At 44.4% G+C, this 60,948-nt stretch overlaps 2 protein-coding genes and 1 long non-coding RNA gene across 3 annotated transcripts; 1 reads left to right on the top strand and 2 right to left on the bottom strand.

Moving 5' to 3' along the window:
- Nucleotides 1-2,918: 2,918 nt before the first annotated feature.
- LOC311107345 (janus kinase and microtubule-interacting protein 1-like) lies at nucleotides 2,919-30,191 on the bottom strand (the record flags this gene model as incomplete). The annotated part of the gene is made up of 22 exons (XM_084149830.1): nucleotides 29,954-30,191; nucleotides 19,711-20,012; nucleotides 19,044-19,376; nucleotides 18,525-18,686; nucleotides 17,521-17,730; nucleotides 17,171-17,287; nucleotides 16,831-16,977; nucleotides 13,889-14,047; nucleotides 12,456-12,518; nucleotides 10,314-10,442; nucleotides 9,451-9,579; nucleotides 9,126-9,209; nucleotides 7,897-7,959; nucleotides 7,648-7,746; nucleotides 6,559-6,660; nucleotides 6,394-6,447; nucleotides 6,166-6,231; nucleotides 5,987-6,055; nucleotides 5,756-5,833; nucleotides 4,559-4,765; nucleotides 3,110-3,175; nucleotides 2,919-2,969 (listed from the first exon to the last, which is right to left on the bottom strand). Exons 2-22 carry the CDS (start codon nucleotides 19,864-19,866, stop codon nucleotides 2,919-2,921), a joined length of 2,544 nt encoding a protein of 847 aa, XP_084005956.1. The 5' UTR covers nucleotides 19,867-20,012; nucleotides 29,954-30,191.
- An 18,338-nt stretch (nucleotides 30,192-48,529) lies between these two features.
- On the bottom strand, nucleotides 48,530-49,129 carry LOC311107723. Its single transcript, XR_014610444.1, has 3 exons — nucleotides 48,986-49,129; nucleotides 48,704-48,766; nucleotides 48,530-48,597 (listed from the first exon to the last, which is right to left on the bottom strand). It is a non-coding gene; the product is annotated as an uncharacterized lncRNA (long non-coding RNA).
- A 505-nt stretch (nucleotides 49,130-49,634) lies between these two features.
- Nucleotides 49,635-59,733, top strand: LOC311107765 (wolframin-like). Its single transcript, XM_084150296.1, has 10 exons — nucleotides 49,635-49,765; nucleotides 50,604-50,990; nucleotides 53,141-53,217; nucleotides 53,428-53,572; nucleotides 53,805-53,978; nucleotides 54,172-54,252; nucleotides 54,342-54,499; nucleotides 55,566-55,802; nucleotides 56,058-56,933; nucleotides 57,200-59,733. Exons 2-10 carry the CDS (start codon nucleotides 50,606-50,608, stop codon nucleotides 57,983-57,985), a joined length of 2,919 nt encoding a protein of 972 aa, XP_084006422.1. The 5' UTR covers nucleotides 49,635-49,765; nucleotides 50,604-50,605; the 3' UTR covers nucleotides 57,986-59,733.
- Nucleotides 59,734-60,948: the final 1,215 nt, after the last annotated feature.

Here is a 60,948-nt window from a genome sequence, read left to right as displayed (position 1 = left end):
CCTGCAGCTCCTCCACCTCCTCCGTCAGGGAGCTCTCAGTCAGTTTGAACCTGTCGACCACTGTCCTCATCTACTCCACCTTACACGACAGGAAGTGGCCGTTCTCCTGCGCTTCCTGCAGCTGTTCTATCAGCCCCCTCCGCCAGCCCCCTGAGGTCCTCCTGGAGGCTGAGGATGCTGTCCGTAGTGTCTCCACTGTGTATTTTCCTCCTCACCCTCCCCGTCCTCCTCCCCTCCTTCCTCCCTTGGGTGGGCCAGTCTCTCGGACTCTGTCTCTGTCCTCCGTTGGCCTGAGGTTGGTACCGTGACGGGGTTGACATTTGCTGCAGTAACGGAGTTGACGCTAGCTGCGTTGAGAGTGGCTGCAGATCCAGACATCTCCAGAACCTGTCTCTCCAGCTGGTGGACTCTGGCCAGGCCTGCTCCTTGTCTCTGTCCAGGCCTAGCTTGAGCTGCAGCTGGCTCTTAAAGTGCTCAATGTACTAAGACTGGCGACCCATCTCCTCTTCTTTAGCCCTGAGCTGGGCCTGTCAGACCTGTAGCCTCTCCCTCCACACACGATTCCTACGCTCCTGGGACCGGTTAGATAATTCTACTGTTACAATAGAACTATGACACAGTTACACCTCAATTTGAATAATGTCATACACATCTCACATAATGCAACAGAGAGGGAGACTGCAGTCACAATAGCACTACAACTGAGAAATGCTAGATTTAAACCACACTTACAATACACTTACACAATAATGACACCTTATTACAACAGGCTTATACTACAATTTACAGTACAGCTTACAGGACTTGGTCATTGAAGTACTGCTCACTCTATATGCCTCATTGAAGCTCATGTAAAGCTTAGTACAGTCTCTACTCACCATGGAGCGTCCAGCCTCTGGCGCTGCTGCATGCTGGGAGAGTGGAGGACTGAGTTGGCTGTGAGGTCCTCCACCTTCTGTAGCAGGCTCTGCACATGATGACAACATGACTCATTAGATCACATGACATTGTCATACCATTACTTGATAAGCATAGCATTACACGATTAGCATAGCATTACATGATTAGCATAGCATAGCATTAAACAGAGATGAGACCTTTCAAATTGTTTCTACCAGTCATCTATCCAAGAGAAAGTAGAAGTGTGCACATATACCTCACCGACAGCAATGTTAGAAATAAACCCCCAACAGTGATATCATGCTAAGAGGTAAGCAACAGTCTGTTACTGTGTCATCATGCTGTGTGGTAAACTGCATGTTAGCACGACAGTGCTGGCCATATGTTGGTGTAGCTGTGTGATACGTGATCCCTGTCTCTCAGTCACCTGCTCCTGTTGTGCAGCAAGCTCTCAGACTCAGTGAAGGAGCTGATGTTGTCTCTCAGGCTGTGCTCTAGAAGCTTTACTCTGTGGGTCAGAACCTGGAGGTCCGGGGTGCCATCGGGACCCGTTACCAGGATTACAGACCGGCTCCAGCTTCAATCCCCGCTGTGGTAATCATGTGCCCCTCCATGGTTGTGTTCATGGGTGACCTCCTCTCTAGAACCTGCAAACCAACTGTTTCTTGCTGATAGTCCCCCCCATTCTCCTTCCCCTCTCTCTCGCAGTCAAAACCCCCTCTCTTTCTCAACAACTCCTCCCTCTCTCTAGCACTCTGACCTCCCTCTTCCTCCCCCCTCTTCATCCCTTTTCTGTGGTTTAACACACAGTCATTTTAGTCATTTAGCAGACGCTCTTATCCAGAGCGACTTACAGGAGCAATTAGGGTTAAGTGCCTTGCTCAAGGGCACAGACAGATTTTTCACCTAGTCGGCTCGGGGATTAGAACCAGCGACCTTTCGGTTACTGGCACAACGCTCTTAACCACTAAGCTACCTGCCGCCCCATTCATGAGACTAGCAGCTCGGCCTTAGACATGCTTCCACCACCACCTCTCCCTAACCACAACAAGCCCCTCCCCCTCATCACCAAGCTCTCCCAGCTAGCCACGTTTTTGCGTAACTCAGATTAACCTAATGAATGAGCACAATGTGGAGCCAATCGATAACTCAGAACTGCACAACAGAGCTGGAAAAGGAAGTATTTGTGTTGGGTTTGTTTTGTTTTGTCAAGGTAACTGAAGTTAGACAAATACAGCGCTGTGATAATATAAAGTAACTTACCTACTGAGGATTTGTTGTTGTGTTCCACAGACCGGTGACTCATTCTGTCCCAGTAGTCCTCTGGTGTCCCCCAACTCCGGAGAAAAGAGCTTTCACTTCTTGCTCGTTGAACTTGGCCATGACAGCCGTTTCCATGGAGACCCTCCTGCACTGAGCTTTCTGGGAATGTCCAGTGCCCAGGACTTGGCTAGTCTGTGTTAGGAGATCCTCCAGCTTTCTTCAATCAATTATTTATCCTCCTTCTCCTCCTCTCCGATTGCACTCTTTTGTTGTCTGGCTCTAAATCCATCTGAGGCACTGTCTCCATCTCAGTTTCTCCGTTTCTTCATTGACCTGCTTCAGGTGTTCCAGGCACAATGATCATGCTTTTTAGAACTCACATTAGAGTTTGGCTTCCACATTAATGTTCCACTTCCAGAAATGGTATGGGAGACTACCTTTATAAAAAACACTGATATACCTCTTTACATGTCTCTGATATTTGTTCACTTTTCAAAGTCATGGTTTTGTTTTGCATTCCAGGTAAGGGTCTTCCACAAAAGTGCATGTTTATCAAAAAGGCCATATAAGGTCTGTGAACCATCTAAAAATGCATGAAAAAACAAATATGTTGTGTTTCTCTTCCTCACTCTCCACCTGAGTGCCTTAGCACCTGTGAAAACAGACAAATGGCCATCAAAACCATCATCATGTTATTACACAGTATTATGGCGGTTGTGTAGGTGTGTATCATTACCTGTTGTCGGTCAGTGTCATTAAGGCCAAAGAATAAAAGCTAGAGAGAAAAACAAAAAGAGGAACAAAAACTAAAAAAAGAAAATAATTTTAAAGAATGGTCATAAAAGGAGAGAGGAAGACAAGTGTTAATGTTATCTTTAATAATTCAAACTAAAAAGTCAGACTACATGCTCCCATAACACTCAGAACCTCTACATGACATATATACCTTTTCTTCTATTTCCTTTACTTGTCTCTTTTGCATCTCAATCATGTCTTCCAACTGTCTTATTCTCTGTAACGCAAATAACACAGAACGTATAGTTCAGGAGGTCAACTTCATACTTATGACAGGCAGCATACGATAGTTCACATGGGTAATGTGTGGCCTTACTGTCTTTCATTATCCTCAGAGTTGAAGTAGAAAATGAAATGGTTATGGTTGCTAAACAGTTACTAATAAAAGTCTGTTCCCACATATTCCCAAAAAGCTGTGCTACTACCATGTTACCATGGCAGCTGTTGCAGGGTCAAATAAAATCCCACTGCCATGACAACGAGCAAGTGGAACTTTGTTCTGTAAGACCAGGTTCTGATTTGTTGACTGAAAGAAGATTAGAAGTAGAACCTATAACCTTTGGTATTGGCTACACTGGCCCTGCTTCCCTCTGCTCCTTCCCTGTCCTTCAAAGGGGGAATCTGCAGTTTGAACAATAACAGCTGAGGCATGGTGCTGGAGAAATGTAGCCACTCTCAAACTCATGGACAGAGCTATGGATACAGGGACTAAAAGTCTAAAAATTGATGTAGCAACTGCAGATTGCCCCTTTAAACACTACAGGCTAATGAGAAAGAACTGGCATTTGAGACAAACAAACTGTGTGAAATCCGAAACCTTCACTGGAACAATACCAGTCCCAATCCACTGGTAGGTAATCCTGATCATAGAATTAGGAATTAGAATAGTAATTTAATACGATTTCTATGCTCCGGATAGAGTTATGAAACACTGGAACCACACTGATCACATTTGCGTGGCTGACCTGAATGCTAAAAGTGGCTTAGGTCATAACCACAAGACAGCTGAGTCAGCCAGAGAAGAGGCAGGGCCAGGAGAATAGCTGTTTTGGGGATGTGATTAGTGTGAGATCCTAAAACTGCACCCAGCATGGCTGGTGGAAGAGACACCACTGAAGAGAACACTCGGAAGACTCACTCAACTGCGGGTCAGTTACAGAGAATGTTTTATTATAATTCATGTCTTTAGTCAACTGTTATGGTGTTATAGATTAGAAAGTTGATGGTTAGTTTCTGAAGCAATGGATCGCATAAGGTTAAAGATAAGACGTGTTACGTTGAGGTTATGAGTGGAAGACTTTTAGTTATGAGGTGAGGCATATAAAGACGATTAGAATAAGGATAGGGCTTCTGTGAAATGCTGACGTTTGGAGGGATACACTAAATATAAGGACTCACACACACAAAAGCAGGAGGAATACTGCATCTCTATACAAATACACACCGACACTCATACATATACATAGAGGGAGGGAGGGATACTGCATCTTTATACAAATACACACCAACACTCATACTGACACACATACAGACACGTAGAGAGAGGGAGGGATACTGCATCTTTTCTCTGTGGCGGCTGCAGGTTAAGGCCTTCCCTTACCTGCTGGGCCTGCTGTAGCAGCTCCATGCGCTCCTGTAAGATCTGACTGTCATACTGGCGGCTCTGCCTGAGTATCTGCCTCCGCAGTTTGTCCACAGCTAGCCCCAGCTCTTCCCTCTGCCTGTCCGACAGAGACTCTGCCACCGCGCGCCCACCGGGCTCCTGCTGCAGAGCGTTATACAGCGTAGCCTCCAGCTCCGCGATCCTCTGTCATACAGCCACACACACACACAGGCATGCCACTGTGATCATGGCAGAGATGGAAAACACTGTTCCACTTTATATCTAGTGTCGCTATAATGATGTTTTGTTCATGGTAATTGCATGGTAACTACAGTGTGGGTACTAAGTACACTTTCTTACATAGTACTAACAGCTATGTCTTATTACGCCAGTGTAGTTACCATGTAAATACATGCTTCTATTGACACAGTATAAAGTGGAACTAAAAACACAAATACACACCAAAAAAACACACTGAATACAATGTATAAATGGTAGTGAATGCTACATACTCTTGCTGTTACCTGACTCTCATAATGGTGGCAGTGAGTCTTGAATCAAGTTAGGGATTTGAAGAACATAAAACATATGGGCTGTTTATGCCTTTACTCTGTACTCAGGAATTCACAAATCTATAGCCTACGTTTTTTTCCCCTCGACACACCTTCTCATTAGAATTACACACTTCACTCAGGCATTGAGTCTTAAAGTACTAGGGATATGTCTGAACAGTAAAATACAGCCATACTTTTCCAGTCAGTAGGACATGTCTCTTTCTGTCCTTTAGTACCCAGTGCAAACAGGGATTCATTGAGGTAAAAGATGCAGTATCCCGACAACACAAACAGGGTTTGGTCTCTGGGTTGGTGATGTTTGATGGGTTTATATCAGCTACAACATGCTTGCACTTTATGAAACTAATTGATTAGAACTGGTGCTTGTTAATAATGACCATTGGGTTTTAATAATATTATAATAATAAATGCCATTCAGCAGATGCTTTTATCCAAAGCGATTTAGTCATGTGTGGATACATTTTTACGTATGGGTGGTCCCAGGAATCGAACCCACAATCCTAACGTAAAAGGCGCCATGTTCTACCAACTGAGCTACAGAGGACAACCACCCATATTCCTACAAGCAGGAGACAGCTCTAGAGTAACCCTGCTGTCCCATCATGTTGCTGTGTCGTACCATGTAGGCCTGATCCAGGGCCTGCTTCCTGTAGTCCAGCTCCTCCTCCAGGAAGCCCTTCTGCTTACTGAACAGGTCCTGGAACAGCCACAGCACAATAGAGGATATGACATCACAGGATTTGACATCACATGATATCACATCATCATGACAACGGTGTCATGTACTGTGTGTGAAAGTTGTAGAAGAACCACTGATGCATGGTCCGATATCTTTGTCTTTTTCGCTCACCTTCTCATTCTCCAGGTCAATCATCTTCTGGGTCAGGGCTGCCTCTGTGCTGTCTATCTGCTTTAACCACTATGGAGAGAGAGAATTAATTCCACAGCAGATAATGGATATGACCAGTAGGTGTCAGTAGAGGCAGGCTGAGTAATGGTGATAATGATGATGATGATGGAGAGACTGACCTTCTCACACATTGAGAGAACCGTCCCCGCCTGGATGACAACAACCTGCTCCTCATTACGCAGGTTCTGGAGAGGAGGAGAGGAAGAGGAGAAAGGAAAGGGATAAAGGATGAGGGAAATAATTAAAGTATTTAAGGTTTTAATTGAGAAGGAAAATCTCAGTGTGAATTTTAGTAAGAGTGTTAATTTGAGAGCATTAGGAAGAGTGGAGAGACAATGTAAACTCACTCCATTATCTCCCAAGATATCCAGCTTCTTCATCAGATCTGGAATAACCACGTCCTAAAGAGGGTTTACACATCCAGTTTATATAAGCAGAGAGCGAGAGAGGGGGGAGCGAGACAGACAGAGAGAGAGGGGAAGAGCGAGAGAGGGAGAGAGAAAGAGAGATACCTTAATGCCCTCCTGGTGGCAGTATATCTGCAGAGCACTGTTGGTGTTCTCTGGGAAGGTAGTCATGTGGAAGCCCATGGCTGGAGACCTTCGTTCCCTCTCCTATTGGACAACACAGACAGTTAACCCCGCCCTCACACACACACAATCTACACACAGTCCTCCTCGTCCACTTTATAGACCACAAAGTCAGTCCCCTAAAGAGACAGCACAATCCAACTAACGTTCTGATTGGGTAGGTTGATGAGTGAGACGGATAGTGAATGGGTAAGGGTTGGGAACTGAACTGCATGATGTAATGATGTACAGTACTTACATGATGAGGATAGCATGCTCAGAATCTGTCCAAATAAGGTGGGTGGAGAAACATGTTTAAAAAGGTGAAGCAAACCAAAGCAAATGGGTTTTTTAAAACATCAAATGTATGAGTGTTTAAGTGACTGAGGCACTTTGGGTGCATTATGGGTCCACCCATCCTTAGGAGTCTGTGTATTACGAGTTTATTTGATCTCATCTTGAAGTGATAGAGTATATCCTATGATCTCATAATGAAAGACACTGATCCTACATCAGTTGTTGGAGGCAGTGTGATTGAAACAGTAGGTGAAACCTGAAAGGTGGAAAGCTATGCAGTTGATAATCTTCTGTTGTGAGAGAATTTTAAAAATCTAGGAAGTGTGACTAACAGTTTGAAAGTCAACTGAAATAAATGTACGTTTTTAATAAAAGTAAATAAAACTTAACTACATGCAGGGAGGAGAGACAAATGAACAAAGATGGGGTGGATGGTGAAATTAAATACATTTTATTCCATACAAATGTATATTCATCTCACTTAAGACAACATTCTTGTACATCTTTCAATTTAAAAAATACAACTTTTCCAGTTCAGTGGGGATGGTAAGGCAGTCACAGAAAGCAAAATGAGAAAATACAGGGTACATACAATGGGTCGAAGCACAGTAGTTTGTGTGTGTGTGTGTGTGTGTGTGTGTGTGTGTATTCTGGTCACTGTATGTAGGTCCTGCGTCGGGTGTGCAGGCCGGTGTCGCCCCCTGGGGACAGTTTGATGGTGGTACACTCTCTTACTTCCAGCTCTAGGACTCTGAACTCCAGCAGCTCATTCTGGTCCCTCGCATCCTGCACCTCCGCCTGTAGCTTCGACCCAGCCTGCTGTAACACACACATCTACAAACACACACACTTTTGTATTTCCCACCACATGACATCATTTATCTATTAAAGTATACACTCAAATGCGCCATATCCTCATGTCCTTTCCTTCCATATGGCTCACAGGACAGTGTTGAGTGACAGAGGAAGTAGGAGGTGTCTTACCTTGTCGTGGAGTTCCTGATTGGCCCTGATGAGGTACTGCTTCTCCTCCACCCACTTAGAATCCTGGAGAAACATACAGTCACACACATCTCAGAAGAAAACTAAGTATCACAACACAGAATCATAGGGGAGAAAAGAGCACCATGCCACCCATTGGGGATACTGAACATGCATAAGCACCAAAACCCAAACAGATCCAGCCCTACCTGCTCAGTCCTAGCCCAAACTGGCTGGTTTAGAACAGAGTCCCACAAGCCCAAAATAAGTGAAATAATGACTTTGAATAGTGAACAACACACATGCATCCACAAGACAAACACAAAAATAAACTGGTGTAGCATGGCTTTATTGAACCAAAATTAAACAGAGAGAAAGTCCACCACCAGCATTACAGAGAAAAGTGCTTAGAAGTCTGCATTGGTACAGTGAAAGAGTGAACAACATGCTGAACAGAGAAACAGGTATATTGAGGCCCCAGAGGTGCGAGCAGTGCAACAGAAAGTGCAACAAGGCCACAGTGACACAAACAGGTAACATGCAGTAAACCAATGTGATGCATGCAACAGGTAACAGAGAATGATAGAGGTAGCTAGGAGTTCTGACCTCTGTGAAACGCTGCTCGGTCTTAGATATTTTCAATCTATTGACATCATTCTGAGCCATCAACAATAAGATTGAACAATCTATGTGATCTGCATTTGGTATCCATTGGTTTTGACCTCAAATCCAGATACTCTTCTCTACATTTATTTCACTCTGTACTTTTACAAATGTGATTGCTTAAACATGGAAATAATCAAGCTGACATATCTTTACAGAGGAATGTATTTAAGATGATTTCCACATTATGTGATAAAAAAAAAAAATCTACCTTGTCTTCAGACTCATGTTTGTAAATGGTATAATTTGGTATGATTGGTGGATTTGTTTGGCATGACGTATCATTCAATCAATTTGATCATGAGTAGATAAATGCTGATTCTCTCTTTTCCAGTAGAAAATAGACTATATAAAAAGGGCTGGAAAAAAATACTGGTAACTACAGTTGGTGGAGCATGCAAACAGGGCAGAGTTGTGACATCAGAGTGACATTACAGGATCCTGTGGCAGATCCGGTCGGCATTGCGCCAGGCCAAAAGCAAAACCCCCAGACAGACAAGCAGCAGGGTCAATGAGAGCGGAGCAGCCAGGGACCTCCCCGTCTTCTCCCCGCCCCTTTTCTCTTTTACCTGCCCCCTCTCGGCCAATGCCTTCTCCAGGTCGGCGATCTTCGCCTGGCAGCCAATCAGATCCGCCTGCAACTGCTCACGGTTCTGCGTGAACAGGAACAGAGGCCAGAGTCAAATTAGTTGAATTGAGTTAGTGCTGGGCTGGAACAAAAGCCTGTACATCCTGCAGCCCTTCAAGACCGAAGGACATTAATCTTGTACTCCTCTTGGCAACCGCTCATGTTTTGAGACAGTGATGGTCACATCAGGAGTTTATGGATGGATTTTAGGGGTAGTTGTGTTAAGGGTTATAAGGGGGTAGGGGTCAAAGGTTAAAGCTACTAACCCTGGCTTCTCTCTCAGCGTCGTGCGACCCCCCAGCCTGTTCCTGTAGGAGGGCGTAGGCCCGCTGGAGAGCCTGGTACTCTCTGGTCAGCTGTCTGAACCTCAGTTCTGCCTCTTCACGAGATACACCCTGGAGAAACAGAGACAGGGTCAAACACACACCTGAACACCTTACACATACACCTGAACACCATTAATTTGCGCAAGCATGTACCCACTTACCGCTGAAAAATGCATTGAAAATAAAGGGAGTGTTACTTTATTCACTTCGAAGGGCCATCACCGTTTACGCACCAATTTTTTTAAACCATTACACCACTACTAAACAGCTAACACACACAGACACCTTTTCTCACTTTTCGCTCCTCCGTGACCTGGAAACCGATAAGTGGATGAGTGGTCAAGGAGTGTCAATTCTTAAGTAGGCTAACGGAAGACGGTCCTCACCTCCTCAATAGCCTCCTTTTCGTGAGGAAGCACGAGTGTATCCTACCAGAGTTTTGAAATCTGCCACACCCCCTTTAAAATCAGCGATTGTTTTCTTGAAGAAGAAAAGCATGCAAACATTTAAAAACGATATGCTACGTATCCTTTTATCTATAAAATGTCTTGCACAACTAGCTAAATTTGTTTATCACTTTATACATTTCTTTTGGGATTCCACCCTGTAAACATTATTTGCCTGATGACGCGCGATTGGAGAGTCTTATTTAATTCAAACGCCTTTCGTCCACTTCCCCTCTCCTCGCCACATCTCTTTGATTCATTTTGATATTTTTCAAAAGGAGGCCAGAGAGGACAGAGGAGAGAGGACGCAGGAGTTGAGCAAATCCAATTGAGTAAAGGCCACAGACACACACTTACGTCCTCCAGGTCCTCCTCGGGCGTAGCGGGGGTGCGGTCTGTGAGGTCGGTGATGTAAGAGGTCAGAGAGGACGTCTCAGAGTCCACAGACTCCTCATCAAATCCAAAATACGTCTCCACAACATGCCTCTGGAGAGATATAGAGCGGGAAGAGAGATAATCTGTAATATATTGATTTGCACACACACAAAAATGTTAGGAGAAAAGACAAAACACACACACAATTTTGTACAGAACACTCACCTACTGCCTAGTGAAAGCCCCTTGCACAGATTTGGCTGCCTTAAAATTAAATCTAAAAAGGGATTACATACTCCATACTTTCAAAGTTAGACATTAAAACAAAAAACTAAATTAAGTTGTATTGATTGCATGTCTTCACACACAAGAGTTAATATTTGGTGGAAGCACCTTTGGCAGCCATTACAGCTGTGAATAATTTTGAATAAATTATTGGCTTTTCAAGAGGTGTTGAGTGTTCCTGAATGGTCCAATATCAGTCCTGACTTAAATCTCCTGGAACATCAGAGACAAGGTTTGAATATTGCTGTCCATCAATGGTTCCCAACCAAATTTACTGAGCTTGAGCAATTTTGACAAAAATAATTGATATACAGTATGTTTCCCTAAGAGTTGTGTGAGGTTGGTAATTATTCACAGCAGTCAACGGTGCTTCCACCAAATATTAACTCTGGTGTGAAGACATACGCAATCAATAATCTTCATTTTTTATTACATTTGGAAAATGTTCAAAGATTTTTCTTTCACTTTGAAAGTGTGGAGTAGGTTGTGAAGATCAGTAGCAAAAAAATGTAAGGCAGCAAAATGTGAACACTGTGCAAGGGGTGTGTAGACTTTCACTAGCGAATGTAGACAGTCCATCAACCTTGGAACAATCACATCAACATTCCTTACCGTCTGATTATGAAACCAAAACTATCCTCACAATATTCTCTAAAAGAAAGGCTAATCTCATCCTTCCCATTGATCTTATAGACTCAACAACATTCTCTAAAAACCACAGTCTCCTTCCCATTGTGTTCAGGTCCAATCCAGTCAGCTCAATGGTTACTATACTACAGTAAAGTCCTTACCATCGTGTTTGTAGGTCATCTCCTGACAACCAGAGAAGTAGAGACAGACCATAGCACAAAGGGCGATAAAGAAGGAGAAGTAGAGGATGAGCTGGAAATACTCGTACATACTGTTAATATACTAGAACCTCTCAACAAATCTAGTATCCTCCAAGGCAACCTATACTGAACAAGCCAGTCCTCGGGCACTAAGCTCTGACGCACAACTGTGTCTCAGTCACACACTCCGCAGACAAAGATGGAGAGAGAGAGAGAGTGAGAGAGGAGTGTTAAATAGCATTCACTCCTCCCCAGGGAAAAAACTGGATATCTTTAAGGCAGTTTCCAGGCCTGCGAGGCAGCAGTAGAATACTTTTCTATTCCAGTCAGACTCTTCCAGTAAGTGTGTTCCGTTCCATTCCCAGTTTGAGTGTGAGAGTTCAAATAAACGTTCCCAGTTTGAGAGTCCCAATTACCGTTTTCAGTTTGAGATTGATAGTCCCAATTACCCTCCCAGCTTGAGTGAGAGTCCCAATTGCCTTTTTCAGTTTGAGATTGGAGAGTTCCAATTGCAGTTTTCAGTTTCAGAGTGAGAGTCCCAATAGCCAGCTCCAGTTATAGATGCAGGGAGTCTGTTGAATCTTCCATCTCCTCCTCTCTTAACAACATACATCACTGACTCTGCAAACTCTATTGCGAACACAGCCCAACTGCGTTAATCGCGCCTCCTCTCCTCCTCATCAACACCTTATCTACCTATCATTCTGAGCTGAACAACAGGTGTCATTGTTCCCCTATGAGCCCAATTATAAAACACACAGTCACACAATTGCACACACACAAAGACACAATCAACACGCAGTGCCCCATTGAGCCCAATTAGACAGAACCAGTGCATCAGCATCATGGGAAGAAACCGTTGCTTAGTGACAACACCACTGAATCAGCAGTGTGTGACCAGAGACATATAGAACACAACAAAGAAACGCCTAGTGCTATAAAACAAAAAACACACGTACACAAACAGAAACCCACACAGAGAGTAGGGTAAAGGGAGCAGTGGTCTTACCTTAGGTGGTAGCTTGAGGGTTCTTCTTCGGTTATTTTTGCAGAGCATCAGTCTGTCACGTTCCTGTGCAAAAAGGAGCAGAGGACAGCTTAGGATTTACAGCCTTTTGAGTCTACACCACATGCATTGTGTACAGTATGTATGAGAATTCTTGGATTGATGTGGGACTGATCCTTAAAATGACAAACTAATTGTAATAATCTAGGCCATCTATCATCCCCTGCGTGTAGAATACTGGAGACAGAATCTGAATTTGGTGTGATTTCTTCCTCAGGAGACTGAAAAGATTTGGCATGGGTCCTCAGATCCTCAAAAAGTTCTACAGCTGCACCATCGAGAGCATCCTGACTGGTTGCATCATCGCCTGGTATGGCAACTGCTCGGCCTCAGCCCAGTACATCACTGGGGCCAAGCTTCCTGCCATCGAGGACCTCTATACCAGGCGGTGTCAGAGGAAGGCCCTAAAAATTGCCAAAGACTCCAGCCACCCTAGTCATAGACTGTTCTCTCTGCTACCGCACGGCAAACGGTACCGGAGCGCGAAGTCTAGGTCCAAAAGGCTTCTTAACAGCTTCTACCCCTAAGCCATAAGACTGCTGAACAGCTAATCAAATTGCTACAGGGACTATTTGCATTGACCCCCTCCCCCCTTTTTTTACACTGCTGCTACTCTCTGTTTATTATCTATTATCTATGCATTGTCACTTTACCCCTTCCTACATGTACATATTACCTCAATTACCTCGACTAACCTGTACCCCCGCACATTGACTCGGTACCGGTACCCCCTGTATATAGCCTTGTTATTGTTACTTTATTGTTGCTCTTATTTTTTACTGTCGTTTATTAGTAAATATTGTTGGTTAAGGCGTTGTAAGTAAGCATTTCACAGTAAGGTCTACACCTGTTGTATTTGGCGCATGTGACAAATAAAAAAATATTTAGGCTTGTCAAAATGCACCCATCGTAAAAAGTGAGACGAGAAGGATTTTTAAGAGCAACAGGGTCAAGAGATTATGACAAAGAGTTGTGTGAACAACACCTTAAATCAGAAGCAAGGAGCCAGCAGAACACCATGCTAATGAGTGAATTATCAGTAGGCTCTGATTAAAGGTGATTAAAAAAGTTGAGAGAGTGGTGGGTGGGTGGTTGGTTGGTTGGTGAGCGTCTGGAGGGCAGCCCAGGGGTACAAAGGATCAACATGTTACCCAACAGTTCACTGACCCTAACGGCACCCATTTAATCCCACTGTTTCAATGTACTCTGGTAAAATTCAACAAAATGGCCGCCTGTTTGTTTATGAGCTAGTCGGGTGCCATGATTCACTAATCTCACTACAATAATGATCTGTCAATGCCCTGTTGTTTGGAAGTTCAGGTGATTTAAAAGATCAGATAAACTGCAGTGTGAATGTCTGTGTCCGTCTCCCTAACCTGCGTGAGTTCGTCGATGATGCCTCGTTGCTCGGCAACCTGCAGCTTGAGGAACTCTACTTCCTGTTCCTCGTGAGCATGGCTTAGGTCTGTCAGAGAGGTAGGCCTCTTCAGCTGCTGGGGCTGGGGCTGCTGGGAACGAGAGTGCACCTTCTCCTTCTGGGGGGGAGGGAGAGCGGGAGAAAGGGGAAGGGGAAGAGAGAGAGGGAGGGAGGAGAGACATTCTCAGGGTTAGGCGACTCGAGCAGTGAGGTCAAGAGACAGGATTTCCTGAAACATGACGTAACTAAGTTGTGCAAGGTGACTTTGTAATCAAGGAGAAATGTCACACAGATGCTGCTGCCTAATTATCTTGATGCTTTTTCTCAGATATCCACTGGAGGACTCCCTTTCCCTCCATTTCACAGAGCAATTATACATTTCACATGGTACCTACTGGACAATGTACACAATAGTGAAGACATTAAAACTATGAAATGACACATCATGTAGTAACCAAAAAAGTGTTAAACAAATCAAAATATATTTTATATTTGAGATTCTTCAAATAGCCACCCTTTGCCTTGATGACAGCTTTGCACACTCTTGGCATTCTCTCAACCAGCTTCATGAGGTAGTCACCTGGAATGCATTTCAATTAACAGGTGTGCCTTCTTAAAAAGTTAATTTGTGGAATTTCTTTCCTTCTTAATGCGTTTGAGCCAATCAGTTGTGTTGTGACAAGATAGGGGGGTATACAGAAGATAGCCCTATTTGGTAAAAGAACAAGTCCATATTATGTCAAGAACAGCTCAAATAAGCAAAGAGAAACAACAGTCAATCATTACTTTAAGACATGGAAGGTCAGTCAATACGGAACATTTCAAGAACTTTGAAAGTTTCTTCAAGTGCAGTCGCAAAAACCATCAAGCGCTATGATGAAACTGGCTCTCATGATGACCGCCACAGGATTGGAAGACCCAGAGTTACCTCTGCTGCAGAGGATAAGTTAATTAGAGCTACCAGCCTCAGAAATTGCAGCCCAAATAAATGCTTAAAAGAGTTCAAGTAACAGACACATCTCAACATCAACTGTTCAGAGGAGACTGTGTGAATCAGGCCTTCATGGTCGAATTGCTGCAAAGAAACCACTACTAAAGGACAACAATAAGAAGAAGAGACCTGCTTGGTCCAAGAAACACGAGCAATGGACATTAGACTGGTGGAAATGTGTCCTAGTTTGAGATCCAAATTGGAGATTTTTGGTTCCAACCGCCGTGTCTTTGTGAGACGCAGTGTGGGTGAACAGATGATCTCCGCATGTGTAGTTCCCACCGTAAAGCATGGAGGAGGTGGTGTTATGGTGTGGGGGTGCTTTGCTGGTGACACTGTCTGTGATTTATTTAGAATTCAAGGCACACTTAACCAGCATGGCTACCACAGCATTCTGCAGCGATACGCCATCCCATCTGGTTTGGGCTTAGTGGGACTATCATTTTTCAACAGGACAATGACCCAACACACCTCCAGGCTGTGTAAGGGCTATTTTACCAAGATGGAGAGTGATGGAGTGCTGCATCAGATGACCTGACCTCCACAATCCCCCGACCTCAACCAAACTGAGATGGTTTGGGATGAGTCAGACCGCAGAGTGAAGGAAAAGTAGCCAACAAGTGCTCAGCATATGTGGGAACTCCTTCAAGACTGCTGGAAAAGCATTCCAGGTAAAGCTGGTTGAGAGAATGCCAAGAGTGTGCAAAACTGTCATCAAGGAAAAGGGTGGTTATTTGAAGAATCTCAAATATAAAATATATTTTGATTTGTTTAACACTTTTTTGGTTACTACATGATGTGTCATTTCATAGTTTTAATGTCTTCACTATTGTGTACATTGTCCAGTAGGTACCATGTGAAATGTATAATTGCTCTGTGAAATGGAGGGAAAGGGAGTCCTCCAGTGGATATCTGAGAAAAAGCATCAAGATAATTAGGCAGCAGCATCTGTGTGACATTTCTCCTTGATTACAAAGTCACCTTGCACAACTTAAAGTTACGTCATGTTTCAGGAAATCCTGTCTCTTGACCTCACTTTGATTTGTTTAACACTTTTTTGGTTATTACATGATTCTACAATGTAGAAAATAGTAAAAATAAAGAAAAACCCTTGAATGAGTAGGGGTTCTAAAACCTTTGACCGGTAGTGTATACTGACCAAAAATATAAACGCAACATGTAAAGTGTTGGTCCCATGTTTTATGAGCTGAAATAAAAGATCCCAGACATTTTCCATACGCACAAAAAGCTTATTTCTCTCACATTTGTGCACAAATCTGTTTACATCCCTGTTAGTGAGCATTTCTCCTTTGCCAAGATAATCCATCCACCTGACAGGTGTGGCATATCAAGAAGCTGATTAAACAGAATGATCATTACACAGGTGCACCTCGTGCTGGGGACAATAAAAGGCCACCCTAAAATGTGCATTTCTCTACCATAATCAGCCTCCAACATCATTTTAGAGAACTTGGCAGTACGTCCAACTGGCCTCACAACCGCAGACCAAATGTAACCACGCCAGCCCAGGACCCTCATAGCCGGCTTCTTCACCTGCGGGATCGTCTGAGACCAGCCACCCGGACAGCTGATGAAACTGAGGAGTATTTATGTCTGTAATAAAGCCCTTTTGTGGGGGAAAACTCATTCTGATTGGCTGGGCCTGGCTCCCCAGTGGGTCTTCCTGTAACTAATTAAAATCTTTGAAATTGTTGCATGTTGCGTTTATATTTTTGTTCAGTATAGTTTCCTCTTAATCCATTGGCTATACTCCTGTTACACTTATCAACAATTTGGTCCAAATACTTTCAAATGGTGTCCTCTTCCCGTCATGAAGGAGACAAGACATGGAAAGGAGACAAGGAAAGACAAGGAAAGTAGACAAAGAAGGATATTTATGGTTCCCTCACCATCTCTGCGTTCTCTCTGCTGAGGTTCTTGAGTTTCTCCTCCATGCGCTGCAGAGTCTGCAGGAGGTCATCGTTCTTCTTCGACATCCTCTTATACTTATCTAACAGGGGCTTCATCTGACTCTCTGCCTCACGCACCCGCTTCAACTGACCAAGATGGAGGGAGAAAACAAGAGAAATAGTGAGGAGATGTGTAGACCTATTTTTATATACCTGCACATTTCCATAATATCCCTTCAATGTTCCCATAACGTTTCCATAAGTCCCCATAACGTCCCTACAATGTTTAGTCATCCACCAAGTTATTTTCTGTAGCTGTGTGTGTGTGTGTGTTCCTCACCAGTTCGTTCCTCTCATCAGCCAGCAGCGTGTTCCTGTCCTCCAGCTTCCTGGTAACAGAGTGGAGCTCAGCTATCTTCAGCTGGAACCTCCTTGCATCACGAAGATCTTCCACCTCCTGAGAAAGACAGAAAGAGAGAGACAGAAAGAGAGAGAGAGACAAAGAGAGAGACAAAGAGAGAGAGAGAGAGAAAAAAAAATTGGGGGAGATGATTAGAGAAAAAGACAATGTGTGAATGCGCTGACCACCAGGTTTTTGGAAAATGCCATGTAAGTAAAATGTGCTTGTGTGCATAAGTGTGTGCTTGCGCGTACCTGTGTGTGTGTGTATTTTAATGGGGTTGTCCTCACCTGGTTGTTGATATAGTCCTGGGTATCCCCCAGGGTAGGGACCACCTCTCTCTTGGGGCTGCCATGGTGCCTCTCTGCCTCCCTGACTTGGCCCAGCTGCTCGTCCAGAGCCTCCTTTTGCAGCTGGAGCTTCTGGGCGTAACCTGCCTGCACCCCCAGCTCCCTCTCCAACGCAGAAACCACACGGTCCTTCCCCTTCAACTCATCCATCTAGAGGGTGATAGAAAGAGAGATGGGAGGATGAGGAGAGAGGGAGACAAAGATAGATATGAGAGAGAAAGAAGGGGGGAGAGAGAGTGAGAACAAGAGAGAGAAAAGGTAACAAACCTTCACTCTGGAACTCTTTAGCCTTAACCCGACCTGCACGCTCTCTCTACCCCATTGCTCTCTTCCTCCAAGAACAGCTCACTCTTTTCCAACCAACAAAGTATGCAACACCAACATTGTTGAGTGTAATTAATTCATGAATCCTAGTTCATTTTCTCTTCCTGTCTTCATCTCACTCCCCTCTCTCACTCTCACTTCCCTTCCCTCTCCTTTTTCCAGTCAAATGATATAGTCAAATGTCCTGGCTGTAAAGCAGGTTAGTGATACATCTTTCATGGCCCTGTGCTATTGTCCTGTGTTCTTCGGTCTATGTGTTATCTGTGCTACCTGGGTCTCTGATAAGCAAAACTACACAGTGTGAAATAGAACTGGAGATCAACATAGGGTACAGTGCATTTCAAGCTATCGATCAGATACAGTGCATACAGGGAAACGCATACAGGGAACTCAGGATCTGAGGAATCAGTCTATTGTTTGAGGGTAGTTCCAATTTCACTTAGCTATGGTTTATATTGGTTTGGAATTTGGTTAACTTTCAGGTCACTCAGCACCAGACAATCATGTCGTCTCTCACATGGTCTTGTTTGATGTGGGTTAGGATCAATCAGGGGTTATGTGATCGGGGTTATGGTTTGCAGACAGGCACATCGTGTGCGGTCATGTTACGGTCGACTCACCACCCTTCGGATGTCTCGCTCACAGTCTCTCTTGATGCGGTTGATCTCATCCTGGTGCTGCTGGTAGGCTGTTCGGAGGTCGGCTGCTTTGGCCTTGTCTGCCTGCAGTGCGTTAGCCAGGGCCTCCTCAACCTGCTTCCGTGCAGTCTCCTGCTTCAGGGCCTGAGGGGAACACACACACAGACACAGTTAGAGTGTATATACACTTCCAAGTACTGGGACCCTGAAGCAATTAAGATGATTCAGGAGATAGTAATGTCATATGACTCTGCTAGTCCAGAAACAAAGAAAATGCTCTGTGTCTTTAAATAAGAACTTTAAAAACCAGACTAAACAGTCAAACTTCTTATACTGAAAACAAGAGGCATCTACCTGTGAGAGGAGTCTAGCTGGTAGTAGAAGGAATTTGCAGTAGCCTAACCTAAACCAGGCTAGGACTCTGATTGACCATGGGAAAAAACGACTACGCCAATACCACAATGCAAGGTGGATTCAAGTTGATCCCCAAGGTCAACCTACCTCCTGCTGCAGTTTGAGTCTCTCCCCATCGAAGGCCCTCCTGGCCTCCTCCCGGGCCTCTCCTAGCAGGGCGCTCTTCAGTTTGTCAGCCGCCCCGTCCCTCAGAGCGTGGACCAGCCCCTGGAGCCGCTGCACCTCCCCGTCGCGGATCTTAATGGTACGCGATAGCTCCAACTCGTGTTGCCGTGCCAACACCTCGCGAGCGGTGGCCAGCTCGCGGAGCTTCTCCTCGTGCAGTTTGGCGCGGAGGTCGGTGAGGACCACCGTGTGTTTGTGTTGTTCCAGTTCCCTGGCCTGCCTCTGCTCCTGGAGACGCTCTCTCAGCTTAGAGACCTACCCAGGGGAGGGAGAGGAGGGTGGGATAGAGGTGTGGTCCTCTGTAGCTCAGCTGGTAGAGCACGGCGCTTGCAACGCCAAGGTAGTGGGTTCGATCCCCGGGACCACCCATACACAAAAATGTATGCACGCATGACTGTAAGTCGCTTTGGATAAAAGCGTCTGCTAAATGGCATATTATTATTATTATTATTATTATTAGGAGGAGAAGTTTGCAGGGGAAATAGGAAAAAGAGAGAGTGATAATGATTTCTTAATAGTATCATTAAACAGTAGATCATTGTATAGCCATTAGATAATCATATCATCATGTCAGAGGGGGCGGGCCTACCTTGCCCTTCTCTTGCTGCAGTTCTATCTGGATATCCATCAGCTTGCTCCTCAGCTCCTCATTGGCTGTCTGCGGCGAGTCACCCATGCCCTCCGTCCTCTCCTTCCCACGCGTCTTCTTGGAAGGCGGGGCTGAGGTGGGTGTGGTCGATGACATCGTGCTCCGGCCGCCCAATTAGAGGGCACGGCTCAGAGTGGATGAGGAAGTGCAGGAGAATCAGGCGTTGCTCTTCAACCCCACACAGCCTTCCATATGTAACTTCATCATCCTCATCTACATCACTGGCTGGATATTCGTCTGTCCTGCAGAGGGATAAGAACAACAGGTTAGTAATGAAAATAGCCTGAGGAAAACATTATATTTTGAGACGTAGAAACACCCACACACACACACACGCTCACACACATGCTCACACAGACAGACACACACGTACGCACACACTTTAAACATCCACAGAGAGCACACTGGCAGCTCTCTGGCCATTTATCATAATCCAATTCCTCTCCCTGGGATCCGCTTAGAGGCTCCATTGTGCATGAAAATCTGTCTGGCCAGGACAGTCTGGGCTACTACAGTCAAGAAAACCCTCTACTACAACAGCCAAGAGAACCCTATAGCCAAGAGAACCCTCTAGTACTACAGCCAAGATAACCCTCTAGTACTACAGCCAAGAGAACCCTCTAGTACTACAGCCAAGAGAACCCTACAGCCAAGAGAACCCTCTACTACTAAAACAAAGAGAACCCTATAGCCAAGAGAACCCTCTAGTACTACAGCCAAGAGAACCCTCTAGTACCACAGCCAAGAGAACCCTACAGCCAAGAGAAACCTACAGCCAAGAGAACCCTCTACTACGACTGCCAAGAGAACCCTACAGCCAAGAGAACCCTCTACTACTACTGCCAAGAGAACCATACAGCCAAGAGAACCCTCTACTACTACAGCCAAGAGAACCCTACAGCCAAGAGAACCCTCTAGTACTACAGCCAAGAGAACCCTCTAGTACTACAGCCAAGAGAACCCTCTAGTACTACAGCCAAGAGAACCCTACAGCCAATAGAACCCTCTAGTACTACAGCCAAGAGAACCCTCTAGTACTACAGGCAAGAGAACCCTACAGCTAAGAGAACCCTCTACTACTACTGCCAAGAGAACCCTCTACTACTACAGCCAAGAGAACCCTACAGCCAAGAGAACCCTATAGTACTAAAGTCAAGAGAACCCTACAGCCAAGAGAACCCTCTAGTACTACAGCCAAGAGAACCCTCTAGTACTACAGCCAAGAGAACCCTACAGCCAAGAGAACCCTCTACTACTACAGCCAAGAGAACCCTAAAGCCAAGAGAACCCTCTGGTACTACAGCCAAGAGAACCCTACAGCCAAGAGAACCCTCTAGTACTACAGCCAAGAGAACCCTACAGCCAAGATAACCCTCTACTACTACAGCCAAGAGAACCCTACTGCCAAGAGAACCCTCTACTACTACAGCCAAGAGAACCCTACTGCCAAGAGAACCCTACAGCCAAGAGAACCCTACAGCCAAGAGAACCCTCTAGTACTATACTACAGTCAAGAGAACCCTACAGCCAAGAGAACTTTCTAGTACTATAGCCAAGAGAACCCTACAGCCAAGAGAACCCTCTACTACTACAGCCAAGAGAACCCTACTGCCAAGAGAACACTCTACTACTACAACCAAGAGAACCCTACGGCCAAGAGAACCCTACAGCCAAGAGAACCCTCTAGTTCTACAGTCAAGAGAACCCTACAGCCAAGAGAACCTTACAGCCAAGAGAACCCTATAGTACTACAGCCAAGAGAACCCTACAGCCAAGAGAACCCTCTAGTACTACAGCCAAGAGAACCCTATTGTACTACAGCCAATAGAACCCTACAACCAAGAGAACCTTACAGCCAAGAGAACCCTCTAGTACTACAGCCAAGAGTACCCTACAACCAAGAGAACCTTACAGCCAAGAGAACCCTCTGGTACTACAGCCAAGAGAACCCTACAGCCAAGAGAACCCTACAGCCAAGAGAACCCTATAGTACTACAGCCAAGAGAACCCTACAGCCAAGAGAACCCTATAGTACTACAGCCAAGAGAACCCTACAGCCAAGAGAACCCTCTAGTACTACAGCCAAGAGAACCCTACAGCCAAGAGAACCCTCTACTACTACAGCCAAGAGAACCCTACTGCCAAGAGAACTCTCTAGTACTACAGCCAAGATAACCCTATTGTACTACAGCCAAGAGAACCCTACAACCAAGAGAACCTTACAGCCAAGAGAACCCTATAGTACTACAGCCAAGAGAACCCTCTAGTACTACAGCCAAGAGAACCCTATAGTACTACAGCCAAGAGAACCTTACAGCCAAGAGAACCCTATAGTACTACAGCCAAGAGAACCCTCTAGTACTACAGCCAAGAGAACCCTATAGTACTACAGCCAAGAGAACCCTATAGTACTACAGCCAAGAGAACCTTACAGCCAAGAGAGCCCTATAGTACTACAGCCAAGAGAACCCTCTAGTACTACAGCCAAGAGAACCCTATAGTACTACAGCCAAGAGAACCCTATAGTACTACAGCCAAGAGAACCTTACAGCCAAGAGAACCCTATAGTACTACAGCCAAGAGAACCCTCTAGTACTACAGCCAAGAGAACCCTCTAGTACTACAGCCAAGAGAACCCTACAGCCAAGAGAACCCTATAGTACTACAGCCAAGAGAACCTTACAGCCAAGAGAACCCTATAGTACTACAGCCAAGAGAACCCTCTAGTACTACAGCCAAGAGAACCCTATAGTACTACAGCCAAGAGAACCCTATAGTACTACAGCCAAGAGAACCTTACAGCCAAGAGAACCCTATAGTACTACAGCCAAGAGAACCCTATAGTACTACAGCCAAGAGAACCTTACAGCCAAGAGAACCCTACAGCCAAGAGAACCCTCTACTATTGGACAGTCTGGGACTACTACACATTATTCAGTCTCTCCTCTCCCCAAGCCCTCTTCAGCCATCAGAGGGAGTCCACATCCACTCCTCAGACCCCTGCTGGCCTCTTCCCTCTCCTCATCTAAAACCTCCCACCCTTCTGTCAGTCCTTCTCAGATCCATCCCCACTCCTTAGATACCTTCTGCCCTCCTCTTTGCAGTTATAGTGCAGTTGGTAGCCATGTTGTGCTGCAGATGTGAGAAGTTATTTTATGAGACAGTATGACAGAATATATAAACAGTACCCTCATTGAGAATGGACTTTGTCTCTTTCTAGATTCATAAGGCTAAGGAAGCATTCCAGATTAACCCAGTAACCTCCCTAAATAAATAAATAATTCAAAATGAAGGAGATGAAGCATTAAGACCGGAGGCTGCTCCATCCTTTCCCGCCCGCCCGCACGCACACCACTCACACAGATGGCAGCAATTGTTACCAAGGCAACCTGTGCTCTTAAACTTCACTCCTCCCACATTAAAGGGCCCTGTGAAGGAGGAAAGAGCCTCCCAGAGGATTTCAGACCTCTCGACCGACACACACACACACAGACTACATTATTTCTTTATCTAGAGACCATCTCTCTCAGACGAGGTTGACAGAGTCAGAAATGCATTGCTGAGCGGCAGGGGAGCTCTCTACCACACACCGATAGACAGAATGAACAGGCAAACACTGAGTGGAAACAGGAAGAGATGGAGAGAGAGAGGTGGAGGGGCAATCACACTGAAGGGGCCATAAGGGGGCAATCACACCAAACCCCCTCTGCCTCCTCCCCCCACTCTGTCCTACTTTCCCACCTCCATCCTCTCCGTTGCTATGATGATGTCACGGAGCAGAGTGGAGAGGACAGCAGTTCTCATTCTCACACAGAGAGACAGAGAGAGAGAGAGAGAGAGAGAGAGAGACAGAGAGACAGAGAGACAGAGAGACAGAGAGACAGAGAGACAGAGAGACAGAGAGACAGAGAGACAGAGAGACAGAGAGACAGAGAGACAGAGAGACAGAGAGACAGAGAGACAGAGAGACAGAGAGAGAGAGAGAGAGAGAGAGAGAGAGAGAGGACATTGCACACAGCCACATACACAAAGAACAACACATTTGTATTCTTACTAACATCTATGTACACAAACACACACAGACTCATTCATTCCAGAGTCAGTCAACAAGCTATGCTCAAAGGTTGTGTTTCGAGCGATCAGCGAAGGGGTATCCCATGTTTGGTGAAAAATAAAATTGTGCAATCAATACCAACAAGATGAGAAGCATGGCTCATCTTGTAGCTCAATATGTGTTTGTGGGTGTAGTTTTAATTAGCACCCAATTGCAGGGTGAATTTGTCAATATGAACATTTTGCAATCTATGTTTTGGAATGTGAATGGCATGGCTCCAGTCGTGACTGTGTCTCTGTGGCGATGAGTTTATTGATCCCCTCATCTAACCCCCCCATGTTCTGTCATAAACGCATGACAACAGAGGGGCAAATGAGTCCTATGGACTGCGGGTTGATTCAACAACGGAGAAAATAGAGAAGATGCCATATTATACTTAAACATTGTCCTAGTAATCTACTATACTGCTTTCATCGATGCAGTCATTTCAGTAACTCGGCTAAGGCATCAAAGGAAAAGGGCATTCAGGACAGATCCGTTTTCATAATAGAATCCAGCCCAAGTTTAGACAGAACACAAACACACTGACATGGGGTCTAGTCTTCCAGCCCAGTAACGCATCAAACACAACCACCTCACATCTACCATCCCTGGAACAGATGTGGGGAAGTTTATGGTCCAGGGAAAAGCAGGAACGTAATAACGGGAAGCTATGTTGTTTTATGAGGGTAAAGGAGAAAATAACAAGCGTATGGAGTTAAATGTTAGCATCTCTCAAATTAAAAACATATTTATTAAGAGAGAATACCAGTTCTTAACAACATACTACCATTACCCTCACTCATATATATTTAACATGACTATCACTATAACGCTAGTCTACACAACCAATTCATACACTGACTGAAGTGTATACACTCTCTATATGGAAATATTGCTCAAAGTTCCATGTTTGACCAGTCAAGTCGTATGAAAGGGAAACAGAGCGAAGGACAAACCCGCTCCTCAGAGGCCTAGCTAGTCAAATGTGGCACTGAGACAATCTGCTTAACAAACACAACAAAAGAGCTTAATTACAGAGCAGGAGAATGGGACATGGTGACGAAATACCAACCAACTAAGAGAGAGGCAGACTTCCACTTTAAACTCCCCTAAAGATTCACACAGTAGCAATACCCCTAACACTAGGAACTGACAGAACCAATACCCAATGCTACCAACCAGCAGAATCACTATCCAAACACTGCCTCTCACCAACAACCAAAGCACTGACACTCACCACCATACAGTACAATATATTAGCAGCCTAAGGTGATGTTGAAAAAAATCCCTTCAGAACAGCCAAATGACCAACCTGAACCTAAGCCAAACAATGTAGTATTATTACGAACACATCTTCCTTCCGGAGCTTCCTGTCCCTGAGGCCTTTACTGTGGTTCACACACTACATTGTACTGAGGGTGCTTTTGTTGTGGTACCATATAATGTACCATCATGATTGACATAGTGTACTGTACTGTGTTGTAGTAAAGGTGTCATTGCCAGAGTACAGATATGGCAGCAGTACCAGCTTAACAGTGCAATAGTAGCGTGGCAATAAAGGCAGATGACTTTAGACTCGTCCAGAGCTCATTAGCCAATCACAGATGGACCACCTCGAGGCCAGTCTGCACAACAGAGCCCACACACATACATGGCTGGGTTAAATATGAACATAGCCAAAGTGAATGAAGTGAGACAGAACACACATACTCTTGTACACAAATACTCCACTACACACTGACTGGGTTGAAAATGTACCTATAAAAAGGGAGCAGTGGTGTAAAGTAATTAGGTAAAAATACTTGAAAGTACTACTTAAGTAGTTTTCTGGGATATCTGTACTTTACTATTTATATTTTTGACTACTTTTACTTCACTACATTCCTAAAGAAAATGATGTACTCCATACATTTTCCCTGACACCCAAAAGTACTCGTTACATTTGAATGCTTAGCAGGACAGGAAAATTGTCTAATTCACACACTTCAAGAGAACATCCCTGGTCATCCCTACTGCCTCTGATCCGGTGGACTCACTAAACACATGCTTCATTTGTAAATTATGTCTGAGTGTTGGAGCGTGTCCCCTGGCTATCTGTACATTTAAAACACAAGAAAATGGTGCCGTCTGGTTTGCTTAATATAAGGAATTTGAAATGGTTTATACTTTTACTTTTGATACTTAAATATGTTTTAGTATTTACATGTACTTTTGATACTTAAGTATATTTAAAACCAAATACTTTTACTCAAGTAGAATTTTACTGGGTGACTCACTTTTACTTGAGTCATTTTCTATTAAGGTATCTTTACCTTTACTCAAGTATGACAATTGGGTACTTTTTACACCACTGCAAGGGAGGGAGGAAGGGAAGGATGGGAGACAGACAGACACACACACACACACACACAGAGAGAGAGAGAGGCACACTCTACACATACTGTACATTCATTCACTACAGGATTCTCACACACACACACACCACACGGATTCAGCAGGCTGTGCTGTGATAAAAGCTGCAGCAGAGAGGGAGGGAGAGAGAGCAGACTGTGGACTTACAGAACAGGTCTGGCCAGCCTCCAGGCCCAGGATTGGGCCAGGCTTAGACTGACTGACTGACTTGTGACTATGCGTGACGGAGGATCATCGGACATGTGTCAATGTCTTCCATATGGGGAGAAGAGGGCAAGTGACCTGGCAGAGGATGCTGAAACCCTTCTAATGGTAAGACAATGTGACAAATATACTAGGACTATAATAATAATGTTTTTGACATATCTTTTCACTCTTGGACATTAACCACATTTCCATCCACAATTTTTATGCGAGTAAAGTTATACCGTATAAACAAAAATCACGACAGCTGTGATGGAAACAGGAAGTTTCGGAACAATTTTATAAATGCTGACAGAATTTGTTCGTTCGACATGGTGGGATCTTTTTGTGTCGGTAAAATTAATTATGCGAGAAATGGCAGTAGAAACACCTTTAAGTCGCAAATATTGATATAATAACCATCATATCGAAGTAAACTTTGAGTCACGCAATGACATGGTGTGAGCTCCTCCCACTATGACTCAGGAAACCATGCAGTTTATTAGGCTACAGATGAAATACGTTATGATGAACTTCACAGGGTGGTGAAAGTGCAAGGTGATGAGCTTGATGCTCTTTCCCAATAAATGTTGAGGGTCTTATTCTGATGACATGATGATCAATGCTTGACAAAAATATTCTCGCTCTTATCCATAATAATCTCATCATGTAGACTAACCCACTCGCACTGTATCTGCAAGATGTTGGCTAGAGTGCATGTGCCAACACCAAGCTAGGCACATTTACTAATTCAAGATTTTTTTAAATGTTGTTTTCCCCTAAGGTAGTTCCTGGCATGCTGCCTCCATGGCCTTACAAACTGGATGGGCAAATGATACGCCCCTAATACAACCTGTACACATACTGTAATATGAACATTTCTACTGTCAGTACAGCACAGAAATGCTTCCCTTTTCAAGATGGTGTGCCAAAGGCATTTCTAACGTTTAGACCTGCTAAACGTTATTTGTTGTTACTTTCAAGGTTGGACTCAACAAGCAGTAGCCTATCTCCGGAAGGTAGAGCCAAGAACCATTTGTCTGCCAGCTCGGGGACAAGCTACACTGCTCACAGCCCTGTGTAATGTTCAATGTAATTGCATATAGTGGACACTTGCTGGACCTTTTGAAACTCAGTGTATTTGTCTTGTTTGAACACTTATTTTACATCCCATGTGTTAGGGATAGGGAGCAGTGGTGGACAAAGTCCTCAGTTGTCATACTTGAGAAAGGTAAAGATACCTTAATAGAAAATGACTGAAGTAAAAGTCACCCAGTAAAATACTACTTGAGTAAAAGTCTAGAAGTATCTGTTTTTAAATGCACTTATTTATAGTGGTGGAAAAAGTACTCAATTGTCATACTTGAGCAAAAGTAAAAGCAAACGCTATACATCAAACCAGACGGCACAATTTCCTCTTTTTTTATTTACGGACAGTTAGGGTCACACTCCAACACAATTTACAAACACATTATTTGTGTTTAGTGAGTCCGCCAGATTAGAGGCAGTAGGGATGACAACGCATTATATTGATAGGTGCATGAATGGGACCAATATTGCTGTCCTGCCTGAGCATTTGAAATGTAATGAGTACTTTTGGGTGTCAGGGAAAACGTATGTGAGTAAAAAGTACATATTTTCTTTAGGAATGTAGTGGAATAAAAGTTGTCAAAAATATAAATAGTAAAGTACAGAAGAAAAAAACGACTTAAGTAGTATTTCAAAGTATTTTTACTTAGTTACTTTACACCACCGATAGGGAGGGTGATGAGTGGAAAATAAAGGTAAAGGGGGATACCTAGTCAGTTGCACAATTGAATGCATTCAACCGAAATGTGTCCTCCACATTTAACCCAAACCCTCTGAGTCAGGGGTGGGCATCCACATCATCAGCGCCCGGGGAGCAGTTGTTGTTGGGGGTTAACTGCCTTAGGGTATCAATGTGAACGTGTTTAAAATATAAAGTTATTAAATACTACAATTGAGCATGAATAATCACATTGGGGGTTGATTAGATAACACAATGCGCTGTGTTAAAAAAAATATACTCAATGCATTGGGTTAAAATAACCCAACGTGAGGTAGGTGCTATAATGAACCATGGTTGGGTTATTTTTAACCCATTTGTTTTTAGTGAGTACAAACAACTCTATATTCACAACAGTCCAAGTCATGATGGGAGCTGCTGTGTTGGGTAAAGAGAGGGGATGGAGGGCTCAACAGTATAATATTGCAGTCTATTAAAAGGACTGCTGGCTACTTACTCTATGTGATGATGGTACTATGCTGAATTTGATAGAGCAATGTGTGGGATTTAAATAGGTGTGTGTGTGTGTTTTAGGGCCGGGACGATACCAGCATGTCAATATTTTTTTCCATGGCAAAAATAAAAACACGACGCAGACCACTCTCTTTGGTCCTTTAAAAACCTGCTGTATGTAAAATGTTTTGTGCTTTATCTTGGAAAATAAATAAATGTGACTCTGGATGACAACATTATGATGTTTGTTTCCAACATTAGGGCTGTTTTCCTAAAGATAAATCTGCTTCATGTTTTGTTTCCTTGCCACGCTACTAACGAGTATCGCGATACCGGTACTGTCCTGGCCCTAGTGTGTGTGTGTAGCTGCAGAAGCGCTGGCAGTAAGTAGCAGCCTCTCCTCATCCCCTTACACACAGATGATAGTACATTCAGTAACCTCATTAAACCTGCCTCCCTCTCTCCTTATACAGATCCAGCATTGAAAGCAAGGAGAAAGAGAACAGCTTTAAAATGTGAGGAAGGCAAGGCGGAGTGGGACATGCATTAGACTCAATACCAAATGTATTAGAAGGCCAGGGATAAAAGAGAAGGCGGTAGGGTCAGGAGTTTGGGGATTAGAGGAGAGGCGGTGAAGAGGAGCGATCAAATCGTCCAGGCAGCTGTTGCCCTAAAGATCCAATTAGCAAAGAGTCAATTTGATGCTAAATCTGGGTTTAGGTGCCCAAAGCACCTCCGGATCATCCCTTCTAATCACCATAATTAGGGATGTTAGCGCACAGGACGTGAGCAGAACACATATGTTGTGTCCACTTTGAGAAATTATGGCCATGAGTCCAGTTGTTAAAGGCAATATTACAGTACTGTAGGCTAGATGAGATGGACATGTAATATTGGAAATGGACATGTAACTAGCACATCAGCAATTTAACCACCACCAAATTTCGCCTAGGGCCCACCAAAAGTCTAGGGCCAGCCCTGCCGCAGACCACAACATCCATATGTATAGCCAAGACGGCTCTAAAAAGCTTCAGATCAACAATCTATTATGGCCATGTTGTAACATCAGCAGGCTAGACACTGAATGGTACAATGTTACATGGACTCTGTGTGATACAATGTAAAGACGGATGTATAGAGCGAGAATCCACAGCCTGCCTGTCAGTTTGCGCACGTAGCACAAATTAGCTTGCAGAGCTATCGGGCTGGCCAACTGACCAACATAAACTTACTTAAATGGTGTCAGTCATCAAGTGAGCGGTATCCTTGTCGGTCTGGTTAAATGTTGCTGGTTCTCATCCACTATGGCAGCGGTGCCTCGGCGTCGGTTTACAGAGAGCACTCACACCTCGATTTGAGATGCTGTGCTGGGCGTTCTCTTTTTTTCCATCGAGCAGGCGAGTTACAAACGTATCCTCTCAAATAGCCCGCTATAAATTAATCCCTCTATAATTAGCAGCGGATGGTAAAGTTCGGCAAAATGTAGACTAAATTCCACTAAAACGTGGTGTCCAGACTAGATTCACGGTTCTGCGGTGAGTTTCTCTCTGCACGCTGGCTCACACCACGCCTACACACGACGTCAGTTTTCTCTCAAAACATTTCATCCAGCAGCTCAGCTCTCCCGGTAATAAAAAGGGAGAGAAAAAACCAATGCTACGTGGATGTGGGAACATCATGGACGCCGCCGGTAACGCAAAAGACACGCGACACCTGACTGCGTATTCAGGAATGACACCGCACGGGAAGAGCGTGCACGGTCAGAGCAGGACGACTGGTGGTTTGGCATTAACCTATGCAATTACGCATATATGATGCTACCCACCCACCCACTCTCTTTATGATGTGCCTAATAATCCACAAAACCAGTGCTATATCCTAATAATAGGCTATTGAATAATGATGACACCCAATTAACCTCCGACCCTTTGAAGTGGACTGAACGTGAGAGAAACACATTTTTATACCTTAGGCACTGTTCCACTTCCTTCCCTAGTCCATTCTTTGCTACTACATCTGGTGAATACTCGTTATACTGTTCATCAGGAGTGGGCAGTCTACCTCTCCCACAGAATAACCGGGCTGACTATGGGTATGTTTGAATAGGAGGAGCGTTTGCGTTAGTGAACATCACCCAGCAGTATAAGTATCTAACATTGAGAGTAAATAAGAGTGTCTGCCTGAAGTCCCACAGTAGTGTGACTGTGACCCAGATTCCCTGGGCCTGGATGGATGCATTACTCACGCCCAGCTGCCTGTCTCTCTCTCTGCCTACTGCTGTGGTCTGTCAGAGTGGTGTTCAACACACACGCACGCACAGACACACACTAACAGAAACCACTGCACACTTTAGTGGCAGCATATGTAGTCCATCGCTGCAGGGCCATAGGATGTTGGGAGGGTGAGTGTGGTTGGTAGGCCTGATGCTGAGGACAGCACAATGAGGCTGCGTTTACACAGGCAGACCAATTCTGATCTTTTTTCCCCCCACTAATTGTTCTTTTGACTAGTCACATCAGATCTTTTCACATCAGATATTTTTCAGAGTTGATCTGATTGGTCAAAAGACCAATTAATGAAACAAATCTGAATTGGGCTGCCTGGGTGAATGCAGCCTAACAGACTGATAAGGAAGGGGAGGGGCTATGGATGGATGGATGGATGTAGTGTGATGGTTTGAATGTGGGGCAGGCAGAGAGACTGACTAATAGTGAAAGTGTTCCTTTTCATAATTGTATAAATGTGTCTAAAAAATTTTAAAACTTTATTTGTGTGTTGTGGAAAGGGATGTGCGTTTGAGGCCATATTCAGTGTAGGAATAGTGGTGATGAACGCTATAGCTGTTCTATTTCTATGGCTGGACTAAAAGGAGCTGAGTGTAGAAACAAGCCTCTGTCTTAACTTTACATAACCAGCTTAAGAATTCATGAGTGTGTGACATTATGAGCTTAAACATATTCATGAGCATTAACAGTTTATACTAATTATAAACCAGCTTCTTTAGTGACAGTCTGAAGGGCTCAGATGGGACCTGCGAGAGATGAAGTTAGATGGAGATTTAGATAATCAAATGAAGCTTCTGATTGTGATCCTCCTTTCCCACCACTCTCTCACACTCTCTCTCTCTCTCGCCCTTTCCTACACACACGTCACAATCATCCCGTGGACCCCTCTCTCTCCCCCAAGTCCATGTTCTCAGGCAGTACAGTCCAGGTTCTGAAATGTCCCCTTTTCCCAATGTTGATCCTAGTCCCACCCTGTCACAGCCTGCCAGTAGTGATGTAATGCTTCATATGTAGTTAATTAGGCTTCGTAGGCATGACTCGCCCTCTATTACACAGACTACATGAGTCTGATTCTGATATTCCACATCCTTACCCAAAGAAGCATCCAAAACACACACAGAACAGAACTCAAACACACTGCACAGACTACATATTGGTAGAGTTGGTTATTTATTTGTTCCTGTCCATTGAAAGACCGAACGGAATGTAAACATATATGTCTGTGAGGATTGGTGTATGAGAACAGAACCATGGAAACAGAACCGTTCCATTACACATTCCAGTACTGTGCTTTACTTTACAAATACACCTTTATACCTTTCTCACCCAGCGTCATAACACAGACTTAGAATATTTAGATGAAAAGCTGCTGTGTGGCCAGTGCAAGGAACAACACGTGGGCTCAGGGTGGAATGGGTATATTTGCTTCAGTGGCTGGAAAGTAAACAAACTTTGTAGTGCGTTTATTAGCATGCTAGGCAAACATGTAACAAAGCCTGTACATGCTGCTATGTAAACTATACACTGAGTGAACAAAACATTAAGAACACCGTCCTAATATTGAGTTGCTTTCTTGAGTAAGGCAGCTCCAAAATGCAGATGTTTCAACCTAGCTCAGTGCTTTCTGTGGTGGTGGGGCAGCCAGCGGAAAATACGGAGCGTAGGGGTTGGTAATGTTCACTAGTTGCGCCGTGATTGGCTCAGTGTTCTGACACTCATGGGGACACTACGGTACCGTAAAATCTACGGGGAGAGCTTGAAAATTCAAGCCCCTTGGGTGCTGCCATAGATTTACATTAGAAGTGCCCATACAAGAAGGCTCAAGGTCCTTGGCCACAGATAAAATGACGTCAAATCACGTTATATCTACCGTAGCTTTGATTGGACTGATCATGTCAACATCATACTTTCAAAATATTAGCTAGCAAGCTAGACAAGCAGTCATCATCATGAATCAAGTCGACAATATACTGGAAAATCCTTTTCAATCCTTGTCATATGAAGATAAATTATAGATAAAACGTATCGGTGCTCATCGGCCATTGGATATAAACATTACACAACAAGTTGGAAATCGCAAATTCAACAATGAGTGGTTTGGAAGGAATCAGTGGCTAACTGTAAGCATTGCAAAGCGATCACTAGCCTGCTATTCAGTGGAGTGGATGTGTGGTCCAAGTCTGGGTTTAAGGGTCTCTTTTCCAAGTTTAAAAGGATAAACATTCACTTGCAACACAACATTGGCCAGAAAAGGTTGAAAACATTGGCCATGCTGTCAATCCAGCATGACTTCTACCGCGTTCAAAACAACTGGAAACTCAGAACAGGGAAATCTCAGACTTCAATGAGTTCAAGACAACTGGAAACTCAGAAAAAAACTAGCTCCGACTAGGAAAATACGTTTTGAACGGTCATCCAACTCGGAATTCCAAGTCAGGAACTCAGGCCTCTTTCTAGAGCTCCGACCTGAAGATCACTGACGTCATGATTCAACCTTGTTTTTTTCAGAGTTCCCAGGTGTCTTGAAAGCAGCATAAATCGAGAGAATGCCTGACTTTGATGACAAAGTTTGATTACAAAATTTGCCCACAAGGACCGCCGCGCCACCTTCCTGTTCAAGTGAGCACAGCACAACAAGGTGAGTCCAAAAATGTATTGTATGCTGCTGCATAAATGATGTAATATGCCAGGGAGATATGTATACTGTAGCTAAGAAAGTAATACTAAGTGTATGTTGTGTAGTACACTGTTAGTACCCATGTGCCTCACCCTAATAATTTGGTCCCTTTCCTCTTCATAACTTAGCCTACTGTTCTGACTCGGTGGTGCACATGTAGCCTATAGCCTGTTTTAGAGAAATGTAATCATCAAATATTGTAAGAGCTATCGTTGTCTGCTTTTATGCCCCCTTAATTTATCCTATGGTTCTGACTTGGTGTACAGGGAGAATATTGTAAGAACGGCCCATGTTCTGAATTCTGTCGCTGTATATTTCAAAAGTGCTGAACAAATAGTTATATTGACTACGTCCATCCTAGCTCGCTCATTAATGTCTTAATCGACTACGGATTGCCTCTTATCCGCTCGTCATTCCCTTATGCCATAGTTTGTACATCTCAATTGTCTGTAGAAACCACATTTGTTTATGCAAGTCAGCCATATCAGCTATGTTTTTTTAAAAGGCAGTAAATGAGGCTGAATTAACTGTTTCGCTGCAAGACAAGGCTCTGCTGATAGCCAGGTGTAGCGGTGGTAAGGATTCACTCCATGGTGATGAAAATAGAGTTTTATCCCTAACAGTGTGTGGGCACTGTTTGTCACCGTTATAGTGCAATTCATGTATTGTTTAGTGTTGTGGCTTTGCTGGCATGCATCTAAAAAACATTTTGGGAGTTTTCCCCACCAAGATTTACATGCTAAAATCACCACTGACTCCAATGCTTCCCACAGTTGTGTCAAGTTGGCTGGATGTCCTTTGGGTGGTGGACCATTCTTGATACACACAGGAAACTGTTGGGCGTGAAAAACCCAGCAGAGTTGCAGTTCCTGGCACCTACCAGTGGTGGAAAAAGTACCCAATTGTCATACTTGAGTAAAAGTAAAGATACCTTAATAGAAAATGACTCAAGTGAAAGTGACCCAGTAAAATACTACTTGAGTAAAAGTCTAAAAGTATTTGCTTTTAAATATACTTAAGTATCAAGTAAAAGTATATATATATATTAAGTAAACCAGACAGCCTCCTTCTCTTGTTTCTTTTATTTTTATATATTTATTTTTATATGCCATTTAGCAGACACTTTTATCCAAAGCGACTTACAGTCATGCGTGCATACATTTTTGTGTATGGGTGGTCCCGGGGATCGAACCCACTACCCTGGCGCTACAAGCGCCGTGCTCTACCAGCTGAGCTACAGAGGACCACTTTTATTTACGGATAGCCAGGGGCACGCTCCAACACTAAAATATCATATACAAACAAAACATGTTCTTAGTGAGTCCGCCAGATCAGAGGCAGTAGGGATGACCAGAGATGTTCTCTTGAAAAGTGTGTGAATTAGACCATTTTCCTGTCCTGCTAAGCATTGAAAAGTACGTTTGGGTGTCAGGGAAAATGTATGGAGTAAAAAGTACATCATTTTCTTTAGGAATGTAGTGAAGTAAAAGTAAAAGTAGTCAAACATATAAATATTAAAGTACAGATACCCCAAAAAACTACTTAAGTAGTACTTTCAAGTATTTTTACTTAAGTACTTTACACTACTGGCACCTACTACCATACCCCGTTCAAAGGCACATCAATATTTTGTCTTGTCCATTTACCCTCGGAATGGCACACATACACAATCCATGTCTCAATTTGTGTCAAGGCTTAAAAACCCTTCTTTAACCTATCTCCTCCCCTTCATCTACACTGATTGAAGTGGATTTAACAAGTGAAATCAATAACGGATCATAGCTTTCACCTGGAATCACCTGGTCAGTCTATGTCATGGAAAGAATGTTTTGTCAACTCAGTGTTCATACACATTGCTCCAGTGCTGTAGTGCAGAGTCCAATAGCAAAGCTGCTAACGAAGCAACACTCTAAAGCACACACTCACTAGCAACAAACATAGCTTGTGCGTAGCAACAGTTTACAAAAGACCCCTGGCTGCGAGAACTGACTCATCGTTCAAAACAAACAAAACTGTCCCAGAACCAAAGAAACACTCAAATCCACAAACAGAACAAAAAACAGACGTGTAAAGCTACCAACCGACGGCCCCTTGGGGTCCTTGTTTAAAGTGCGGCCCTTCTGTCTCCCTGGCTTCATCCTTTATTCTCATCTTCATCCTCATCCTCACATCTCCCAGAGCCTAAAAATAGAAGCAGATCAATATGGAGAAGGGAGCCTGCTCGCCGCATCGGTGATCTAACAGCAAGCTACATCACATTAGCACGCTGGCTCAGCTGGGTGTCCTGTTACAATATAAAGCTCTCTGAGCACTTGGAAAAGGACTATGTACAGTGAGGTAAAAAAGTATTTGATCCCCTGCTGATTTTGAACGTTTGCCCACTGACAAAGAAATGATCAGTCTATAATTTTAATGGTAGGTTTATTTCAACAGAGACAGAAAAACAAAACAAAAAATCCAGAAAAACGCATGTCAAAATTTTTATTAATTGATTTGCATTTTAATGAGGGAAATAAGTATTTGACCCCCTCTCAATCAGAAAGATTTCTGGCTCCCAGGTGTCTTTTATACAGGTAACGAGCTGAGATTAGGAGCACACTCTTAAAGGGAGTGCTCCTAATCTCAGTTTGTTACCTGTATAAAAGACACCTGTCCACAGAAGCAATCAATCAATCAGATTCCAAACTCTCCACCATGGCCAAGACCAAAGAGCCCTCCAAGGATGTCAGGGACCAGATTGTAGACCTACACAAGGCTGGAATGGGCTACAAGAAGCAGCTTGGTGAGAAGGTGACAACAGTTGGTGTGATTATTCGCAAATGGAAGAAACACAAAAGAACTGTCAATCTCCCTCGGCCTGGGGCTCCATGCAAGAGCTCACCTTGTGGAGTTGCAATGATCATGAGAATGGTGAGGAATCAGCCCAGAACTACACAGGAGGATCTTGTCAATGATCTCAAGGCAGCTGGGACCATAGTCACCAAGAAAACAATTGGTAACACACTACGCTGTGAAGGACTGAAATCCTGCAGCGCCCACAAGGTCCCCCTGCTCAAGAAAGCACATATACAGGCCCGTCTGAAGTTTGCCAATGAACATCTGAATGATTCAGAGGAGAACTGGGTGAAAATGTTGTGGTCAGATGCAGTGGCGGCTCCTGAAAAAATTCTCAGGAGGGGCAATTTTTCTGATGATTTAGGTGACCTACACACATTTAAAAAAAGATATGTCCAGCAACAACATGAAGACAGGGGCAGCATATAAGTCAATACCAGAAGCATTTATTGACTGATCTGGGGAGATGGATTCCAGTTTCTGTGACAGATTATAAATAATCTCTGATGCCTTTGTTATATTAGCTTTTGGTTGAATGTACTGTCGTAGTAAATATATAATGTTATAGCTTGGTCTGACTAAAATCTTGTGCATGACCCATTTTGTGTTGGGCGTTTGTTTTCAATCAATGCTGTTCCTATCCTATAACAATGGACAAAAGAGTCCTATCTTGTCAGCCTTGTCAGCAGGTGGCTAAGGACAACACCCACGCCATAGGTCTCTCAGTTCTTCCAACTCACGAGTTCTTGCTCTGAGGACACACACACACACACACACACACATCATCACTGATAAACACACACACACACACACACACACACACACACACACACACACACACACATCATCACACACACACACACACACACACACACACACACACACACATCATCACTGTTAAACACACACACACACACACACACACACACACAAAAATCCCCTTCTCTTAGGCTGAACATCTGAAGACAGAGAACCCGACTCAGAGCCAATGCAACAGTGATACTAACCTGGAGGGGACCTCGCCCAACTCATCAGGACCAATCAGAAGATCAGAACTACTAGATTCAACCTACTTCATTTTATTGTATAAAATGTCAGCACACAATGTTTCGGGGCTCTCTTCTGATAAACTCCCTACGAGTTTGACGAACGGGTCCGTGCACGCTATTCCAGATATCTTTACCTCTGAATAAACTGCCTATATTATACCATTATCCACCCTGTCCAAAGTCTCTACTTGGTCTCAGTTCTCCAGTAAACTTGTTTTATCAACAAAAGCAGTTCAATGTCGGGGTACAGAGTCGCTCTCTTACCAGGATCGCGGTCCGCTCTGACCAGGGTGAAGCCGGCCGGCACCACTTCTCTGTCCGGGACTCTGTCATCCAGCCAAGTCTCCCAGCTGTATTGGGATTCCGCTGCCAGCAGCGTTTTCATTATTTAGTCCGTTCGTAGCGGGTATGTACACGATCAACAAGATCAGTCCAAAACCAACCACTGGAAATCCATGGTTGGCAGAATGTTTGTAAACTAAGTCTACAAATTAAAAACATAAAATAACGCCACACTGCAGGTCGCAACAGAGACGCTGCTAGCCGCTATTGTCTTAGTTACGTTCATGGTTACGTCACGTATGACGAAAGCGCGTAAGTGCAAGCCCACAGACACCCATAGAGAATGTATTGAAAGCTTTGAAATTTGAAAAAAATAGATTTTACATGACAGGCTATGAGAGACTTCTGGGCGATTTTCAACTTGACTGAAATCGCCCCAAAAACGGGCGGGGCCATTTGAAGCACGACTTTAGCCTGATTTGACATTTAGTGGCTGGCAGATCAGACGTGAACACTGATAACTACTGTTGCCGTGATATAATTGATTAGAAAAAAAATCCCTTCCTTTTCCCGTTTGGCAGTGCGTCGCCCATATCGCCCTATTGAACAGGCCGTCCCTGGTCAGATGAGACCAAAATCGAGCTCTTTGGCATCAACTCAACTTGCCGTGTTTGGAGGAGGAGGAATGCTGCCTATGACCCCAAGAACACCATCCCCACCGTCAAACATGGAGGTGTTTTTCTGCTAAGGGGACAGGACAACTTCACAGCATCAAAGGGACAATGGACGGCACCATGTACCGTCAAATCTTGGGTGAGAACCTCCTTCCCTCAGCCAGGGCATTGAAAATGGGTCCCTCCTGAGATGTGTGCAAACCTGGTGGCCAACTACAAGAAACGTCTGACCTCTGTGATTGCCAACAAGGGTTTTGCCACCAAGTACTAAGTCATGTTTTGCAGAGGGGTCAAATACTTATTTCCCTCATTAAAATACAAATCAATTTATAACATTTTTGACATGCGTTTTTCTGGATGTTTTTGTTGTTATTCTGTCTCTCACTGTTCAAATAAACCTACCATTAAAATTATAGACAGATCATGTCTTTGTCAGTGGGCAAACGTACAAAATCAGCAGGGGATCAAATACTTTTTTCCCTCACTGTATATATATATACATACACACACGTACACTACCGTTCAAAAGTTTGGGGTCACATAGAAATGTCCTTGTTTTTGAAAGAAAAGCAATTGTTTTGTCTATTAAAATAACATAAAATTGATCTGAAATAAAGTGTAGACATTGTTAATGTTGTAAATGGCTATTGTAGCTGGAAACGGCTGATTTTTTTTATGGAATATCTACATATATGCTTACAGAGGCCCATTATCAGCAACCATCAGCCCTGTGTTCCAATGGCACGTTGTGTTTGCTAATCCAAGTTTATCATTTTAAAAGGCTAATTGATCATTAGAAAACCCTTTTGCAATTATGTTAGTACAGCTGAAAACTGTTGTGCTGATTAAAGAAGCAATAAAACTGGCCTTCTTGAGACTAGTTGAGTATCTGGAGCATCAGCAATTGTGGGTTCGATTACAGGCTCAAAACGCCAGAAACAAATAACTTTCTTCTGAAACTCGTAAGTCTATTCTTGTTCTGAGAATTGAAGGCTATTCCATGTGAGAAATTGCCAAGAAACTGAAGATCTCGTACAACGCTGTGTACTACTCCCTTCACAGAACAGCGCAAACTGGCTCTAACCAGCATAGAAAGAGGAGTGGGAGGCCCCGGTGCACAACTGAGCAAGAGGACAAATACATTAGAGTGTCTAGTTTGAGAAACAGACGCCTCACAGGTCCTCAACTGGCAGCTTCATTAAATAGTACCCGCAAAACACCAGTCTCAAAGTCAACAGCGAAGAGGCGACTCTGGGATGCTGACCTTCTAGGCAGAGTTGCAAAGAAAAAGCCATATCTCAGACTGGCCAATAAAAAGAAAAGATTAAGATGGGCAGTCTGAGATATGGCTTTTTCTTTGCAACTCTGCCTAGAAGGTCAGCTGTCCTGGTGGCTGGTCTCAGACGATCCCGCAGGTGAAGAAGCCGGATATGAGGGTCCTGGGCTGGCGTGGTTACATGTGGTCTGCGGTTGTGAGGCCGGTTGGATGTTTTGCCAAATTCTCTAAAATGACTTTGGAGGCGGATTATGGTAGAGAAATGCACATTTTAGGGTGGCCTTTTATTGACCCCAGCACGAGGTGCACCTGTGTAATGATCATTCTGTTTAATCAGCTTCTTCAAATGCCACACCTGCCAGGTGGATGGATTATCTTGGCAAAGGAGAAATGCTCACTAACAGGGATGTAAACAAATTTGTGCACAAATTTGAGAGAAGTAAGCTTTTTGTGCGTATGTAAAATGTCTGGGATCTTTTATTTCAGCTCATGAAACATGGGACCAACACTTTACATGTTGCATTTATATTTTTGTTCAGTCACTACTGGTCAAAAGTTTTAGAACCCCTACTCACTCAAGGGTTTTTCTTAATTTTTTACTATTTTCTACATTGTAGAATAATAGTGAAAACATCAAAACTATGAAATAACACATATGGAATCATGTAGTAACCCAAAAAAATTTCAACAAATCAAAATATATTTTATATTTGAGATTCTTCAATTTTTTTTATTTATTTTACCTTTATTTAACTAGGTAAGTCAGTTAAGAACACATTCTTATTTACAATGTAGGCCTACACCGGCCAAACCCGGATGACGCTGGGCCAATTGTGCGCCGCCCTATGGGACTCCCAATCACGGCCAGTTGTGATACAGCCTGGAATCGAACCAGGGGGTCTGTAGTGACGCCTCAAGCACTGAGATGCAGTGCCTTAGACCGCTGCGCCACTCGGGAGCCCAAATAGCCACCCTTTGCCTTGATGACAGCTATGCACACTCTTGCCATTCTCTCAACCAGCTTCATGAGGTAGTCACCTGGAATGCATTTCAATTAACAGGTGTGCCTTCTTAAAAAGTTAATTTGTGGAATTTCTTTCCTTCTTAATGCGTTTGAGACAACCACAGCATTTTGCAGCGATACACCATCCCATCTGGTTTGGGCTCAGTGGGACTATCATTTGTTTTTCAACAGGACAATGGGCTATTTTACCAAGAAGGAGAGTGATGGAGTGCTGCATCAGATCACCTGGCCTCCACAATCCCCCAACCTCAACCCAATTGAGATGGTTTGGGATGAGTCGGACGGCAGAGTGAAGGAAAAGCAGCCAACAAGTGCTCAGCATATGTGGGAACTCCTTCAAAACTGTTGGAAAATCAAATCAAAGTCGGTTGAGAGAATGCCAAGAGTGTGCAAAGCTGTCGTCAAGGCAAAGGGTGGATATTTGAAGAATCTCAAATATAACATATTTTGATTTGTTTAACAATTTTCTGGTTACTACATGATTCCATATGTGTTATTTCATAGTTCACTATTATTTTACAATTTAAAAAATAGTAAAACTAAAGAAAAACCCTGAAATGAGTAGGTGTCCAAACTTTTGACTGGTACTGTATATATATATAAAATAGGTAATATTTCTGTTATCATAGTCTTATCTTTTTCTTCATCTCCAGTCCTCCCTGACCACTGTATAATAGGTGACATCAATACGGTGATTGTCTAACATGGGGCTTGATCCTGTACTATCGTTTTAAATCAGTCACCACCTGACAGGGATAAGAAAAGGATGATAGCGCTCATAGGAGGGTAAGAGAGTCTATTGTCTGGACTAAAACACTACTGTGATCTCTACCATGAGCTAACTTGACGCCAACTCCAGCACTGCTGTCCCCCAAATGTAACCCTCCCTAGCCTGGCTGGGTGTTGACCTAACACCCTGATGGAGATTAGCACAATGAAAGGGATTGGACTCATAACAAGCAAATTATTCTAAACCTCGGGCTTGAGATTATTACCCAATTCATGGGAAAATGTGTTGTGTGATTGTGGGGGTGTTTGTGTAACAGAGTTTGAATGGAAAGTGCCACAACAGTAAATACCCTCATCCCCTCCAACTGGATTGCACTAATCTAGTAAATTAGGTTTACTACCTCAATAGAAGTGCTGTTAAGAAATCAATCGCCCCGTCTCTCGATCTTCCCTCTCACTCACTCTCTTTTTCCATCTCTCTCATTCACCCTTTCTCTCCCCCTTTCTGTCATCCATGTCTCCCTCTATCATCCCTTCCCTCTCGCGCCCTTTCCCCTCTCTCTTTAAATGTACACATCATCCTCTCTTTCGCTCTCCTTCCTCTCTCCATCCCTCTGTCACCTCTGGCTGTGTGCAAAAGTAATGGTTCCATGGTGAGGGTGAGGAGCTGACAGTCCAGGCTCTCCCTGGAGGCCCTGAGAACCTGCAGTTCAGACTCCAAACACTCCTACAGATGGCGAGGGAGAGAGAGAGAGCAGGAAAGTAATTTTAAAAAAGAGAGAGCCAACCTAAGACAATATTCATATTTTGAACACTGTCTTTTGAGCATAAGGCTTCTACAATGGGGCACAGTACAGTCGTGGTCAAAAGTTGAGAATGACACAAATACTCATTTTCACAAAGTCTGCTGCCTCAGTTTTGATGATGGCAATTTGCATATACTCCAGAATGTCATGAAGAGTGATCAGATGAATTGCAATTAATTGCAAAGTCCCTCTTTGCCATGAAAATGAACTTAATCCCCAAAAAACAGTTCCACTGCATTTCAGCCCTGCCACAAAAGGACCAGCTGCCATCATGTCAGTGATTCTCTCGTTAACACAGGTAGAGAGTGTTGACGAGGACAAGGCTGGAGATCACTCTGTCATGCTGATTGAGTTAGAATAACAGACTGGAAGCTTTAAAAGGAGGGTGGTGCTTGAAATCATTGTTCTTCCTCTGTTAACTATGGTTACCTGCAAGGAAACACATGCCGTCATCATTGCTTTGCACAAAAAGGGCTTCACAGGCAAGGATATTGTTGCTAGTAAGATTGCACCTAAATCAACCATTTATCGGATCATCAAGAACTTCAAGGAGAGAGATTGAATTGTTGTGAAGAAGGCGTCAAGAAAGTCCAGCATGCGCCAGGACCGTCTCAAGTTGATTCAGCTGCGGGATCGGGGCACCACCAGTGCAGAGCTTGCTCAGGAATGGCAGCAGGCAGGTGTGAGTGCATTTGCACGCACAGTGAGGCGAAGACTTTTGGAGGATGGCCTGGTGTCATGAAGGGCAGCAAAGAAGCCACTTCTCTCCAGGAAAAACATCAGGGACAGACTGATATTCTGCAAAAGGTACAGGGATTGGACTGCTGAGGACTGGGGTAAAGTCATTTTCTCTGATGAATCCGCTTTCCGATTGTTTGGGGCATCCGGAAAACACCTTGTCTGGAGAAGACAAGGTGAGCGCTACCATCAGTCCTGTGTCATGCCAACAGTAAAGCATCCTGAGACCATTCATGTGTGGGGCTGCTTCTCAGCCAAGGGAGTGGGCTCACTCACAATTTTGCCTAAGAACACAGCCATGAATAAAGAATGGTACCAACACATCCTTCGAGAGCAACTTCTCCCAACCATCCAACCACCAACAGTTTGGTGACGACCAATGCCTTTTCCAGCATGATGGAGCACCTTGCCATAAGGTAAAAGTGATAACTAAGTGGCTCGGGGAACAAAACAGACATTTTGGGTCCATGGCCAGGAAACTCCCCAGACCTTAATCCCATTGAGAACTTGTGGTCGATCCTCAAGAGGCGGGTGGACAAACAAAAACCCACAAATTCTGACAAACTCCAAGCATTGATTATGCAAGAATGGGCTGCCATCAGTCAGGTGTGGCCCAGAAGTTAATTGACAGCATGCCAGGGTGGATTGCAGAGGTCTTGAAAAAGAAGGGTCAACACTGCAAATATTGACTCTTTGCATAAACTTAATGTAATTGTCAATAAAAGCCTTTGACACTTATGGAATGCTTGTAATTATACTTCAGTATACCATAGTAACATCTGACAAAAATATCTCATAACACTGAAGTAGCGAACTTTGTGAAGACCAATACTTGTGTCATTCTCAAAACTTTTGACCACGACTGTACACAGTCACACTTTAATTCACTATCGTTTGAGTGGTGAGGTTACTATGGGGTCATGGGAAAGCTGGTCCTTGACCTGAACATGACCCCAGCTGCAGGTTGTTTAGCTCCGCCCTCAGCTGATCCTGTCTCCGCCTCTCCTGGGCCAGAAACACTCCCAAGAGCTGCAGCTCAAAGTCCCTCACTGAGAGAGAGAGAGAGAGAGAGAGAGAGCGAGAGAGAGCGAGAGAGAGAGAGAGAGAGAGAGAGAAAGTGGTGTAGAAATAAAGACAGTGTGGTTTTTAGTGGCTGCGGATACAACATTCCTGGACCCCTCTTCAAAATCAAATCAAATCAAATGTATGTCAAATACGCCGAGTACAACAAGTGTAGACCTTACAGTGAAATGCTTACTTAGAAGCCCTTAACCAATAATGCGGTTTTATGAAAAATAAGTGTTAAGTAAAAAATAGATAAGTAAAACATTAAAATAACAAATAATTAAAGAGCAGCAGTAAAATAACAATAGCGAGGCTATATACAGGGGGTACTGGTACAGAGTCAATGTGTGGGAAGCTGTTAAGAAGCCTTTTGGACCTAGACTTGGCGCTTCGGTACCGCTTGCCGTGCGGTAGCAGAGAGAACAGTCTATGAGTAGGGTGGCTGGAGTCTTTGCCAATTTTTGGGGCCTTCCTCTGATACAGCCTAGTATAGAGATCCTGGATGCCAGGAAGCTTGGCCCCAGTGATGTACTGGGCCGTACGCACTACCCTCTGTAGTGCCTTGTGGTTGGAGGCCGAGCAGTTGCCATACCAGGCGGTGATGCAACCAGTTAGGATGCTCTCAATGGTGCAGCTGTAGAACTTTCTGAGGATCTGAGGACCCATGCCAAATATTTTCAGTCTCCTGAGGGAGAATAGGCTTTGTCGTGCCCTCTTCACGACTGTCTTGGTGTGTTTGAACCATGATAGTTTGTTGGTGATGTGGACACCAAGAAACTTGAAGCTCTCAACCTGCTCCACTACAGCCCTGTCGATGAGAATGGGGGCGTGCTCGGTCCTCTTCTTTTTCCTGTAGTCCACAATCATCTCCTTTGTCTTGATCACGTTGAGGGAGAGGTTGTTATCCTGGCACCACACGGCCAGGTCTCTGACCTCCTCCCTATAGGCTGTCTCATCATTGTCGTTGATCAGGCCTACCACTGTTGTGTCGTCGGCAAACTTAATAATAATATAATAATAATAATATGCCATTTAGCAGACGCTTTTATCCAAAGCGACTTACAGTCATGCGTGCATACATTTTTGTGTATGGGTGGCACAAATGATGGTGTTGGAGTCGTGCCTGGCCATGCAGTCATGGGTGAACAGGGAGTACAGTACGGGACTGAGCACGCACCCCTGAGGGGCCCCCGTGTTGAGGATCAGCGTGGCAGATGTGTTGTTACCTACCCTTACCACATGGGGGCGGCCCATCAGGAAGTCAAGGATCCAGTTGCAGAGGGAGGTGTTTAGTCCCAGGATCCTTAGCTTAGTGATGAGCTTTGAGGGCACTATGGTGTTGAACGCTGAGCTGTAGTCAATGAATAGCATTCTCACATAGGTGTTCCTTTTGTCCAGGTGGGAAAGGGCAGTGTGGAGTGCAATAGTGATTGCATTATCGGTGGATCTGTTGGGGTGGTATGCAAATTGTAGTGGGTCTAGGGTTTCTGGGATAATGGTGTTGATGTGAGTCAAAGCTCTCAACAAAATATAGAACACAGTAAGCATCCTCAACAATACTTTGAAAAGAGAACCCAACTGCCCTATACAGCCACTTACTGGTGAAACACTGCTATTGCATCAGCTTATACAGTTGAAGTCGGAAGTTTACATACACCTTAGCCAATTACATTTAAACTCAGTTTTTCACAATTCCTGACATTTAATACTAGTAAATATTCCCTGTCTTAGGTCAGTTAGGATCACCACTTTATTTTAAGAATGTGAAATGTCAGAATAATAGTAGAGAGAATGATTTATTTCAGATTTTATTTCTTTCATCACATTCCCAGTGGGTCAGAATTTTACATACACTCAATTAGTATTTGGTAGCATTGCCTTTAAATTGTTTAACTTGGGTCAAATGTTTCGGGTAGCCTTCCACAAGCTTCCCACAATAAGTTGGGTGAATTTTGGCCCATTCCTCCTGACAGAGCTGGTGTAACTGAGTCAGGTTTGTAGGCCTCCTTGCTCGCACATGCTTTTTCAGTTCTGCCCACAAATGTTCTATAGGATTGAGGTCAGGGCTTTGTGATGGCTACTCAAATACCTTGACTTTGTTGTCCTTAAGCCATTTTGCCACAACTTTGGAAGTATGCTTGGGGTCATTGTCCATTTGGAAGACCCATTTGCGACCAAGCTTTAACTTTCTGACTGATGTCTTGAGATGTTGCTTCAATATATCCACATAATTTTCCTTCCTCATGATGCCATCTATTTTGTGAAGTGCACCAGTCCCTCCTGCAGTAAAGCATCCCCACAGCGTGATGCTGCCACCCCCGTGCTTCACAGTTGGGATGGTGTTCTTTGGCTTGCAAGCATCCCCCTTTTTCCTCCAAACATAACAATGGTCATTATGGCCAAACAGTTCTATTTTTGTTTCATCAGACCAGAGGACATTTCTCCAAAAAGTACGATCTTTGTCCCCATGTGCAGTTGCAAACCGTAGTCTGGCTTTTTTATGGCGGTTTTGGTTTACCTGTACCTGTTTCCTCCAGCATCTTCACAAGGTCCTTTGCTGTTGTTCCGGGATTGATTTGCACTTTTCGCACCAAAGTACATTCATCTCTAGGAGACAAAACGCGTTTCCTTCCTGAGCGATATGACGGCTGCGTGGTCCCATGGTGTTTATACTTGCGTACTATTGTTTGTACAGATGAACGTGGTACCTTCAGGCATTTGGAAATTACTCCCAAGGATGAACCAACATTTTTTGGCTGATTACTTTTGATTTTCCCATGATGACAAGCAAAGAGGCACTGAGTTTGAAGATAGGCCTTGAAATACATCCACAGGTACAACTCCAATTGACTCAAATGATGTCAATTAGCCTATCAGAAGCTGCTAAAGCCCTGACATATTTTCTGGAATTTTCCATGCTGTTTAAAGGCACAGTCAATTGTTGGAAAAATTCCTTGTGTCATGCACAAAGTAGATGTCCTAACCGACTTGCCAAAACTATAGTTTGTTAACAAGAAATTTGTGGAGTGGTTGAAAAACTAGTTTTAATGACTCCAACCTAAGTGTATGTAAACTTCTGACTTCAACTGTAAATAAACACTTGCAGAGAATGAAATTGCATGTGTACCTTGCACACACATGTGTGCACACACAGGCACATATGCATACACGCGCAGACACACACACACATACACACACACAGACCTGTGAGGGCCTGCAGGTGTTGTTTGCCCAGTAGGTGTTAATTCTTGTTGTGCAGAGAAATGAAGTACTGATTACAGGTAGGACAAAACAGATTACTACACTCATCCCCCTGAGAAAGAGAGAAAGAGAGAGAGAGACAGAGAGAGAGAATAAGTAATAACTTTAAATTAATAAATAATAAGCCATTATAAAGGCTTAGAAATGCTTTATAAATTATTATAAATTATCATAACACTGAATGTTTATTATGCTATTATCAGAGCTATGGTTAAATGGTTTGAGTAGACAAAGGAGCGACAACTCACATCTATTGGATTTAGAGCCACGGTCTCCTCCTCCATCTCAGTGTCAACTGCCAAGAGTCCTCATGACAACAACAACAACAGCAATCAACATAGAGCACATCTAATTACATAACTACTACACCCTAGAGTCTAGACACTATGCAACACACTACACGGACATTACACACACACACACACACACACACACACACACACACACACACACACACACACACACACACACACACACACACACACACCACAGAGCTCTGGGGGCTTCACAATGAGAGTAACATCTCCTCTGCCAATAAATGAGTTTGAGAGCATGTGTATGTGCAGGTGTGTGAGTATGCATCTCTCACCCTGTTGTTGGAGCTCTGGGTGCTGTTAACTATCTCTGAGGTTTCCTGTTCTTTTCCTTCGGCCACCCACCTTTACTTTTCTATGGCAAAAAAACACCATCCATCAAAAATGTTGTTAATTGCACCAGCTTTTGTGAGTATGATTTGCCTGTGTGTATGGAGAATAGTGTTATTGCTTTCACTCCACCTTTGGCTCAGTCAGTGTATGACACTCCAGTGGTTCCTGGTCTTCCTCCAGTAGCAGACAGGGGGGCAGGGGCACCCTCAGGCCCCTGGGAGGGAGGGGAGACAGGGGGGCAGGGGCACCCTCAGGCCCCTGGGAGGGAGGGGAGACAGGGGGGCAGGGGCACCCTCAGGCCCCTGGGAGGGAGGGGAGACAGGGGGGCAGGGGCACCCTCAGGCCCCTGGGAGGGAGGGGAGACAGGGGGGCAGGGGCACCCTCAGGCCCCTGGGAGGGAGGGGAGACAGGGGGGCAGGGGCACCCTCAGGCCCCTGGGAGGGAGGGGAGACAGGGGAGACAGGGGAGCGCCACACTGGTATGGAGGGATGACATGTCATTCTCCAGCAGAAGGGGACTGTGGAGGTTCTGTTGTGAATATGCAGACGCACACACAAAATATTCCTATCATCATTATCATCAATATGATCATGTGACACAGGTTTGAAGTTGTTTCTACATGGGTTGCTCTTACCATCTGACTGCAGTTCAATCCCTGCCTCTGAGGTCAACTCGCCCAGGTAGGACACATACAATTCTGAGAAGCAAAAGAAAATAACATGTAGTGCATTAAATGGTTTTCAGAACTGACACAACAAAGCTCCGTATGCTGACTGTCAACACATGCAGAACGAAACTGCAAAAGTAAATAACATCAACATTCGAATGCCTTATGCTGTGTTAAAACGTGTATTGCAGTGACTGAGGTCCACAAGTGATCAAAAAAAAAAAGGTTGGCACTCACTCCCCGACCCACCTCTGCTGACTGTCCACATTATGAACGGACAAGGTGGCCCATTGATGAAGGCGACAGGTGGAGGTGTTGTCCCGTTCCCGGAATCACCTGCGAGCCCAGCGCCAGGTGCAATGTCGTGGCCGCCGAGCTCAGCGTCAGCTCAAGGCTCTGACATTGGAAATTCCCTACAAACAAGGAGACAATCACATGATGATGTAGCCAGGAAGAGCAATCGAGCACGGAGCTATGCAAACTTGGAACGTTTACATAGGGAGAAACTCTCGACATTTCTTTACAATGTAATTCTAATGGCATGGTGTGACTAACGCATTCACATTTAAATGTTAAGCGTAAATGAACGTATGATGTATAGTTCTTATCGATGCGTGTAGGCTATGGGACATAAATCATTTCATGAAAAGATATAAAGAGGTCATCCAATCAATCTATTCTCTGCACGACAGCATTTCGACCGTATACTGGTGACGCCTGAAAGAGAACGCTCGGGAAATGTCGACTTCCCGTATCAGTAGCCAATCATATTAAGAGAAGACGAAGGCGTCACTAACAACGTCCAATCCTAAGCACACGGAATAGAAAGTGGGCGTTTATTATGTCTGTGACAGTTGAATGACTTCTCTCCTCGCTATAAGTGGAGTTTGATCACAGATGCGCTTGTGGCACCGAGCTGCCAAAAGTGGAAGGGATGAATGAGAGGAGACTCTGAACAACTTCATCGGAACATTTCTAATAGCTTCTTATCGACTAGATGAAACACAGATTGAGTCTTTGACTGCAAAGGTGAGAGAATAACGCTGACATGTTTATTTTGGACATGCTGTACTCTACGTAGGAAGAACTGCCAGCTCACTGTCGTATCACAATTTAGCGTTGATTGAAGAATAGCTAGTCATTTTTAAAACTACAGGCACGTGTTTCGCATTATATTTTAAACTGGTCACCAACCTTTTTTAATGTGGTCTAAAACAGTGTGTCATTTGCTTATTATCATGTTATTGAATGACTTTCGACCGGTCAAATCAAAGTCAAAGTCTTGGGGAAATACCCTGCACTGCAGCAGAACACTTCATGGTCCCTCAAGCTCTTGCATACCAACCTAAGATTGTCACACTCTTCATAATAGTGGTAGTAGCCTTTTATTTTGATATGAGCTTCATGCTGTCTAAAGTCGAATTGGTTTAGGCTCTTCATTGTTTAGTTTGGGATAGACCATATGGCAATTTAGGGGGGGTCAAGAGGCATGTTGTTGGGTCGAGAGACACATTTTAACACTTTGTCCAGAAGGGAATCTATGAGCTCCCTTTGGCAGTGAGAGTGAGAGTTGAATGATTGGAGCAGAAGAGGAGTGTGCCATGCAGCTGTTGTGTCACTGTACCAGGTGTCCTCCTCACACTGACAATGCCTCCACTCTCTCTCTCCCTTGGCTGCACTCTGCTTCAGCTGTGTCAACAGACACGTGCTTCCACGCAGCTGGCGCCCCCCCCTCATGCACAGCTATCTCTTCTGTGATTGAATACTGCCATGATTTTTTAAATGATTCTGAAAAGCTCTGTCTATAAAGGTTAAAACTCATTTAACCAGACAGCGTTAAACTGTTTTATCTTCCTCTGTCTTTCAGGCATGGAACCATCACCCCCCAGCACCCCAAACACCCCGAAACCTGCCCCTTCCTCCCCGCCACCCTCCTCTCTTTCCCCACCTACCCCTAAATCTACCCCGGGCACTAGACCCACTGTGACCCTGCCTAAATTGCCCCCGACCTCTCCGGTCTCACCTTCCAGCCCTTTTTGTCCTGGCCCCCCTCTCTCTCCCCCCGCTTCCTCCCTCTCCACCCCTCCTGCCTCCCCCCTGCGGCAGCCCATCAGACCTGTCTCCCAGGCGGGACGATCCCAGCTCAATGCAGCCAGCAGGGCTACAGATGAGAGGAGGGGGGCTGGTGCTGCTGGAGATACCCCGGGCAGGCCCCCTACTACCCCTCTACAACAGGCTTCAATAGCTGAGCCAGGTGAGTACAGTCAAAGACACACACACACACACATTCACCACAGAGCTCTGGTCCCCTGGTAAGGGCTTTGTAACACAACCCAACACAATCACTCCAACCCTAATACTAAGTACAATCAAGGACATCTCCCTTCGCGCACAAAAGCTCACTCAACAATAAAAAAACATACCACATCCCTAATCTAACCTATTTTATTGACATATCTATATATCGCTTACCCTTATATTTAAAAACAGAACAGAAACACGAATGCCTGGCCAACCATGCTTCTCTGCCAAGCCAACCAATCAAAGCACTTTGCAGTAGATAGAAAAGAGCAGGCACTCTGTGCTATCCCATCAAGACCAAGCTACTATTACTATCTAACCTAACCCCTTTGCTTTGTCTGTTTGCCTATTATGTTAAGGCTTTTGGGGTAGGGCACACAGCTCTTAACGGTGACTCTGTATTTCACTTCCTGCCTCATCCTCTCTGCCCCTACCCTTACCCTCCAATCAGAACCTCTCCCTCTGTGGCACGTGACCTATCTCCATGACAACAGCAGACGTTGACCAGAGCATGTAAAGTAGTCAGTCAGGGATTGCTGTGTAAGGCAGAAAAACAGCCCTCTCTCCTACCCCTATCCTCCTATCCATCTACTTCTCTCCAAGCTATTCTAGTACTACTGGGAAAAGCCTTAATGGAAAGCTTATTCCTTTCTCAATGCTTGGTATGGCTGATTCAGGTGTATTGTATCTATGACACTGCACATAAGGTACAGAATTTACGAAGCAGTGTAGACCAAGTTTGAAATGTTTGTCACGTGCAGAAGTACAGTGAAATGCCTTTCTTGCAAGCTCTAAACCTAACAATGCAGTAATCAATTTAGTACTAAAAATAACATAATGTAGTACAAAAACACACAATAAATAAAAATAAGAAGTAAGAAGAATACGAGAAAGTAAGAAGCTATATACAGGGTCAGATCCAATACCATATTGACGATGTACAGGGATACTGGAGGCATCAGGATGTATGATAAACATAGTAGCAGCAGCGTAAATGAAGATTGTGTTTCTTGGAGTGTCAGTGTGTGTTAATGTGTAGTGTCCTGTGAGTGTGCATAGAGACAGTGCAACGGGTCAATGCAGAGAGTCCGTGTAGCCATTTTGTAAACTATTTAGCAGTCTTATGGCTTGGGGATAGAAGCTGTTCAGGAGCCTGTTGGTGTCAGACTTTATACACCGGTACCGCATGCCGTGCGGAAGCAGAGAGAACATTCTATGGCTTGGGTGGCTGGACCCTTTAACGATTTTCCAGGCCTTCCTGCAGTGATGCAGCCAGTCAAGATGCTCTCAATGGTGCAGCTGTAGAACTTTTTGAGGATTTGAGGGCCCATGCCAAACTTGTTCAACCTCCTGAGGAGATAGAATTTTCCACACTATTCTCTATCTCAAAAAGAAAAGACACAGATGTCTTTCCGATAAACATGTTAGAGTCGCGTCAGGGCCAGGGGGTGAGGAGTAGCTGTTGAGTGAGCTAAATAAACGTATTTTAGGGCTGAGGCGCAGGGCTGTGCTATGTCCACCATGCTGGCAGGAGTCACTGGCATGCAAGGAAAGAAACTGGATACATAAAGCATCAGCACATACGGACGGTTCCCTCTGCTCCTTAGTGACACAACACAGATTTATCACCTCTGCCAGCCACTACATCAAGAGCACTACCTCACTTACACAGTATACTAAGGGCTCTACCAATTACAAATTACAGTAAGGGTTATTACATAGGTGTTACAGATGTACAGATATACCACTTATAGCTTTTGTATACAGATAGTGGTCCACATGGGGGACAGGTGGGGGTCAGAAATAAAGACCGTTGGTCTGCGTGCTGAAGTGGTCCCTCGGTTTGGGTCTGAGGGAAGTGGGGGGGGGGACAGGGGGGGACATGGACAGTTGTTGTGAGATGTTACCACCTGTCTGCAGGGAGGAACATCCTGTTCATAATGAATAACACTACAGTTCGTTAGTAGTATGCTTGTTCCCAAATGCTATGCGGCACATGTTACTGTGTGTATCAATGCTGCCAGTCACCATGTAATATCCCCTTTGGCAGTAACCTTCCTAATGAATGAATACATCAATTAGATGACTGTTGTCTCTGTGTAGAGGAGCCAGAGGAGGAGCTGAGTGTGGAGGAGCTGGAGGAGAGAGCCAAGTCTGGAGATGCCAAAGCCCAGTCTATGGTGAGTACTAACCCCCCCCCCCCCCCAGCCATCTCCCATGGTCCACCCTGGATAGACCACCATAGCACACTTGAAAAGTCCTACCATAGAATTAAATACTAGAACTCAGAATTTAATTGGATCTCTAATATGAACTACAATGGGTATTCATGTGTCTGACAAAATGAGCACATATTTGACATGATATACTGTATGTGTATCTGTGTGTAGGTGGGCCGGTACTATTTGGCCCTGGCCGAGGAGAGAGATGAGGAGCTGAACAACTGTACAGCAGTGAGCTGGCTGGTGCAGGCCACCAAACAGGGCCGCAAGGACGCCGTCAAGATGCTACAGCGCTGCCTAGCAACCAGGAAAGGTGAGGGGGCGCAGCCTTACCCACTAAACAGGAAGTATATATATGGAGAGATCCAGAGCAATTCAATCAAATATTTTTTGAATTGGGACTGAAAAGGTACAGCAATTAAATGGAGTATGCCGTTAAATGATATGCACTTATCAGGAGTCAACTGTCATTGGGATTGTGGAACCAGTTCAACTGATTGGTTGTCTCAGTGCATGGTGTTCATTATGTTTTTGTCACCATTTAGGCATCACGTCGGAGAACTTTGAGGAGGTAAAGAAGCTGTGTACGGAGACTAGGTTTGAGAGAGGAGTGAGGAGGGCTGCCCTGGTCATGTACTGGAAGCTCAACCCAGATAAGAAGAGAAGAATGGCTGTGTCTGAGCTGCTGGAGAACGTGGAACATGTCAACACAGAACCAGGTAGAGGGAACGGTCACACACGCACACACATACACATACACTCATACATTACATATATGGTCCCACATATACACAACAGTCACACCATAATGTAATATTAAATGTTAATGAACACCCAAGAGAGCTGAGAGGCCTAGTTGTTATTTAGCTAGTTTCTAAACTGTGCGTTCCTCTGTAATTCCTCCACCCCAAGGTGACGCTGCCTCCCAGGGCCCCATATCTAGTTCCATGCAGAAACAGAGGAGAGTTCTGGAGAGTCTCGTCACCAGCAAAGGTCAGTGTATGTTTATGTAATATAGAATCAAATGGAAAGGCAATGTAACAGTGAGTTAAGACTACCTCTCTCTGTCTGTGTCTTTGCAGTCAGTTGCTATGACATGGGTCTGGATGACTTTGTGGAGATCACTAAGACGTACGCTCAGGGCATCCCACCTAGTCCCACTATGGCTGGGGCCGGAGGTGACGATGACGATGATGACGAAGTTGTGAAGAACCCAGACGACTTGCCCCTTCATCAGAAGGTGTCAACCGTTTTTTTCTCTCTGGGAATGCATGTGTTCATAACATCTTCACACACATTCACAATTTTACATTTGTTATTATCTTGCTCATGGATTTACCCTCTCTCTCTCTCTCTCTCTCTCTCTCTCTCTCTCTCTATCGCTCTCAAATTCAAATTGCTTTATTGGCATGACAAACATTGAGTAAATATTGCCAAACCATCAATGTAACAACTGCATTTAGTCATATACACTCAGTGGCCAGTTTATTAGGCCATCTAGTACCGGGTCGGACCCCCCTTTGCCTCCAGAACAGCCTGAATTCTTCAGGGCATGGATTATACTAAGTGTTGGTATCAAGGGACCTTACACCACCGCCACCAGCCTGTACCGTTGACACCAGGCAGGATGAGGCCATGGACTCAGACTGCTTATGCCAAATCCTGACCAGGCAATGTTTTTCCACTCCTCAATTGTCCAGTGTTGGTGATCGTGTGCCAACTGGAGCCGATTCTTCTTGTTTTTAGCTAATAGGAGTGGAACCCGGTGTGGTCGTCTGCTGCAATAGCCCATCTGTGACAAGAACCAACGAGTTGTCCATTCCGAGATGCAGTTCTGCACACCACTGTTGTACTGTGCCGTTGTCTGCTGGTTTGTGGGCCGCCTGTTCTTTTGCACGATTCTGCCATTCTCTTTCGACCCCTCTCATCAACGAGCTGTTTTCCCCACAGGACTGCCGCTGACTGGATGTTTTTGTTTGTCCCACCATTCTCTGTAAACTCTAGACACTGTCGTGCATGAAAAGCCCAGGAGGACGGCCGTTTCTGAGATACTAGAACCGGCCGCCTAGGACCGACGATCATGCCACGCTCAAAGTCGCTTAGGTCACTAGTTTTGCCTATTCAAACGTTCAATCAAACAGTAACTGAATGCCTCGATGCCTGTCTGCCTGCTTTATATAGCAAGCCACGGCCAAGTGACTCACTTGTCTGTAGGAGCGAACCATGTTTGTGAACGGGGTGGTATACATTGAAATAATGCGTAATCTCTCTCGCACCCTTTCTCTCCCCCTCCTCTCCTCCCCTAGGTGTTGAAGTTCCCCCTACACGCCCTGTTGGAGATCAAGGAGCACCTGATAGACTGGGCGTCCCGGGCGGGCATGCAGTGGCTCAGCGCCCTCATCCCCACTCACCACGTCAATGCCCTCATCTTCTTCTTCATCATCAGCAACCTCACCATCGACTTCTTCATCTTCCTCATCCCCCTGCTCGTCTTCTACCTCTCCTTGTTCTCCATGGTCATCTGCACGCTGCGTGTCTTCCAGGTAGGATACACACGGCTCTGGCCTTATACCAGAGGAACTGAAAGAGGAAAAGCTATGCCATTATCCTGTAATAAACTAGCAAGAACACTCATTTAGGGAGTACTTACCACCTAACCTTTGGTATTTTCTTGGTAAAACGAATTAAAATGGTTAGTAATATGTAACTATAGTACTATGTGCAAGTTATTCCATGACGGTTAGCTATAGAATAATGTGTGTACAGTATGTAAAGAGCTGTTGGTGTTGTTCTTCCAGAACTCTAAGGCGTGGGAGAACTTCCGGGCTCTGACAGACCTGCTGTCTCGCTTCGAACCGGGCCTGGACCTGGAGCAAGCTGAGACTAACTTTGGCTGGACCCACCTGGAGCCCTACCTCTACTTCCTGCTGTCGGTGGTCTTCGTGGTCTTCTCCTTCCCCGTGGCTGACAAGGCCTGGATCCCCTGCTCCGAGCTGGCCACCGTGGCCCTGTTCTTCACCATCACCTCCTTCCTCAGCCTCCATGCCTCCGCTGAGCTCTTCGCCCGCCGCGCCCTGCTCACAGAGGTGTTATCGGGGATCTGTGCACTTACACAGCTATTACCGGATAGTCTCTGGTTCCTGCGGGTGTTAGGCACAACGTTTGTGACGGTGCCGCTAGGGGAGATGGTGGCTCTGAACGTGGGCGTGCCATGTCTTCTCTATGGGCACCTGTTCTACCTGCTGTTCCGCATGGCCCAGCTGAGGGGCTTCAGGGGCACCTACCTCTGCCTGGTACCCTACATGGTCTGCTTCGTCTGGTGTGAGCTGTGCCTGGCCCTGCTCCACTCCTCCTCGACCATAGGTCTGATTCGGACCTGTGCGGGCTACCTCCTCTTCCTGTTCGCCCTGCCTGTCCTCACCTTGGGCTTGGCGGCCATGTTGCTCATCCAGGTCCTCCAGTGGTTCATGGCTCTGGAGATCACCAAGATGCTGGTGACTCTAACCGTGTGTGCGGTCCCGGTGGTGTTGCGGTTGTGGACGCGGTTCAGCCTGAACCCGCTGGTGGTGGCGCGGTCCCTGTCGCGGAGCAGCATGGTCAAGCTCATCCTGGTGTGGTTGAGTGCTGTGGTGCTGTTCTGCTGGATGTACGTCTACCGCTCCGAGGGCATGAAGGTAATCACAATAACTAGTTCGCTACATTATGCTACATTATACCCAACGCACTAATTAAAACAAAATACAGGTACTAACATATTAACATAATAAAAAAATAACCGAATGACAGAACAAGATCAAATTGCAGTCAGCAGAGTACTATTTACAGTATTAAAATGTAACTAAATAAATGATTCACTAAATGTATGAAAAGTGTTCAATGGAATACATGAACTGTATAATAAACAACATCAAAATCAAGTTTAACCAAGTGTCTTGAACAGGTGTATAACTCCACCCTCACGTGGCCGGAGTACAGTAACCTGTGTGGGCCGAAGGCCTGGAAGGAATACAACATGGCCCAAACCCAGATCCTGTGTTCTCACCTGGAGGGCCACCGGGTCACCTGGACAGGACGCTTCAAATACGTTCGCATCACCGACATCGAGAACGGAGCCCAGTCTGTCATCGGCCTACTTCCTGTGTTCGTAGGGAACTGGATGAGATGTCTCTACGGTGAGGCCTATCCACTCTGTGAAAACACCACTGACCCCTCCACCCCCACTGCCCCTCCACAGCCCCTACCCATACCCCAGCCCCCTCCAGAAGACCCCTTATGCAAACTGAAAAGGCTGGCGAAGCACGAGTGCCACGTGAAGCGCTTCGACCGCTACAAGTTTGAGGTGACCTTGGGCATGCCCCTGGAGAGGAAGAGTAAGAATGGGACCATCATAGAGGACGAAGACGCCACCAAGGACATCGTCCTGAGGGCCAGTAATGAGTTTGGCCCCGTGCTGCTGCACCTGAGCGCTGGGAGCCTGGTAGAGTTCAGTACGGTTCTAGAAGGACGCCTGGGCTCCAAGTGGCCTGTGTTTGAACTGAAGGCCATTCACTGTCTGACGTGTGCAGATGCCCGCGTGCCCAGCGGCAGGCAGTATAAGATAGAACACGACTGGAGGCGCTCGGCCCAGGGGGCACTGCAGTTTGCGTTCGACTTCTTCTTTAACCCCTTCCTCACCGCACGGCTGGAGCAGGACGCTGAGACACAGACCATGCAGGGCGGAGGGTAGTGGTGGATGAGTGTATCTGAAGAGCAATGGAGTAATTAGGAGTGACTGAGTGTACACTGGGGAGTGAATAAGTACTCTGGGAGAACTGAATGTACACACAAATCAAATAAAGACTTCACTAAGGTTTGTCAGTCAGGCATGCATTATGTCTACCTACAGTAAGGGCTCTATTTAGTCCGCATCGAGGAAGTTCAGCTTTACAGCGTGATTGAAATGTAAAGGTAATCTGTCTGCATTCACGGTAAACGCTGCGTATGTCGACTCAATCGGAAATGACCTTTAAAATGCTATCATGGAATGAATAGAGCCCAAATCTATGGTTCTGCATGATGTTTTCCACTATATAATGTAGTTCCACTACTGGGGTTCAACTGTTTGTAGTGATGTGTGTGGCTGTGTGCTCTATACACCCTACAGTAGTAAAACCAGCTTAGACACATAGCAGTATTGTGTGTATTGCTAAACTAGGAGGAAGTGTGTGTGTTTGTAGTGTGTGAGGGTTTTCATAGCTGCTGAGACAACGTGTGAGAGGATAATATCATGGAGAATCTTAACTAAACCCCTTAATTACAAAGGAGGGAGACAGTTTCCACAAACTTTACACTTTCATACATGCAACCACACACACAAATACACACACCGCCTCAACCTCCTAATTCATAGACAAGTGTTTTTAGTCCGTCAGCATTTCAGAGGAAGTGTGTGGGACAATGCCGATCAATAAGCTTATTAACATTTTGCATGCTATTCAACCATATAGGCCTACCATTTGCACCCTCACATATTGTAGATAAGGGGTCTCCATTTACATTCAGCCATGGGACGATTATTTCTTTAGTGGATAGTCGGGGGGTCGGAGCTTAGTTATAAATAATTTATAGTCTGCAAATTGACTGCAAGAAGCTCAAACAGATATAGTATTTGACAAAAACTGAATCATTTCAAACCTTGATTACATTGGGATACATGAACATGTGCCTCTATATTTATGCATGGAAATACTTGGGAACAGATTTCCTAAATTAAAATCACTTTGAAATGATTTCCTGGTGATTTGAGTCTTATGTCCAACAACTAAATTATATTTTTAAAAATCCAAATTAATCACGGACCACGTATTGGGGAACCCTGTTGTAGATGTTATCTGTTGGTTGACTTATCAGGTTTGTTTGCATATTAAGTAATAGGACTTTTTAACTACAGCGTGGTTTAAAATACTCAATGGTGTTTGTTTTTTTATACGACTTGCGATTTCAAAATGTAATTTTTGTTGTTTTTACAGTTTGTCTTAATTCAGTTTAATTCTTTAGCTACTTGTATTTTACAGTTATTGAATTGTTGTTCGTTTTCTTTTAACATAATTTTCATCATAGGATCATGACAGAGAAACAAATGGACTTAAACTGTTCCAGTTGTCTCCTTAAATATTATGCTTGAATCATTATGTTGTCATTTTCATACCCTTGTTGTGACGCCATACACCATTAGTTCACTTGTATCAAACCCCACCTGGATCAAAGTGTACTTGTGTCCAAATTGATCTTTGCCCCTCTTTTACTTGTCTGCCTTGTTGTCCCTCCCTCCCCTCTCCCTCCCTCCTTCTCCTCCTCCCTGCTGTGCAGGGGTTTGGATCTGTTCTGATCCCACAGTTCCAGTCTGCAGGCCTCTAATGATGTCACTGTTGTAGGTTGTGATGTCACTACTGTAACCCTCTACACTACTGTGACCATTAAACTAATCATGGAAATGGAAAACTCTGCTTCCTGAAGGGTTATTTCAATCTCACGCGCGCACACACACACACAGAGTCCGTATACCTTAATGAGCATGATCTTGTCGTTAGTCTGGATCTCTACTCTCTCCAGGGCTATGGTGAGCTTGTCCTGCAGAAGAGGTCACACACACACACAAGGTGCTGATTCCGCTTCATTGTTGTATGTAATGACAGTGTATTAACACTAGGTGGTTCCCCAGACTGCAGCACAGAGATTGTTTTAGTGATATCATGTAATCCTTAGTGATGGATTTCAAATCTATTGAGCCATATGAAGACTGTTGCATCTACGAATCTACAATGTACACAAACAGCAATTAATACTTTAAGGATGAATGAAAACTGATTGAATAGTGATCATATTAGAATTGATCTAGCTACAGTGACAAGTTTTATACCACAGCCTTACCCATAGGATGCAATTTTGTTGAAATCTTTATTCAGAAAAAAAAACATATTAACATATTTATAATTGTTCATTTGACTTTTTTTCTTCTTGAAAATACATTAACAAAAAAAGATGTGAATCAATGCCAGGGCAGCAGGACATGGAATCAAACAAGTGACAGATTTTTCAAAAATATATAAATAAATGAAATTGCTGGAGAGAGTGCAATAACCATGGACACCATCATCATTACAGATGATCGGCTCTGCAATCTATTGATAATTGACAAGAAACAATAAACCCATCAGCCCCTTTGAAGGTTTAGATAACAAAGCTGATAAAACATTCCCCATTCCTCTGGTTCAGTTTCTTCATTTTAACCGATTTATTTGGGCTTCATTTCAAATGTACATCGTAAAACCGAACACTGTTAAACATGCTTTTTGTGTCCTGTAAACACAAACAGAAGGAGAGCTCGTTGTTGTCGTCTAGGGTAACTAGTGCTGTGTAGAGGCAGAGCTCCAGAAGCCTTTTTACAGCCTGTTTATGCTTAGAAAGGCAGCCAGTAAATGTATATAAACACATCATTTTTGTTCATCATGCAGCATATTTTTGCTTGATTGTTGGACTTTGTTTTTGCTTTATTCATTGTGTTTCATTGCAAAGTAGCGCACGACACAGCCAAGATCCCCAGCCGTGTCCACAATCAACAGAAATGTAAGGAGTAAATGTCACCAAGCTGTGACAGACACCTAGTGGAACCCAAGTCCCAACTGTGACACGTCACTGTTATACCTATAA

The sequence above is a fragment of the Coregonus lavaretus genome (assembly GCF_964263955.1).
Source record: "Coregonus lavaretus genome assembly, chromosome: 32".
Classification (NCBI taxonomy): domain Eukaryota; kingdom Metazoa; phylum Chordata; class Actinopteri; order Salmoniformes; family Salmonidae; genus Coregonus; species Coregonus lavaretus.
Note: the sequence above shows the minus strand (reverse complement) of the source record. Positions and strands in the feature narration are given on the sequence as shown.

Bases quoted from the DNA above. Each gene is read 5' to 3' on its own strand.
- LOC311107765 (XM_084150296.1), top strand. From the start codon at position 50,606: ATGGAACCATCACCCCCCAGCACCCCAAACACCCCGAAACCTGCCCCT. The intron at 50,991-53,140 runs GTGAGTACAGTC...GTCTCTGTGTAG, and splicing joins GGCTTCAATAGCTGAGCCAG to AGGAGCCAGAGGAGGAGCTG. The intron at 53,573-53,804 runs GTGAGGGGGCGC...GTCACCATTTAG, and splicing joins CTGCCTAGCAACCAGGAAAG to GCATCACGTCGGAGAACTTT.